The sequence below is a fragment of the Aulonocara sp. 'chitande type north' Nkhata Bay genome, linkage group LG6 (assembly GCF_057382095.1).
Source record: "Aulonocara sp. 'chitande type north' Nkhata Bay isolate Kocher_YH1m ecotype deep benthic linkage group LG6, A_spYH_male_GT1.1, whole genome shotgun sequence".
In the NCBI taxonomy this organism is placed as follows: domain Eukaryota; kingdom Metazoa; phylum Chordata; class Actinopteri; order Cichliformes; family Cichlidae; genus Aulonocara; species Aulonocara sp. 'chitande type north' Nkhata Bay.
The window spans coordinates 20,197,085-20,267,572 of NC_141349.1; the positions used below are offsets into that span (position 1 = coordinate 20,197,085).

Below are 70,488 nucleotides of genomic sequence, written 5' to 3' on the forward strand. Positions count from 1 at the left end.
CCAGACCCTGGGGCTAAACTGATGTGTGAGTTTTTATTGACAGCTCCTCTGTGTGATCCCTGCTGCCTGCCAGCTGTAGCACACAACACTGTACATGACACGCTCAGCACGGTTTGCCTACACAGAAACCAGGCGCTCTGCTTCAGGTGTGCATGTCAATGACTTTTACACACATCACATCAGCAAAATGATCTGTGTAAAATTACAAAATGTGACAGAAAACACACAAACCACACACACACACATACAAATAAAGGATCTATGCAAATACAGCGATACTCAGCAGCAGCCAAACACAAGAGTAAACAAGGGCCAAAGCATATTGTTTTGATTTGGTTGTCAAACAATAAGAAACATAATTAAAATAGTACTAAGCATAACGTAAACTTAAACTGATTTTACAGAAACCACATGTTTATTTTTATGCTCTCAAATATACTGAACTGAGCTTCATTCATATGATAACCTGGCTGCTAAAAGGTGACACTGATGGTGATGGACTCTTAAAATAAATGTGCATTATCGATATGCTTTTCTACTTTTTCTGATTAATCAAACTGTAAACTCCAGTTAGGGATGAACACACAGGGTGCTGTTGCAACCAAGAGCAGACAGATTATAAATCAGGGATGTTAAACTTATTTTGATCTTATGTGTGCTGGACCGGTTAAAAATGCAATAAAAAATTAAAATTATATAAATGTATATTAAAATTAATATAAGACAAAGAAGAGCAATTTCAACAGTACGCCTCAGTTTTCCTACATGATAAAGGAATGCTGTAGTAAGGTGTAAAACCTGTGAAACTACAGTAAAAGATAAAAATGTATGTCCTCCACATTTTCCAAAGCTGTGCAGTGGGCCGGATTAGAGTTTCCGAGGGGCCGACTCTGTTCCCCGGGCCCTATGTTTGACACCCCTGCTATAATTAAGATTTTATTTGATTTTACAGTGGGTGAATAGAGAGCAGCAGGTTAATGTAAATGGTTAATGCTTCCTCTGCTCTTGTGTGATTGATCGTGAAACTGCCATGTTGTGTGTGAATCTGTTAACATCGCTTGTTTGGCCTTCAGTCTACTCGGTGTTCATGATAATATTTATATATCTTTGCACTGATCGACCTGGATTTCCTCGCCCCTCCCAGCCTCCTCCCTCCTCTTCCTCCTCTCTCGTCGCGTCCTGTGCTCGCATCTCTCCCTGTGATCTCTCCTCATCCTCTTTTCTTTTTTTTTTTCATGGTGGCTGCAGTTTGAAGGGCAAAGAAAATGTTTTGACTGTGAGATTTTATTTATGTTATTGTTGTTGCTGTTGTCTTCTTCTTCTTTCTTTTTTTTTTTTAAATTCCGGGGGACTCTCAAGGTTGACGCGGGCGTCATGACTTTTAAGTGACCACTCTGCCACAGCAATCGGTGATGTAACACGACTGGTTCCTGCTTCCCGGCTAGTCCCCTCCACCACCAGCAAAGCCAGCACATCCAGCAGGAGCAGCTCCACCGCTCGAGCCTTCTTCCCTCGGGGGAAACACTACCACCTGCCGCCACATCTCGCCCCTTATGACCGTCTCAAAGGTGAGTTCCCTTCAGCTCCAACTTCTCGCTTTGTGTTGCTTACTTGCCATCACGCACTCGCTGCGTGTGCGGGTGGGACACTTTGGGGGGGTCTGAGCTGCAGCCGGAGTTGGAGCTGTGCCATGCGGCTCCACAGCCTGCTCCCAGGTTGGATTTCAGCGGACGACTTTGCGGCAGCCACGAGGTTTGTTTGCACGCGTTTCATCCACACACACACACCGCTCCAACGTCTTGCTTGGTATTTGACAATGTGACGCAGAAGTGTGCAGCGGTTTCTGTTACACCTGATCCCCCCCCCCGCACACACAGTATAGCACGACTGCATAGCTCTCTGCTGTTTCTCTGTTTGCATGGGTGGAAACCGAAAACCTGCACTGTCAACTTCACCATGTTTAAACGGAGTGAGTACAGTAGTTGATCTAATTGATTATACGTTAAGTGGACACTTTATTAGATACATCTTACTAGTCCTGGGTTGGATCTGCTTTTTGCCTTCTTCATGGCACAGGTGCTGGAAACATCTCTGAGAGATTTTGGTCCATACTGACAGGATGGCACATTAGATGTGCTCTGTTAGACTGAGGTTTGGACTGTGGGTGTCATTACAGTGAAGTCACCTGTGTTCAAGAAACCAGTCTGAGATGATTTGAACTTTGTGACATGGTGTGTTAACTACAGCAACCAGTGGAACATGTCATCATAAAAGGATGGACATGGTCATAATGCTTAGATAAGCCATTATCTGTGGCAAAGATGCTCAGTTGGATCTAAGGATGCCAAAGTGTGCTGAGAAAACATCCTTCACACCATTACATCACCAACATGAACCGTCAATACGAGGCAGGATGGATCCCTGCTTTCATGTTGTTTGCACCAAAACCTGACCCAGCCATTTCAGCGAGACTCGTCAGATCTGTTGTCCAATTCTGGCGAGCGTGTATGAACTGTAGCCTCAATGTGGTCTTCTGCTTCATGCTCTTCTGCGTACCTCGGCTGTAAAGCGTCACTGTTGCCTTTCTGTATGCTTGAGACAGTCTGATGATGGTGTATGAAAATCCCAGTATAGATCACCAGCTTGTCTGCCACATTCAGAGTCACTCAAATCCCCTTTCTTCCTCATTCTGATGCTCAGGTTTAACTTCAGCAGGTCGTCTTGAGCACATCTACGTGTGATTGGCTGATTAGATATGGGGGTTAATGAAAGCAGTTTAATGAATAAAATTGAAAGGAATTGAAAATAGAATTGAATCCATAATTAGGTTTGTTTTAAAAAGTATTTAGATTTTCACATCTAATGATCTCTAGTATTGGAAGTTTAGAAAATTTTAGCTGTGAAATCCACATTTGTCTTTTTTTTTTATTCCAGCTATCATTCCAGAGCACACACATGCTTAGCTGTCACGTATGACGGAGAAAAGCACACCGTCCTGAACATTCTCTCTTTTTAATCAAGATAGCTGTCAAATCAAGGCAACAGCTAAAAATGAGCACTTTCACCAAACAAGTACTGAAAAAGATTGATATTAAAATAAAATGCTTCTTCCTTTTCTTTTATATGAAACATAATCCAGTATTTAGGTTGTTGGACAAAGCAGCCTTTTTTAAAAAATCTTATTGTTTCTGGTTGTTTTAAAAATATTAGCTCAGCAGAAAACAGTTTATGCATATTTTTAAATAATTCTTTAAAATCGATAACTCAAGTTTTAGTTTACTTTTCATCTTAGCATTAAAGGAAAAAAGTAATCCCTACAGATGGCTAATTAGTTATCTGATTAATTTTCAAACAACCTTGTGAACACGTTAGCATTTTAAATAATACTTTTGTTTTGGAAAAGCACTTTAAAGTTGTTTCATTATTCAGGACCTGCGAGTCGCACGTTTGTATTTTTTCTTGGGAGCAAACACAAAATCCAAACAGTGTTACCCTGATAAAGCTGTAATCAAAATACTGCAGGTCCCATCAGCCAGTATATTGTGAATAGATTTGGTGTGCCCGTTCAGTGTAAACACCTCCCTGCTTCTAAGTGAAGCCTGTTATTTCTGCTCTGTGGGTGGCTGGACTCTTTCAGGCCACCAGTTCACCAGATTGTTTGGATCCATTGTGGGTTTTTTTTTTATTTTTATTCACTTCTGTCTGGACGGGTGTAAATAAACTTAAGACAAAGAAAAATAACAGCTTGAGAGCTGTGTTTAATGAACCGAGTCTAATGCTCACCACATGTGGAGCTGTGGGACAAATTTAGGACTTCAGTGCCAGTTGGCTCTTCAAGTGTGGCAGTGCACATCAGTTTCACTGAAGGCCGGTCCAGAGCGTGCGCCGTGATTGGACCAAACGAATATTTGTATAATTTTCAGATGTTTTTTATCAAATTCTTCCTTCTGTTTTATTTTTCCAGAAGTTGTGGTTAGTTGGTTCAGCGAAAGTCCCATTTCACTGCATTTATTGTCGCAGTTTGATATTGATATTCTCAATTTTCCTGTAGCATTAGATAAAAACAGAGGTTTGTATCCAAGGTGAATATTTGGGGGGGATGAGACTGCAGATTTTTGTAAACCTTATCCAGTCTGTTTGGGAGTCACTCCGAGTCACAGCGCAGTGTTTGGAGACAGGTTGCCTCCCACCAGGTGACCTGTTCAATTCCTGGCCCACATAATGAAGCGTTGGCTCTGTGGAACCAGTTGGTCGTCGCAGCTAATCACAAACTGTTGCTGAAAGTGGAAAAAAATCGATTTAATCAGTGGGCAGCCATTTTTTTCCCTTCCTCTCTTCCCAAGTCAAAACAAGGGATTTTTACTCTATTTTTATTCTACTGTGACAGAGCCGTACAGTGTTTTGGTTTGGTGCGCATGCAATGTTTTTAATCCTTTTCTACACTTTTATCACTAACACCTTCAAAATTAGCTCAAAGAACAGTTTACATTTATTAATGAGCCTCATCAATAATAAACCCAACTTAGGCCAGCCCAACTTACTGCTTCCAGCTATTGGTAGGAGTCTTTCCTGTGAGATTCATGCAGCTTTACAGGGTTAGCTACATGAGTATCCATTTGACAGATGAGCTGTTATAAAGTCACAACTGAATCATGCATTACACAGCAGCTTTCTTCAGGTTGAGTCACGAGTGACGCCATCAGGGTGTTTTTTTTTGGTGATCATTTCTATTAAAGCCCCTTTTGCAGCTTTTCGGGACTTGACTTTGAAATCTGCTTCTTTTTAAAAAAAAAAAAAAAAAAAAAAAAAGAAATTACAGATTAATAGGTTACAGGTATATTTGTGACTTCTCAAAGCAATAAAACAACAAACAAAATATATCAATGGGTATCCTAGCAACCTTGAAAACAGACTTTAAGGTTGCTGATATGGCTAGATAAAACATCGTCACCCATACACATACTTTCCACTTTTCAACAGGTTAGGAAATCATAAATGAACTAATAAAAAAGTTTGGTCATCAACCCCGGCGGCAACGCTGGGTTGGTGATCATTAAATTTATCAAGCTGAAACTGTCAACCCCACCTGTTAGCTTGAAAGTGGCAGCCCTGACTGTTAGGTGGAAACATTTAGCTCCCCCATGACTATGACATATTTTCACTCTGTACTGATTAAACTTAATAAGATCCAAGTTCAAGGCTCCTTTCGGGGCTGACCTCAGACACCAGTCTGGCCTTTCCGCCCATCTTAATGCTAAGCTAAGTAGCTCCTAAACACTTTCCAAGCATTTAACACTCAAAAAGAAGCTCCAAAAATGTCGAGCTGCTCTGTTTAAAGGTGTAAAATAATAGTGTTTAGTTTAAGAATTGACCTTTGGCTCCTTTTTTAAATATTTCCTAATGATATACTAACAGTTCGCTGCTCCCCCTCTTTGGGAATTTTATCAGAGCGCATGAGATAAACGGCGAGGTCAGTTACCGCTCTTCAGCTTGGCGGAGGCTTGATGCAAATTTTTCTCTGCGCCCCTGACAAAGAAAAGTCTGTAGCTAATGAACAGCGAACATGTTTTGGGGTTGCGCAGAGTTTAAGACTAATGCGTGTCAGCTTGAGGCACGACTTTTGGTGCCGTGCTGTGTGGAGAGGTGTCATACCAGCTCTTGAGTTGTCTAATTAGGCCTCATCCACCTAATGGCCAACCCGCTGCCAAAAAGAGCATTAGACTAATGAGTTTGCCACACGTCTGCACTTGTGTGAAACAAAAATCTCCCGACCACAAATGAACCCTCCCTGCTGTAGCCGGCTTTGAACTTGGTGAAAATTCTTGACAGTCTCATTTTTAACGAGGTGTTTGTGGGATTTGAAGGCACCACAGGCTCTTCTGTTTAAATCCACTGTAGAGAGAGTAAAAAATCTGCTGTGCACTTTCATGTTAGGGCCATAAAATGCTAACCTGGCATGTCATCACACAGACTGTTAAACACATACCTGAGATTCCCTTGCTTTGTCCAGCCTGTGACGTGTGCTGTTTGCTATGTAGGTCCTCGTTTCTTCAGAATCTCTGAGCAGAGCCTCTTTTGTTTTTTTGTTTTTTTTTTTTTTCCTGCTGTGGAACTACTTGGCTGTTTATCTTGTAGTATAACTTAATGTCACTCACATCCGGAGCAGTGATGAGGCGCTTGCTGCTGCTGCTGTTAGGAGTCAGTCTTTCCTTCTGTAACACCTGCAATGAACTGAAGGTGTGCTTTTGAGCAAACATGCCCTTGAATCAACCCGATGACCTGAGCGCTAGAAAATCTGTGCTGGATATATGCGGCTGTTAAGCTGCTGTTGTGCAATAAAGTGAAGACAAACCTGTTGTTGCGGGCCATTTAGTCCCCTGTATGACTGCAGCCAGAGCTTGGTTTGCATTTCCAGCAGTAACCTGTAACCTGTGGGAGGCCTCAGGGTGAGGCAAGGCATGTATCTCCCAGCTGGCTTGGAAAGACCTCAGTATCACACTGGAAAAGCTGGAAGAGGTGTAGAGGGGGGCCTGGGCGCCCTAGCAACCCAGACCCAGGCAAGCAGCAGAAGCTGGATAGATCGATAAGCAAATCTAGCAGCCAGTATGAGCTGTTTTTAAAAGAGAAAAAAAAATTATATAAAAATGTTGTGTTGTAACAGAGCTGGAAGAACAAACAGATTAATTAATCAGAAATGTGTTGCGAGAATCATGTAATTAATTTTTAGTAGTGTTAAATTCACTGATCTCTGATTTTCATCGATGACCTGTTTTAAAAAAGCTTAAAATTGTACCAATTGAGGGTAAAATGTTTTGCTTATGTAACATGTTTATTTTTGATCTAAATTTGGGCATTTGGAGTCCACCGGGACTCAGCTTTTTGGAGCCAGCCTCCAGGGGCCCGTGGAGCAGCTGCAGTTCTTCAGTGGCTGGACGTTGCTCTTTGGGGATTCAGTGATTTTAAGCATTTAAAAGTAATAAATCTGCAAAAACAACTTCAACAATGGTCACTGTAGTCATTAAATGTTCAGGATTGTAGCTGTGCATGGTTTTGTCTTTGCAGCATTGTGTGTGTGTGTGTGTGTGTGTGTGTGTGTGTGTGTGTGTGTGTGTGCCAATCATGCATTTTTACTTTCTTTGTTGAGGGTTACATCCCTGATTTATTGAGAGGAAAACCCTGAAACTGAAGCAGCTCATGTCACATGTCCTCTGTTGCCATTACAGACCCGACTTTGTGCCCTGAGGTGATGTTGGAGAACCCTGTGTCCTCAATAAATGGTGCCTCATACATGACTGTACCTCCAGAACAAAGCCCCCCGTGGCCTTAAGACTCTTACTCTCTGCCCCCGCCACACCTCCTGTGGTTCAGTTTTCACTAAAACTAATGAAGGCCTGCTTCACTGCCCGGCAGGGGCAGGGTCAGAGTGATTTCACGGTACTTGTGGCCTCTTTCAGTTAATCCTGCTGTTCTCACACTGTCAATAAAACATCTGGTATGCACTTATTCTGTCTTTGCCAGGATTTTCTAACAGGTGGAAATCTTTTGAGTGTTCTTTCTTCGGAGATTGTGTGCCCTCAAAAACTCAGAGTAACACAAATTTCTGGTGATTTATTTTTCTTAAGTGCACCTAAGCAATAGTTTTCTAAAGTTCTTCATTGGGCATTGGCTGCTTTTTCACTCATGTTCAGTTCAGTCCTTGTATCTCACCATTTTCAGAGGAAGTCTTTATTAGCTTTTTTCAGTCGCTTAATTCTGATCTGTGACTCATTCAAACATAGAAAGTACATAACTCCACAGGTGAACCAGTGTTGTGTCTACACATACCAGACAACATGGCAAAAAACAATTTAAAATTGCATCTTTATGCACTTTGTTACCAGCAGCCTGTCAGAGAATTCACTCCCATTTCTTTAGTTGAATCCATGAAAATAGATGTCACAGTCTGGCCGACCCAAAGTAGTATTTTTGCACTAAGGTGATTCCCGAAGAGGTATTAGCCAAAAACCTGTCACTCTCTGTAACAGTGTGCAGTGTGTCCTTAGAAAAAATTGAGGAAACTGGACAAATGGAAGACAAAAAAGGAAGGGGCAGGCCTAAGAATCCATCGATAGCAGATTAACAGTATCTGAAAGACATGTCTTTAAGAAATAGGGGGGAAAAAATCCAGCAACGACCGAACACAGGACCTGAGATAAGCACGTTAATCCTTATTTTAACGCTCTTCTCTCTTGGTGTCTTTTTTTTGAGAAGTGTGAGCAGAAGCCAGATTTTTGAGTTGTTATGTTGATTCATCACCGGGGAGTTGTCGTCTGGTATTCGTGGATCATCATTTGATGCTTCAGCCTGGCGGTCAAACTGAATAAAATCTGCAGAGTATTGGGCTTTAGTAAACAATCTGCTGGTGGATATTGGGGAAGATTACTGTACTTGTCCTGACAATGGTTTAAAAATCCCGAAAATGCTCTTATATAAATCGAGAGGGTGCATGTGACCACAGAAGCTCTCTGTCTTTGTCCCAAAGACTACAAACTTCCCTTAAACAAGCTGTCGTCTGCTGTTTGTCACTGCAGGGCATTTACAGTGCCAGGCATAATGACTCCTCCAACAATGGCTTCGAAAGTCTTGTTTGTCTTTCCACCCTGACCTTTTTCTTTTACTGTTACGTCACTGACACTCAGATCAGTCGTGGCAGGTTGCCGTGCACGTTTCTGACATGACAGCTGTTTGGGGATTATCCGGCACCACGTGGGTCAAACAGAGAGGGGATTATTTTAGAAAATATAGACGGAGTCAGTAAATGTGTGCACAGTACAAGTAAAATACTGCAGGCCAAGCTTCAGAGTGAACAGCTGGTTAGCACCTGAAGGGTTTATATGCGGTTTCTTTGGTAGTTGTTCTATTGAGGCGTCTGATGACATCATGCGCACATTGCTTGAGAATTGTTTGCCATGTTGGCTGTGACACAGCCACTGGTTGGCAGGAAAAAACATGAATCTCCTGACCAGTTGGCAGTGGTTCCTGAAGGTTACTGGCTCTTGCTGGATGAGGTTGCACCAAAAACTTCCTTGTGTTGCTTTGGTTGCTATCAGATTGCCACAGTTGTCTGTAGTTTTTTTTTCCCCCTCAGCCGTAAAAGGCTGATAGGGTGTCGCTGTCACCCCGCTGGACAGGTGGCCAGCTGTCCAAGTTTGTGAATGCAATAACTCAGGAATGAGGCAACATAGGATTTTCAAGATCATCCCATTGAAGCATTTACTGAAACTCTGTATAATATCAGTAAGTTTTGATTAAAGGTCACGTTTGTTTAGTTTGGTGCTTTTTTTTTTTTTTTCATTTTTAAGAATTCCCATATAAAGATCAGAAGCTTCTGGTCGGACTTATAAAAACCCCGCTGCTTCAGGCAGCGTGCGCTCCGGTTGTTTTTGAAGTTGGCAGCTCTTAGTCATGAAGCAGATGGGTCAGCAGAGTCTTATTTATTATTCATGATAACGAGTGGTTGGCCACACACACACCTGTGTGCGTGTGCGTGTGCGTGTGTGTGTGTGTGTGTGTGTGTGTGTGTGTTTGTTTCAGCCTGTTGGTTCATGAGATTTAAAGTTGCACATCATGAAAATTACTGTTAGAACAGTTGCAGACTTGGTCTCTGATGCCATGTTTGCTTATTAAACCCGACAACTGCTTTCCACAGTTAAGTTTACAGGGTGATTAGAATAAGTGGCTCTGTGTACTCAAAAATATACCGTATTTTCACGACCATAAGACGCACTGTGCTAAAAGGCGCAGTCTCAGTTATGTGTGCCATTACTGTATTTAACACACACATAAGGCGCACTGGATCATAGGGCGCATACAAGTACCGTATGCGTATTTAAAAATAAAGCAGGAGCAAAACAAAGTTTGGTACTCACATTTTTATCATCAATCAAACCCATCGAAGTCCTCATCCTCTGTGTCTGAATTGAACAGCTGCGCTAAATCTCCATCAAACATGCCAAGTTCACTTTCTTCACTGTCAGAGTCACTTTCCGTGCCGTGCGGCTCCTCGGAAATGATGCCGGCTTTCGCGAAAGCTCGAACAACAGTGCCAGCAGACATGTTAGCCCAAGCATCTACAATCCATTGGCAAATTGTGGCGTAACTCGCCCGGCGCTGGTTTCCACTCTTGGTTAAACTGTGGTCTCCATCGGTCATCCATCGCTGGATGTGTTTGTCGCCGATGTGTTTGCTGCAGTAGGAGCGGAAGATGGCCAGCTTTTCCTTATAATCCACTGGAAGTTGCTGCGCTACCGTAGTCTTGGTCCGGATGGAAAAATGGCACAGTTTCATAAAAAGTGAAAGTGAAACTGCTTTTAGCCGAATGGTGACCGTCGAAACGCTTCTCCCGCTCGTTCTTTGCTCGATGATCGCCTTATGTCCGCGGAAACTCAGCTGCGTCTTCTTGACCTGCCGGAGCTTGTTTTCCAGCTTCCTCCACTTGCGAACCATCGATTCATTAATCTTAAATTCTCTCGCCGCTGCTCGATTTCCATGTTCCTCCGCGTAGCTGATGGCCTTCAGTTTAAACTGTGCTTCGTAAGCGTGTCTCTTTGCCATTTTCAGGGTTGTTAAAACAACGATGTCCTGCATAACGCACATACCTGTTCTTTTATACAGGTATGTGCAATAAAGTCAACGCACACACTTCACCCTTTAGCGTTCTCATGGTGTTCTCTACTACGTCCTCCTTACAACACACAGGGCGCACTGCGCTATAGGGCGCGCCGCACTTTTTGAAGAAAATCTAAGACTTTTAAGTGCGCCTTATGGTCGTGAAAATACGGTATATTGTGTGTATGAATACATACTGTTATTTATACTTGCAGCGAGGCACGAGACTGACATTTTTGTGTGCAGACAAAAATATTTCAGCAACTGCTGGATGACTTTCTGTGTTAATGGATAAACAAACTGGCCGTGCATTTGTTGCCTGATTTACATGTGGTTTGGCAGTGAAAAGTCTGCTAACACATGGATTGCCATAAAACTTGGCACAGGCATTTAAATTCTGATCGCTTTTGTCTTTTCTTAAAGGTCTCATGTTACAGCCAGATCATTTATTCTACCGTGCCTGAATAAACCATGTTTTAGCCTGGTTCTGTCTGCACTGAGCCAGCACTCTTTGCCAACTGGGAGCAGTACTTTTCTCTTTATGATGTCTCAGGGCAGGGTTTGGCATCTGTTCCTATCAAAAGAGCCAAGATTGATCAGTTTTTGCCAAAGACATTTGTATTTGGGGGAAAACCATTTTTTTTTTTTTTTTTTATCCTTATGATGAAGATGACACAGCCTGTAAGGTATGAACTGGCCTCTCCAATTTGGGTAAAAATAATTGTCTTTTTACATGTGAACACGCTGCAGTGCGTTTTATTTAAGATTCGCTAGGAGACAGACTCTTCTGTCTAGAAAGAACACGGCAGCTTAGGTTTATAAAACAGCATCTGAACAAACCACAAGATTTCTGGATTAATGTACTTTGGACAGATGAGACAAAAGTGGAGATGTTGCACAGTGGCATGTTTGGGGAAAACAACCAAACCCCCCCCCCCCCCCCCCCCCCCCCCCCTCGACGTAATCATAAATGCCTCGTACCAAACATCAAGCACGGTGGTGGAGGGGTGATGATTTGGGGTTGTTTTCCAGCCACAGGACCTCAGTACCTTGCAGTCCCTGAGTGGACCATGAACCTCTCTGTATACCGAAGTGTTATAGAGTCACGTGTGAAGCCAGTTCTTGCTGTTAAAGGTTAAATCATTGGGTATACTTAATTTATCACCAAACTGCAGAGAGTCCTGTGAACATTTTTTTCCACATGACTGTATAAACTCTAAGTTAATTGTGTGAAGTGGCCTACTTTAGTTTATGGCCTGCAGAGGTATATCCGATCTGTTGCCAGTTTACTTCATTAGCGCTAGTATGACTATGTTAGCCTGCTAATATAATGACTTAGTGAGCATGTTATAGTTGAGTTAAGCATTAGCTTTTAGCTGAAGACTACTCACAAAACCATGTATAAGTGCATTTCTTTAGCTAATGTTTGGTTTGAGGCTTCACAGACAATTTGAGTCTAGCATGTCATGTTGCATGCCACAGTGCATTAATGCAGTTAGCTAATGGGCGTGATGTGATTTGCTGTGGCCTCGTTTTGCTCGACAGCAGGATGTACACTGTGGCTGTACGCTGTCTGTGTATTGTTTATACAGAGAGGGTGAGCCTATATAATAGCAAGCCAATCCCCTGGAGTCTCAGAAAGTGAAGCTCACCTTGACTACAGTTACTATGGATAAAGTGGATGGATGGCCTCTAGCTGCTGCTAAGCTCCTCAACACTGTATTAATCTACATGATGAGGATCCTTGTAACTTCCTTGGTGTGCTCTAATCAGACCAGCTCATTGCCTTTGTTGAATAATGAATCATGCTTTAGCCATCTTGTCATTTAATATTCCTTATGTGTATAAAATAAATTATTAATTCTCATAAAAAGGTCCTCTTAGACTAATTTTAGAACATCCAACCTAATTTGGTGCACATTTTTTCCCACTTTTCTCCCTTTGATGTAGAATATTTTTAACTCTGTCAGGAGTTTTCACTGCAAACATCACCAGCTGGCTGCAAAACAGCTTTACTTAGTTATAATTGATATAAGATAAAAAGACACTCCCTCAAGGATACACACACACACTTGTCTCTATTCTGTGATGTGACACGATGTGTGCTTATAACCAGCCATATAATGTGATTAATATTTTAATAGGCCTGCAGTTTCTCAATGAAACGGCTCCTCGCACAGCTGAGATCTAGGTCACTTGGCGACGTTTTATGTACTTTATTTTATTTATTGTAAACAGACGTGGAAACGCTTAATGTGTCCCATCTGAAAATAAGAGGTAAAAGGCATCGATGTATTCATATAAATATAACCATTTACAGCAAATAGTGCTGTTTCTGTCCTGAAAAAAGCCAAAAACACTTCATCCCTGCAGTTTGCTTAAGAAACGGCTACCAGACCACAAATTAAGTCAGTATGATTCTGGATTTTAAACTCTTGTGGTGATTTGTGTTCTATATTATTTTTATGTCTGTAAAAGGTTTGCAAAGACAAGTAACTTAAGTAGTAACTTAGTATCTGTGCTATTATGTAAAGCATGTGCATCATGTCTGCTGTGCAGCTAATGTGGCACACCCTTAAAGTAAAGCCACTACTCACTCCTCACTTCACTTTCATTATTAAGTAGACATGAGCAACAGGGACCATGTATATAGAAAAAATGGCTTGTTCGCCATGACGTCACCCATTGGGGTGGGACAAAGCTGCCAACTATTAGAGGGCAGAGGCTTTACTCACGAAAAGCAACCATATGTAACCAATGCCTCATTTTTCTGCACAAACTGACCAATCAGAGCAGACGGAGGAAGGGTCACAGTAAAATGTCTCAGGCACAGGACAGCTGCTTAGTGTAGGCACAGACTGGGCCAATACTAACACTCACTCTCGTTTTAGGAGAGTTATAATACCCAATAACTAAATGTGATGGAGCTAAAGCTTATTATTAGTCACTACAATACAACAGGTCGACTCTTTAGGTAACTATTGACAATGGGAGTGGTGACTGAACCAGGCTGGGGTTTGAGACACAGAGATGACTTGAACACTTAGATAGTATCAGATTACACGGATGTTTTCAGGAGCCTTCCTAAGAAATTACAGATGCCTTTCTGGGAAATCAACAGATGGAAAGAAGTTCAACTGTAACTGCTCTGACTGCCTGTCTGTGACGTGATCGTCATGCGTTGCATGCAGTATGACCATTTCCAGCTAAATCTCTTAATGAAAGTTAAGGGAAAAAAAGCGATTTTCTTTCCTGGTTGTCAAATCCAGAATCTCGCTTTATATACCGTTTCTATGATCCTCACAGTTGGCTTACATGTGCGACAACTGAGAGAGGTGCCTGTAGATGAATCGGGATGAATAACGGATTTCAACATGCTTCGTGATCTATAAAATGAGTAACAGTACATGGTTTGAATGCTTTTCCAACAACTTCGTGGTCCATTGGTTTTTACAAACCCTGCTTCGTGCCAAAGTTGATGTAAGCAGGTAGTGTAGCTGTGATATCACTGAATGGGAATTGTTTCAAACAGATGTGTTAATGGAGATTTTGGAGTGAATCAGACGTGAAAGAATGAGGCGTTCTGCACAGGCATGCAAACAAATTATTCACGTTAGATTTCGGCCAACTGGAGGTGAGATCACTATCACACAATGTTCTTAAAGCAGCCATCTGATGGTATGGGATTAAAGGTGTTACTCAAACTACAGAGAGCAAGTTTCCAGCTGGTGATTAAATACCTGAATCACTTAATATACACAAGTCTTATGCAAGGGTATATCTGTCATTTCTTTAGATTCTGCTAAGGTAACAGGAAATCAGTGCAGTGATTTATTGAAACATACAATGAAATTCTTCAACACAGCCTGAACTCTCTTTGGCAGATTTCTTGTCATTTCTTTAAATGGTCTTCAGGAATAGTTCATCAGGTTTCTTGAAGAACATTCAAAGCTCTTCTTCTTCTTCTGTTCTCTGTCAAGATGATCCTACACTGCTTCAATGATGTAGGATCCAATGACGGATCCTACATCATTCAATGATGTAGGTCCAGGCTCTGGGGAGGCCAATCCATGACTGTTAGTGCATCATTGTGTGTTTTTTCTATCTCTTCATGCTTTTACCGCACTGTTTGGGATCATTGCCGTGCTGAAAAATGAAACAGTCGCCAGTCAGCTGCTTTCTATACGATATTGCATGACAGTACTTTACAAATTTCTTCAGTAATCGTCACTCCATCAGACCTGTTGCAACTGATTTCACTGTAGTTCCTGTGTTAATTATCGTACCTCAGCCTTTTCTCCGTGTCTCCCATCCTTAAGAATGACGTCTTGACAGCCACACTTCCACTGAAACCATTTCTTTTTTTCTTTTTTGTTTTTTTTGCCTGTCCCGTTTGGATCTTTAGCCATCAGAATTGTTGTCTGAAGGCCAAAAAAGATGCCAAGCGGATTTACTTTACCAAGTGGATCATCATGGCCTTGCCATATTGGTCCATTTGATTGACCTTTTTTATAATTATGTATTTATTTTATTTTATTTCCACTTGTTACAGACGGGACTGACATGACTGGGGGATAGGACAGGGAGAAAGAAAGAAAGACAAAATATAACAAACAAACAAAAAAAAAAGAAAATCCAGAGGACCCAGAGTACGAGGACCCAAGGAGGACCACCAGGGGGGCAACCTTGCCAGAGAAGAGCTAAGCAGCCACGGAGCAGAGGCCAGAGGGGGGTTGCAGTGACGTGCCCGCGGGCTCTACCGGCAGCCAGCTGTGCCAGAGGGGACCGACCCTCAGGGCCAGAGGCCTGAGGGCGCCACACCTCCCAGAAGGGGCCCAGCCAGGCCACAGGCACCAGGCCCCGCCAAGCGGCCACCAGGAGTGAGCCGGTACATACATGAGCGCCCAGACACCAAGAACCACCAACGCACCAACGTCTGAGGGCATCAGCCACCGGCAGGGAGTGTGGTGAGGGCAGATAGGCCTCCATATCTTGGAGAGCCTGAGATGTTGAAACCATTTCTAACGAGGCTTCAGCAAACAATAAATCAGCTGATGGGCAACATGCACCTCTCAGGTCTTGTGTCAGTGTGTCAAACGTTTGCTTGATTTTTCTTACGGACATGCTTTCAGATGCTGTTCGTCTCCAGAGGCCTGGTAATGAACTAATCATTTGATTCAGGTGTGTTGACCCAGGGCGATATCTAAAACCTGCAAGACACCGGCACTCGAGGCCTGGAGTTGCCTACCCCTGCTCTAGAAAGACAGATTTGCTTCTTGATTGAGCGGCTGGAAATAGACTCAAAAATTTGGACATGTTTCCCAGGTTTAGACTCGTGCTGACAATTCATACCCCCATGATTTTCATCAGCATAGTTAGTCACACCTTAGTTTGTTGAGACAGGAACAGATTCTGATCTTAAACTTGATACTCGTGCTGCGTCTTGTGCGTTTTTAAAAACTGGATTGTTGACGACGGATTTAAAACCTGATGTCATACCTGACTATTCAGCAAACTTCAAAACTAAAAAAAACTCTTAAAATAACAACATTTTTGCTATTTCCCCCAAAAAAGGGGAATTACTGAAACTCTAAATAGTTTCTGTTGCACAAACACCTGAATGCTTGACTCGTTACATGTACTGACACTGAACCAGACAGCTAGAAAGGTATTTTCGTTATCTTCTCATCGCCTGAATCATACCAGTGTGCCCCTGATTGTTGGGAATCAGATATATTTAACTTCACTTGCTGGTCGTACGCTTGCCTCGTTATGATTTCACTCTTTCAGCGTTTTCACTGCACGGACCATGTGGCTACTTTATTCAATCAGTATTTTATTTTTATCCAGGCAGGTGTGGCTTCTCATTTGCAAAGTGAAGCAGAAAAACCAGAGCACAAGGTGACATGCAAATCTACGAGGATCAGGGGAAAATAAGGAAAGGAAGACTTTGCTTTTCTCTGATGCGGTGCTGAGTCCTCACCAATACATTGGTGACATCCAAAATGACCAGCCTCTCATTTATTTGTTTTCAGGTGGACCCGTGTAAATGAATCTGTCTGCAATGTAGGCTTCTGTGTACACTGGGCTTCAATAGCTCCAATACAATTGAATTACTGACTGCACCTGTATTTGAGCTGGAATGCAGTGTTTGCTCAGTTGGCATACAATTTCTGTATTTAAAAAAAAAAAGCAACCCCAAACATACTCTAGGAGTGAAGACACTGAGGCGAAACACAGGACTGGCACTGAAACCAGATGTTTTACAGCCAAAACACAGTCAGACAGCTAATCAGCAATGACAAAGTAAAGAAGGGAAGGTCACTGTGTGTCTGCGGTGTCAAAGGGTCTGGCCTATTTTCTCACAGCAGCTAGTTATTAACCTGCCACTGTGTGAGTTGAGATTAGAGGGAAAGCTTCTGGTTTAAGCTCTTTGGAAGGAGCCACAAGCTTTTAGGACTCTTGCCCTGTGCTTATTGATAATTGCCACACACACACACAGAGTCAAAATGACAAGCTTTAATCATAGCCAAGAGCTTAATGAAAGGAAATACAGAAGGTAACAACAAATGGATCCAGGGCTTCCAGTATGTGTTGTAAATCACAGTTGTCTGTAGTGATAAGGAGGTGACAGGGTACACGGTGATACTGGCAAATCTCTCGAGCTCTGTCTGTCTGGTTGATATCCTTGACACACCTTTTGGCAAAGTGAAACTGGCTTGAAAAGTTTTAGACATATCTTCCAGTCGCCCAGTAATTAGTAGACTTGTTATTAAATTTTTTCACTATTTGTGTAATAATTCTGTTCTTCCGCTGTAGGTTTTAGTTTTTAAGAGGTCAATGTGAGAATCACTGCTAATGTTAGGGTTAGTTTTCCCGCTTTCTCTCTGTGATCAAACAGCAGCCCCTGATGAGCCAGCAGCTTCTCATGCTTTCACCAGTTTGTGTTCTGAGTCTTATCTCAGAGACACTGTGACCGTTGGACTTTGTTGTGTATTTGGGGGACATGTGTTTGCAGCGTTTTAGAGCTTTATCAGTAGTGTCGCGGCATGTGTGTGTCCAACAAGTGCATACTTCTCTTCTCTCTTCTATGTTACAGATGAAGTTAAGTACAAGGTATCTTCTGCTATGAAGATAAATGGTTTAGGTGCAAAACGTTTGATTGGCTTGTGAAATATATTGCCATGACTTAAACTTTGTCTGAAATGGTTCAAAAATTACCTCCACCTTTAACCTACATTAATCTGATGCTTACACATGCCAGTCATTACATTAGGAACGTAATGACTCTCCAGTCAGCTCAATCTCTAGGTAATAACTTTTGATCACAAGGTGATTGCACGAGTCACCTGGTGGAAGGCAACTTCAAACAAACTCGGTCCAACTTGACTAATTCAGTCTTGCTTCAATCAGTTCACGCTTAAAGATTGTTAAAGATTTGCAAATAATAATTGACATCTAATTTATAAATGCGGACAGACTGTTGCAATCAGTGCGAGTTGGTGTGCGCTGATGGGTTACTTTGCAAAATCAAAAGGTTATTGCACATGGTCATAATAATTTTGATCATTTCAGTCTCTCACCACTGTTTTCCATGGCTTGACTGTAGCATAATGCTAGCCAAGTGTTGCACTTATGGCAGCTCATTCATTGTGTGCACTACCTTCTTAATATAGCAGGGTTTGTATGCATTTATCATTCTGTTTTCCCCCATTTCAAGGAATGGTATCTTTAAACTTGGAAACTCTAGCAAAATGTGTTTAATTGGCTAGCTAGTTGCTTACTAGCATTAGCAACATGAATCCAATGGCTAATTAGCATCATGCTAATTAGTTACAAAATTCTACTTGTTGTCCAGTCTTAGGACTACAGTGGGACCTATTGCACCTCTGGGCACATATAAGCTTAGAAGTCTTGCTGAGTCTATGTCATGCTGATCGTTACCTGAAGCATTTTTTTTTTTTTTTACCATCAGTCATGTGTAACTGTCAGCTAGCTGTGTGGAAATGGAGTTGTGCCAATGCAGATGCTTAGAATAACAAAGCTACCTTACACACCTACACTTTTCCATCTGTCAGTTACAGTAATGAGGTAATCTTGTTTCTGTTGCAATCTGTCCTGTCATGTACAATCATGCACAAGCTGCTACACAATGCTGACAACACGAGATTCTTGATTTTTCTGTTGTAGATTCAGTTTTGGTTTAAAAATCATAACACGCACAAAAAAATGCTTTTAATATTTTCACTTGTTCTTTTTTTTTGCTTGAGGCAGACTGGATTCACTTTATTCATTAAAATAATAAATATAGGAAAAAGTATTTGCCTTTAGTAACATTTAAATTGCGCTACCATATGATAGCAATCGAAACCGCACGGTATCACATTTTGTGTGGGGATATTGTATTGATAACAGAAACGCCTATATCAGTATTTTTAAATGAATTAAAATACTGTGACTGACTGCAATCACTCTGGAGAGATTGTCGAAGGTTTGCAAATAATTGTCTAATTCATAAATGCAGACTAATGGTCAACATGTTGCTGTCATGTTCCTGCTGGTTGTATTCTACTTATATTTCTTTAGAACAGGAGGGTTATGAGATGTAAGAATGTCTGTTTAAATATAAATTTCTAGAAACGTGTGATTTGCATCAAGTTATCAGAGTTGATTGCTGTACTATCAAAAACTGAATGTATGTAAATCCCTAGCTTGACCTCATTCAATAGCAGACTGATAGCAGACTACTTATAGCAACATTTGTGGCAGGATTTAGTGGCATGCTAGTATGCTTGGCACTCTAATTTTTCAGCACTGGATAGATCAGATATTCACAAAGTTTAGCTCTGAGGACCTAATTTGCATTTTGAAAAAAGGTGATAAATCGCAATATGCAGTACTCAGCATATCGCAAAATGTGTGTCGTGACGGAAGTATTGTGATGCTTGGGCTATGTGGGGATTCCCACCTCTGCTACATAATAGTATTGTTACTGTCATTCAGTCATTTATGCAGGTAGGACAGCAGTGGATGGAGAAAACTGTACATAGGACAGACATTTATGTAAACGGTTGCTGATAATAAAGAAGAGAGAAGATTAATGGAGAAGATTAAAAACCATCTGCTATCGTCAATCAGAAAGGCAAGATTGAAGCATTAAATATGTGTACACATGGCCAAATCCTACCTTACTGCAGGTAAAGTAAACAGTCGTATTCTGAACACTTCCTCCCATTACAGCTAACGTGCAGGAGCTCAGGTTTCTGTGGTAACAATGACTGACCAGCCCCTCTGTGAAGGCCAGTTGCCAGTGGACAACTCTTTTTTTTTTTTTTTTTTTTTTCGCCCCCTTTCTCTCACCCCATCCTCATATCGACCTGTTATCCTAGCGTGTGCTGCTAATGTGCCATTACATAATGGTTCACTTTGACTCGACGGTCCAGCTGAAGCCATGTGAACGGTTGAAAGGACTTTTGTAGCAGCTTGGCATTCTGCCCAAAATGCAGCCGATCTGATATCTGATGCAGGCTGAAGATCACAGAGAACAGAAGGTTTGAGAGGGGCTGTCACAGATTATTACGCTAACAGGAAATATTAGTTTGGCGCTTTTGTAGCGGAGAACATCTGGCTTAATCGGTGTGAATATATGAGTCGGCTAATGGTGAGGAGCCGAGCTGGTGCTGTGTTTGTTCCTGAAGATGGACCCACATTTTAAATCTTCACTTAAAATAGTTTACATCACTTTTTAGTATATAGTTTTACATTTTTCTCTTTGTCAGATCAGAAATCGTAGAGGAAGAGACAAAGAGACGATACGAAGCATACGTTTTATGCACTGTACCTTGCTTAAGTTTTAACCCACCCTTTATTTTTTTGTTTTGTTAGGAAAATAGGAAATGGGTGCACTGATTTGATGAAACGTGTGAAAACATACAGAGTGGGGACAAGCCTAACCAACCTGAAAGTCACTTTTATTCTTGAACACAGCTGGAACTTTTGTAGGTAAGCTTTCTCAGAAGTATTTAAATAGTCTTCAGGAATAGTTCTCTGGGCTTCTTGAAGGACACTTAAAGCTCATCTTTGGAAGCTGGCTGCCTTTTGTTCTGTTCTCTGTCAAGATGATCCCATACAGTAGATTGATGAACTGAAGGTACAGAAGCATCTCTTAGGTCCTGTGTCAGATCTTTGCCAGATTATGTCCTATTCCTTAAAAGATATGACTTCCAGATACTGTTGGTGTTTTGTTGTTTTTAAGGATGTACTGCACACCATGCCCAAATATTCCAGGCTTTCAGCTAATATGTCTTTGGGAATCACCACTAAAAATGTGACTTGGATCAATCGACCAGCTGATTAAAAGCTAATTAGTATATTATGATCAAATTCCACATATTTACTTCTTCCATCTTCTGAAATGTGAAGCTTTCCAGCTCCTGTTTGCCGTATACAGGACAATAAAATCATTTTTAAAAATATTTTTTCATGAAGATGTCAACAATATTTGGCAGTAAAATGTAACGGCAGAAACTACTCCTACCCTAAATTCGGATTTTCCAGTCGGTGCTTCAGTTTTCTCAGCAACTGTTCCACTGATCTGCTTCCAACTAACTCGGAGTAGTACTCGTGATCCGAATAGGTGGAGCATCCAGTTTGTCATAGTTTGGATTAGCGGTTCTCATATTTTGGCTAAAGGTTGTTCAGTCTAGAGCACCGACTACCTGCCTGTGAGGCTTTTAGGGAACATCTGTAAATTGCAGCAAGACTGAAAACAATCACAAGTAAACCTGAACCTGGAGAAAACATTGCAGGGAAATTTGGTCACAGTTTAAAAATAACTGCTGTCAGCAAGTATGGCTCAGTTCCTCATGCTTGAGCAAACCACTTCCTAAAAATATTATCTGTTCTTTTTAGGCTCCCTTTGCAAAGACATTTGGTGAAAGTATTCCTACATTCATGCTTATTTTAAACCCCTCAGCCGTATGGACGTTTTCACCACCTGCTTTCATTGTATTTCCTTTACGGAGTTTGAAAAACCTGCCAAGCGCGTTTTTTCTGAAGAACTTTGAATCACTTGTGTGTGAACCGAGCCTCGTCTCAGAGATACTCCGGTCAGAGTTTCTAGGAATCCACATATACGTGTTATTTCACTACCTTTACATGTAAACAAAACAAATCTGGCGAGTAGATCGTTCCTTTTTTTATTTTGAGCAACAGGGTTAAAGATGAGCGTTTGCAGTTACGAGAGTGAGAAATCCTGATTGAGCAAACGCTGCGGAGGAGTGACTGGAGGGAGTGGCACTCGAGGAAGGAGAGGGAGTGAGATTACCTGCTGTCTCTCACTCCCCCTCGCTCTCTCTCTCTGTGCAGTCACCTCCCTCTCGGGGAGTGTACACACTCCTGCGCTCGCTCCTTGCTTGTTCACACACGCTCTGGGCTTCATGGTGCACACACACATACTGTCTGTCGTCGCTGACTAGACTGCTTGTGTTGATTGTGCACATCAAAGAAGAAGAGCTTGAGTGCAGGAGGGACTGTAAGATCTTTTTGGACTGGGTTTCGTGGTGTGTTTATGTTCACACGCGTGTGGGGAAAGTAATCACAACAGCAGCAGCACTGGTCCATGAAGCTAGGATAAAGAAAAAGAAGTGATTGTAGTTTGTTTTTTTGTTTTGTTTGTTTTTGTCTTTTTCTGATTTGGCTTGTCACTGAAGACAGAGATCAACTGTTTCCCTCTTCCCTGCTGCTGGTGCTGCTTCTTCCACCAGTGACAACTTACTCGACAGGGTGAGTACTGCTGAACTCCCACCTCACCTCCTTCGCTCTCCCCCTGACTCAAGTGAGCCTTTTTCATCCGTGTTGTCCCTCCATGTGGGTGTTGCTCCCTCTGATCGGTCTCTGCAGTTTGACATTCGCTTATTGATCTCCGTTTTATTCTTTAGACCTCCATGCGTGTGTGTGTGTGTGTGTGTGTGCGTGCTCGCCATTTCCCCCCCGAAGCTTTAAACTCAGGACTGTTGAGTGCACATCAATAAGACAGACTTGAACAAGATGAAACAAAAACCGTTCTGCAGACTGACTCTGAATCTGAATTTCCACAGCAGCTCACATTTAATGTGACTGCACTTGTGCTCTTTTAGTAAATTATCCTACAGCCCCGAGATCGGACATGTAAGCTCTCATTTGCTACCGTAAGTGTGGAGATATTTTCAGTTTTTTGCTGAGGATTTAAAAAAAAAAAAACGTCGGCAGCTGTCCCAGAGTTGTTGTAAAAATGACATCATCATCAGCTAACATCCCAGTAAAGTTATTTCAGCTCACAGATTCAAAACACTCCCATTCACTGAAATATGCGTCTTCTGGTTTGGATTTCAGTCTTTTTGAGGTCTTTTCATTAAGCCGGCAGTCCTGATTTATTCACACGAGTGTCCCGAGTGGGGAAACTGTAAGACTCGGCTGGGATACGATCAAACATTTCGGGGAGTTCTTAGGAAACTTTGCTTGTTGATTTGTGGTGAAACCCTGACCGGCTGATTGTGTCATCATCTCATGTCTTGTTTCAGCTTATAGTGAGTCTTCTTAGGAAATAAGTGCGCCGTGATTTGTATCTTATTGTCTTGCAAATTACGTTACATATGGATGTCCTTCAGGAGCTAATGGATGTTCACCGCGTGAGCTGTGCACTCTCTCTCCAGCCGGGAACTAATGGAAAACTCTTAAGGGCAGACTTGTGTTAATGCAGTACCTGCTCACTATGATGTCTGGTACGTGGCTGGGTGGAGTTTGTTTTGCTTCATCTTTGCACTGTCACTTTAGAGAGTTACAGTTTTGGTCTTATTTCCTATCAGTGATAGCATCTCATATCTTCTTTCCATGTTTTAAACAAACCCTGAACTCTGAAGGTAGGATAAAAAGAAAAAAAGTCCTGAAAGTGTAAACATGGATTTCAAACTGATTACTTCGGGAGAAGTTGTATCAGGACTACGGGAGCCTGGGATCGACCCACCAACCTTCCAAAGTATCCCTGGGTGAGTTACTGACCCTAAAGACTTCCTTCATCAGTATGGATTAGTGATAGAGAAGTGCTGTGTATGCAGATTGGAGTGCAAAGTGCTTTGAGTGGTCGACAGGACTGAAAAAGCACCATTTATTTACGGAGGCTTTCTTCTTTGACACGCACACAAACACAAAATACACGCACTTGCAATTTTACCGGCAGTCCAGGATCAGTGGGAGGTGTTTGGTTGCATTTAAGCTTTTATAACCTAAAGAACAGATAACCAGATCTGTCTGATAATCAAGTTTGTCTCTTGACCTTCATTTTAGCACAGCGGCTGTTTTCTCAAAGTGCAGGGTTATCGTAACTGCAAAAAGATTACCAGAAAACTGCAGAACAACACACAAGCTCTCCATGTTCGATTAAATCTTACACCAAATCACATAAACGCTCACTTCAAGGTGCTTTTTATTGTAAGGTAAAGACACAATAAAATGGAGAAAACACCAACAATCAAATGACCCCTTATGAGCAAGCATTTGGCAACACCGGGAAGGAAGAAGTCCTTTTTAACAGGAAGAAACCTCCAGAAGAACAAGGCTGGGGGTGGGGGTAAGAGAGGGGAAGAGGGGGGATACTTTCACAAAAATGGGTGAGGTGTAAAAAAAAAAATGGGAAAAGTGGATCTCATTGCCACATCAGCTCCATTTCTGTCAATATTTTGAATTAAAATAATGGAAACCCTACAACGAAACTCCCATTAATCTGTTTTTTTGCCCTGTTTTTTGAGCTCTCAGTCGGACCATCCACGCCCTGTTCATCCGAATACCGTATACGTTAATCATTAGTTCACTCTTGTCTCTACGTGAGTTCATACACCTGTAAAACTGCTCGCCAGGAGAAAAGGACTCTGAACGTACCTGGCGTCCAAAGTATCCATAAATCGTGCTGGGAGGTCAGACACAGTTTTGATGAAAGAGAAACTGAGATGGTTTGGAGATAGTGGTGTGTGTGTGTGTGATTGTGAGGATATCTCCAGGTAAACGCAGCGAGGCAGGTGGACATATCCTGGCCCATCTTTTCATACTTGCTCACATGTGCGCTCCATTGCATTGAAGCGGCTCCAGGATTATCACTGTGGCTGTTATCCTATTACAGGAGAGAGGTTGTAAGCTGTCATCTGTGTATGATATCACCTAGTCTAAACAAAGGGAGGTGTGTGTCGCTCAGTCGTGCGCACACAGTGATTCAGTGTGTGTGCGCGCGTGTCTGTGTGTGCCATGTGCTCACACCTGTACATACCTCGTCTTGAATTTCACTCTGAGCGTTTACAAAACACGACATCTGCAGTTTGAGAAGCCAGCGCTCGTGCCCGCTTGTTTTTCTTCTTTTTCTTAAGATTCACCGTGTTTCGATGAGAATTACTGCTGACAGCAGAGGGGAGGAATTGATTTCATACTCATAGGAATTTTGGAGGCTAGAGGCTGGGCACCAATAAGTGAACTTTGAACTGTGAAACCCCTCCCTCAGTGCCAAGCTAGTCAAAGAAAGGAGTGGCTGCTAGTCTACGTGGTTATGACTTACGAGGTGCTTAAAAGGCAGTCTCTAGGAGAGGATGTATACACAACTACAGACCTACAAAGAACTCAGGCAGAACAAACCAGATGTACAATATATCTTTTTTTTTTTTTAAAAGAGTCATATCTGTGTTTTCAGTTTAGTTTCATGACTGTTTTTACAGCCCCCTTAATGCGGTTACCGCTGTGACTCCCTGCTCACAGACTAAAATAAATTTCCCTCTGACAAAAAAGACTGCATCTCCTCTTTTTTTTTAAATTAAATTTTATTTTATTTTGCCAGACATAAAGCCTGTCACAGAAGTCCTGATGAATAAAATCATTTTCCCGCTGTCAGTGAGCATGCCTGGTTGCCTTTTGATCAGTAAGAAGCCACAGTAAAAATAGCCAGAATAGTGTTTCCGTCATCAGTTCTGTGAAGAGCAAAAGACAGGCCGCCCACCACCCGGCAGCCTGCTGCGTACCTGCTCCAAGACGCAGCTGAAAGAAAGCTGCCACCGGCCTGATTACAACCCGCTTTAGACGCGACAAGATGTCCTAGCTGTCGGCCCTGGAAGCTTCTCCCTCTGGTCTTGTAAGCCTCAGCAATACATGAACGCTGATTACAGCAGTCCAGATGTGGTCCGGGTTGTAATTGCGTGTAGCTCGCTCGCCAACTGATGCATTCAGTCTTTTGCTAAAAATGTGCATCAGAAACCTCAGTTAGAAGGGCGAATGATGCCAAACCATCCACTAGAAAGAAGAAATGGTTTGATGAAAGACAGACTTCAACATTTGAAGAGGTTTGGAGACCCTTTGTGAACAATCTGGTTAATTGATTATTGCAAACCGTGCAAAAATCTTTTGCACTGGAAAAAGCAAACTCCAATATTTTTTTTGTAAAGTTTTTTTGGATACGTCTTGTTAAAATAAAGATATATATATATATATATATATATATATATATATATATATATATATATATATATATATATATATATATATATATATATATATATATATATATATATATATATATATATATATATATATTTATTTTAAACTATTTTAATAACAGTTCTATGACTGAATTCCCCTCACACCTTTATGGCTGTCTGGCATATTTACAGTTCGGTTTATTTAACTTCCAGTAAGGAAGTTAACAGGTTTTTTGTTACGGAGCAGATAGAGCAGAATAGATGTCATAAAAACCTGATAATCACCATGAATTTGTTTTCAAAACTAAGCTTCCACCTTCAGACATCAACGAATCTGTGAGATAAGCTTTAGCGGCGCCATCTGTCATGTTTTCAGTGTTTCAACTTAATTTAATATTTAAACTACTTTAAGCAGTCCATACTTTAACATGGAACTATAACTATACAAACGTTGTTTTTTAAAGTTATTACAGTGTGTGGGGAACAACTTTCAACTAGCAGTTTTAGAAGTTGCGTAACTCGCACTGTAGCACAGTGTGCACGACCTACAGCAAAAATAACTTGGAAAATATGTATTTTTTAAGTGATTTGATTACAGTATCTGATATTAATACACTAAATCTCTGTCTGTGAACCTACTACGTGATCAGGAGTTAACACACATCTTACAACAGTCACCTCTAATTTATATCCACAAAATTTGAATAATATGATTATATTTAATGTATTATGACACCATGATTTTCTTGGCACCCACCTAACAATGGGCTAGAATGACATTTGTATAGTAGAGCAGGACCTGAGCATTAGCCCCCAAACATGGGCTAATTTTTAAACCGTCAGTCCACCAGCCCTGTTTTGTTTTTTTTTTCCTTCTCTTTTCTCAGTCTCATGATGTGTCATTTTACCAACAACACAAATGGATCAAACAATACTGTAGCACAGCCATAAACGAATACACGTGATCTGAAATTATAGCTCCACCAAAAATTATGTTTCGGAGTTCTTTTAATATAGTCACTGCTCGAAATGAAAAATGTGGGTTTTATCAGAGGGGCTAGTTGAGCATCATGCGTTGGTATGGTGGGGCTGAGTCATTTTTCCATGATGAACTGAGCGACAATCGCACTTTTGCACACGCTTTACGAACAGGTCGAGTGTGTGGTTCAGGCTGGCTGACGGATGCATTACGCGGGCTCGTCTTCAGAGACAGCGGTCAGATTGAGTGAGGGGAGTGCACAGCAGGGAACGGTAATAGTAAAATAATCCTACTGGTTTAATTAAAGCCCTTGTAAGATGGTTTCCATTCATTTTTTTGTATTACAGTTAATTTAGACATGTACTGTATATTAACCATTATTCCAGTGAGTGGACTGGCATCAACTTTTTGTGGGTGTTCACGGCTTTTCTATCAAAACCAGGAGGTGTTTCTGGATTAAATTTGGTCCAAATGTATATCTCACATGGTCACAATTTTATGAAGAGCCTCTTGCTTTATTTTGCTTTAAATTATTTCAGCATTTTTATACTCCCTGTGTGTGTAAGCCATATAGCATCTGCTCTTGCATTTTAGCATATGAACTCCTAAAGTGAGGGCGACTGTGGCTCAGGGGATCTGTCCCTGGGCTCTCTGTCCTGGTCGTTGTGTCCTTGGGCAAGACACTTCACCTACTGCCTACTGGTGTTGGCCAGAGGGGCCGATGGCGCGATATGGCAGTCTGCCCCAGGGCAGCTGTGGCTACAACCGTAGCTTGCCTCCACCAGAGTGTGAATGTGAGAGTGAATGAATAGTGGAATTGTAAAAAGCGCTTTGGGTTCCTTGAAAAGTGCTATATAAATGCAATCCATTATTATTTTTATTATTAAAGTAACGGCTCACAGAGCTGCCCTCACAGCTGCAGACTCAGACTTCAAACTTGCTTGTTCAAGTATCTTCCAGATTTGCTGCTTTTTTTTTTTTTTTTTTTGCATCTGCTATAATAAAAAAATAAAAATTAAACTGGACTGGATAAGATTTGAAGATGCATCACGTGGCCCTGTGAAAAATCTGGATATTTTAGATGAATCAGTTTATCTGTGATCAATTTTAGGAGAAGCTTTAGCAAAAGAAAAGAGACACCATTTTTCAAGTTACTCTATTTTAAGCATTTAGGTTGAGGATGAGCGAAATGTCTTTTTGTTATTGCAGCAATTGCTGACAAGGTAACTGTGGTAATCGCAGTCATGGATGTGACTGATGAACGCCTGAGTGGCAATTAGAGTCTTAAACACCTGAGTAGTTTAAATCCTTCTCAGGTTCCCGTGTGGCAGTACGAGGCTCTCTGTGACGGCCTCGGGCTAGGAGGTGAGAGGTGGAAGGGTAAACTGAGCCATGAAGTCATGCTCCACACCTCTGTAGCATTCTTCTTTCCTTTCTTTTTGCTTTCTCTAAACCTGATTTTTTTCCTTCTGTTGGTCTAAATCCTTCCTCGGCCTCTTTCCAGCCACACCTGCATCATGCTCACCATGTATTTATTTAGCCATCATGTGAAAAACCAGAGGGCAGTCCACATAAAACAGGAGCATGATGTCACTGTTTTCAGTGACAAGATTTGCTGTAGGTGCGATTTGTAGGAAAACACAAACCTGTAATGGGTTTATACCTCCACCTCCTACTGCTGTTGTTCTTGTTCTTCGATGTTCCTGTAGCTCTCTAATCGCTCTCTCCATTTACTATACTTTGTTGGTTGAATCCATTTTTGCGTTCTTGTCCATCAGCCGCCTCCACCCCTAATTCATAAGTAATGACCATGCAGCAGGCAGGCGGAAAGCCAGCCAGAGCAGCAGAGCAGACATGCTGGCTGGCCAGACCTCGTCCCAGTGGAGCAGAGCCACTTATCTCTCACAATAATGACATATGCATCGACTGGCTTAAGGGGAAGCGGCTAAAAAGAGAGTCCGGATTGGGAAAGTATTGCAGGTTTTTCACTCCTTATACATTAAATGTAGTAGACTTTATTGAGAGCTGTAATACATTTTGATGACACTGGTTAGGAAAAAGCATGTGTATGTGATACAAATACAATTAAAATCTTTACTGCGGATATTGTCATTCACAACATATACACAGATGAGCTCATATGGAACAAAAGCGAAAGTGAAAATGTTCTCCCAACCATTTCCAGTAGGTAGATTGTTACACTTCTAGTTAGCCTTTCATAACTAGCTTTATAAGCCTAAAAATAAAACCAGATGTGCTTAAAATAGATCAAAGATGGTTGTTAAAAATGAAGCTCTGAGCTGCTCACATTTTCTACCTTGATACATTTCGTTCATGTTCAGTAGCTCAGTGGTGTCTTTATCTATTTTTAGATGTAACTCTTTCTTGGATGCTTTGAAGTACTAACATGGAGAGCAACTCACTGTCAATGCACTACATACTGTTTTTATATTGTAGTTTGGATGCTCGCTAGAAGTACGCCGACCTTAAATGGCCAAAAAACAATAAAATGATGATGTGTCTGTTTGTGGACTTGTTTCATTACATCATTATTTAATACGTTGTGCTGACTTATTACATGGAACCCAAGCACTGTAGCCTATTTCCAAATGAAGTGAGAAGTTATCTACCAGTTACTGCCGGGCGGTTTGCTCAGAAATTGTTTAACCGCAGTCTCCTTGGAAAAGAAACGCTAAATAATTGGCATATAAAAACAAGCAAAACCTACATCCATTAACACGTAATGGTAATAAAAATGGGACTAAAATACTACCCTGTGGAACGCCACGAGTTATGCACTTTTTGGCTTGAGACAGCTTGTGTCCTGAGGTTGACCTGAGTATTTTCCCTCTTTGTCCTACTTGACATTTTACGTTAATGCCTCAGTCGCACAGGCCACAAGTCCAATCAGTGATCTACCCGGTAACCACTGGTCGCTAGGGAAACATGGGTATTCCTTGAAAGTAACAATGTAATAGTAATTAATATAATTACTAAATTTAGTACAGTAACATGCTACCTCGTTGCATAGAGGGTTCTGATCCAAAACCCACCATGTGATCGTTTTAGTTGCTGGCAGGATACCACGGTCACCAATAGATACTCTCATTACTCTGCAAGCGGCAGTAAAAGTTGAAAAAATGTGATACTAACCGGAAAAAGAGATGGTTTGACCTCAGAGTAAAAGTTGTGCATTACTGCTGTAGTGGTAAAGGTGCAGCTTTTTCTTTGAAGGGAAACTGTGTCCATTTCACTACCACTCTGAGTAATTTGCAAGTTCTTTTCCATGCAAACTACTAGCAACCTGTAGTAGTTTGCATGGACCTGTAAGTCTGTAGGCTTGCGTGGGACGTGATAAAGTCAGTGCACATATTTTGGAATAGATAGAGCTGATGGTGCATACTTACATGGACTGTAGACAGCAGACTTCCCTGGTGGACTTGTCTCTTTGCTCATGTTATTGATCTTTAACCCCACTTTTCCTACCCATGTGCACCTAGTTCATATTAAATAGGGGCAAAATGGCCCACATAAGTTAGAAAAAAGTCATTAGCAGATATTTAAGGTAAAAACTTTTTGTTGTTTACAACAGAAAATAATTTTTTCTACCTTCAAAGCGGTTTTTAATTCCTTTGAATGATGTTTAGTGTACACTTTCTGTCAGTGAGTTTGAGAACTACATTTTGGTTAAAGAGCAACCCTTCATACATCCGTCTGCCATGATGCATATGGTGTCATTCCTTAATTAAGTTAACCCCCCTTTTACTGTTTGTTTGATGGTCCATAGATGCTGCAGTAGCCCTGCAGAACATGTTTTTATTTTATTGTTTATACTTTAACACGCTGGTTTCTGTGTCATGCTTTTTATCTGAGACGTGGCTGACCACCTCTGATACTGAAATAAAATCTGTGCTGCTTTTATTGTTTTATTGTTTGCCAGTGAAGCCATCGCTGCTTTGATCTGAAAGGTCTGTGTCACAAAGTATGAGATAAGGCGAACGCTCTAAGAGTTTTTTTTAATTTTGTACTTCTTATGGAGCAGCGAGTGTTAGTTTTGTTATCATTTCCCTGTCTTATTACATCTACCATTAAATAATACCCTCCTGTGCTCGTGGACCAGGAGGCTTAGTGTCTATAAAATCCTCTGTCTTCATAACTGTGCGATGGATGGCTCTCCTTGGCTGACCTCTCTTCTCCTCGCCCTTCCCTCAGATGACATGGCGTCCTCAGTACCGCAGCTCCAAGTTCCGCCACGTGTTTGGTAAGGCCGCCACCAAGGAGAACTGCTTTGATGGCGTGCCAATCACACGCAGTGTGCAGGACAACAGCTTCTGTGCGATCAACCCACGTTTCCTGGCTGTCATCACTGAGTGTGCTGGAGGAGGGGCCTTCTTGGTCCTGTCTGTCCATCATGTGAGTATCTGTACCTCGCATCAGGTTCACAGGCATGAGCCACGACATGAGCAGTATGTCAGCATTTACCTCATAATGCAGAGAAGACACAAGAATAAGGTGCCATTTTTTTCCCCACTTGTGTTGTTCCAGTCAGACAAAAGACCTAAACTGAGCACCTCTGACTCCTCAAAGTTAGGAATGACTCAAATACTGTGTGTCTGCTTTATTTCTAAGTGGCAGCTGTTGTCCCAATGAAACAACATCTCAGCAAATCTGAGGATTTTTTTTGGCTGGGTTACAGATGAAGTCCATATATTAAACAAAAAACGGTGAGCAAAAAGTTGTGACATTATGGAAGAGATTTTAGGTGTACAGGTAGTTGGTCTGCAGAAATGCTGTCTCTTAACTTGTCACATTTCTCAGAAGATAAAGTGAAAAAGTTCACTTTAATGTAGTTCTTAAAAATTGCTTCTTTTGACTAGCAATGGCATAGACAGCTTCATCTCTTACTGTTGATAAATTGAAGGCAAAAGCAAACAAACATGATCTCAGTTATTAGAATAAAGAAAACACTGGATTAACTGTATGAGCATTAGTTGTTTCCTTAGCATCATGTCACATTGCTGTTAATATCTAAGGCCTCAGACATGCAGATCTACAGACAGGTCAGGGCCCTCCTGGCAAGCAACAAATGCTAGGGAAAAATGTGTATTCCCCAACTGGTTTGCAAGTGGTTGCTGGGTGAGATCAGTCACAAAGAGGGTACTTGACATGGTCTGCATTTCCTGTTTGTGTTACATTTTCACAGTTTCACTACCGCTTGGTGAGTAGTTGAAGAGTGTTTGCAGACGAGTCTGCGTCTTCTATACAAACTACAGGCGACTGTGGGAATACGCTAGTAACTAAAGGAATTCGTGCAGCACTTTCTTTGTGACCAATGCCACCTAGCAACAGCACGTGACCTTCAGCAACCACTCAGCAGCCAGTTGAGGAAAGCGTGATTGAGGCCTTATCAAACAAATTAGGATTTCCACACAAAAAAAATCAAACAATTTTTCCATCGCTTTCTTTTTCTTCATTTTTTTAGGCTGTTTTAAAAAGGTTTCCCAGATGTCTGCATTTTTTTTTAAAAATCAATTTCTTCAAACTTTAACTTGTTTCCCAAGAGAGCACAAGGGTTACATTATCCAAATTTATTGAAAAAACTGTTCTGAGAGCACTATAGACTGTAGTGATATTCAAAATGGATTCGCGTGATTGTTCCTTTTCTGGTTTCACAGATATATTCAAAAACAAAATGGCCCTTCTGAACTTTCACCACGCTAAAGATTTCGCACATGTTTGAGCAAAGATCAGCCAAAAAGCTCTTGCTTCTCAGCATTTTTCTTCTAACCTCAGATAAAGTGAACGTTTTGGAGGGCAGAATTGTCTCTGCTAATTGTTCACCATCTCTTTCTTCTTTTTTGTTCTCCCTGCATGGATATACACACCTGGGTCTGATTATAAATAGCTCAGCATTAACACAGCCTGAAGAATCTCTAAATAAAGTACAACCCTGGCTGCTCATGTGCTACAACCTAAATATCACATCATTAGTCTGTCTCATTCCCCCTTCACTCTTTCACACATGATTTATGCGTGTTATGACATCCACTGCTGATGTCAGCCACAACAGCAGAACAAATAAAAGTCGGCCCTCACGTTCTAAACAGATCCTCTGTCTCTCTGTACATCTCCAGTCCAGAGGGATTCATCAAGCTCCACACCTCTCTTTACTTTGCCTCTCTGTTTGAGTTATCACCATCCTCCTGGCATGTGTAAGAGTTGCATAGGAGCTTAGGAATGACATAACTCACGTTCTGACCCCTCTCTTCCCCTCCGTTTCACTATTCAAAGGATGTGAAATTTCAGCACTCCCTCCCCTCAATCGCCTCCACATCCCACCTCTGCCTGTTACAGATGAGCTGTTGTTCTGTGACGAAAGTAGTTAATGCATATAAAAACAGGAGCAGATGTAATACTTTTTTGCGTGCATGCGTTGGGCTCGCTGGAAGTTTAAATAATGGTTACGTCATTTTCTTGTTTCAAACACACCTTACGCACCTACAGGCTAGATTATTGAGCAGGAATGTCAGTTTAAAGGAGCTTCGGCTTATACGAATGGAACAATTAGCCGGCTTGTTGAGGCGGAAAATCTTCCGCGTTGTACGAGTATCATTGTGTGTCTGTTAAAAACAGTTAGTGTAATTCCACCTTCAGTCTGAGTAGTTAGTTGTCATGTTGTCATGTAGAGTTGGCTTTTTTTTTCTTGAATGAAAATACCCGCCCTAACCTGCACATGTCAGCACGTCGTGTTTAGATACATGGAATTTTCACTTACCTTTGGTGGTTCCAGAGGCAGCTCTCATAAACGTCCTCAAGGGATGTCACTCGAGTGTGGTTGTAGCCACAAGGTACAAGTCTCAAAGTAAAGGGGAAAAGAAAAATCTGGTGTGGAGTTGCTACATTACAGATTACTTAGCTGCATAATGCAGCAGTATCATCTCAGACTGAAATGTTGGCTCTCCTGGTTTGATTTCTTTTTTTTTTAAATTGTCCATTATGAGTCTGTTTATGATGAGCTGTGACTAAATAGATGGAATACTTATAAGCACCAAATTCACTCAGTGCGTAAGAAGATGTTTATACAGGCAGACCTGCAGATATTAACGCCAAATCTGCAGTTTCACTCAGATTAAAGCAAAAGTCTACGTCTTTTAGTGCCTGTCTGGGCTTTTGTTGTTCGTGTTTTGTTCTCATTTCTCATCAGTTTTAGGTTTTAACATAGCTGACTGCCTATTTAGCATCACTTAGCAGCTAAATCCCGATATTTTCCCAGAGGAGTTGGTAGAGAAACCCCCCCCCCCCCCCCCCCAAACAAAAACAGTTGAATTCATTGGCTGACGACAAATGCAACTCCAGGTGAATGCTAATGTTATTCTATCATACATTCACTCAGTTTAACGTCGATAGGTTATATCGCTGCCCACAATTGGCCAAAAGAAAAAGTTCAGCTGTTAGAAGTATATAGAGGCAGCCTGAGCTCTCCAAACTCTGTAACAAGGCTGCACAGAGGTCAAGGAAACTGCTTTTTATGTGGGCAGCTCGACTTCTTGGATTGAGCTACAAAAAAACTCTGAAATTACAGACACCAGTTCTGTGATTTTTACGAACATAACCTTCAAGGGCACTTCAGGGGACTGCTGGCACAGTTTGTTTTAATGTACAGTATAGTGCAAAATTGTTATTTTGCATGTTTTTAAATAGGCTGTCTTTTTTGTTTTTCGTCTCTTTCCTTCCTCTATATGTTGGTTCTGTGCAGCTCGGGTTATGGTCACTACATGCCAGTTACTGTAGATAAAGGATAAAGCTTGATTTAGACTTCTGTGGGAAATCTGCATCCTAACTTAACCGGGAACTCCTCTTAACCCTACACTACGACTTTCCATGCCATTCAAGTCACTGTGGGCTGGGTCAGCCCGACCTATATTATTTCTCAGGGTGTGTGTGTGTGTGTGTGTGTGTGTGTGTGTGTGTGTGTGTAAGATGCTGTATATTATAAAGTAAAGAACCTACAAAAGTAGAAAGGAAACCCCAACTATCAGACATCTCCCTATGAGCAAGCAGTTGGTGACCATGGGAAAGAAAAACTCCCCTTTAACAGGAAGAAACCTCCAGCAGAACCTGGCTCAGGGAGTTGCAGCCATCTGTCATGAGCAGTTGGGGTTGTGGAGAGAAAGATGGGACAAAAGACACGCAGAGAGACGGAGATTAATGGTAACTAATGATTAAATGCAAAGTGGTGTATAAACAAATAAATGTGGAAAAAAAGGCAGCACGGTGGCACGGTGGTTAGCACTGTTGCCTCACAGCAAGAAGGTCCTGAGTTCAATTCCACCAACAGGCCAGGGTCTTTCTGTGTGGAGTTTGCATGTTCTCCCCGTGTTTGCGTGGGTTCTCTCCGGGTACTCCGGCTTCCTCCCACTGTCCAAAGACATGCAGCTTGTGGGGATAGGTTAATTGGCTAATCGAAATTGCCACTAGGTGTGAATGTGCGAGTGAATGTGAGTGTGAATGGTTGTCTGTCCCTATGTGTTAGCCCTGCGACAGACTGGCGACCTGTCCAGGGTGTACCCCGCCTTTCGCCGGGAGGGAGTAGAGAGGGCGTCCGTCCGTCTGTGAGATAAGATGGGGCCCGATTATTCATAACAGGATATGTGAGGAGAAGGATTTCTTATTCCACAGTGTAGCGAGCAGCTGATTAGTGGTTTCACTTTTGTTTCCAAGAGGAAAAATATTGTGATTTTCCCTAATGTCCATGTTTTGTGTTTTAAATTTTGCCAGACGGGTAAAGTGGACCCTCAGCAACCTCGAGTGTCGGGCCACAGGGGCAACGTGTTAGACATCAAATGGAATCCCTTCAACGAGTGCTGCATCGCCTCCTGCTCCGAGGACGCCACGGTTTGTACACCGAAACACACACAGAGTCCATTTTCAGTGAGGTTTACTGACGTGTTGTCATTTTCATGGGATTTGAGCATGTTGCAGCAGGGAGATCATTTTATAGCCTTCAGAAAGGAGCTAGAAGTCATTCCTCACATTCCTCAGCTCTGACCTGGCAGATGCTCAGAACAAATCACTGTAGAGAGAGAGGAAAAAACCTAGTTTCAGGCTATTTGTTTTAAATGTCTTTCTCTGTTGGCTGTTCTTTGTGGATTGAGAAAGAGATGGTTTGTTTCTGGCACGGATCTTCATCAATTTGGTCCTCTTTGTGTGTGTTTGTAGGTTAAAGTGTGGGAAATCCCTCCTCACGGTGTGTATAAAAATATTACAGTACCGTGGAAGGAGCTCCAGGGTCACAGTCGCAGAGTGGGCCTCATCGAGTGGCACCCAACTGCTAACAACATCCTCTTCAGTACTGCCTATGACTACCAGGTAACACACACACACACACACACACCACCTCTTACACAAGCCTGGAGTCATTTATAGACAATAAGATAACGAGGCATGAACTCCGAAAGCACTGTGACCTAAACCGAGAGCACTTATCTGTCACAGTGCAGCCCTGCAGTTCACACTGAACTGACCTGTAAAGATTTCAGATATTACATTACACAGCATCACGAGCACTTTGTTTGTTAGCCTAAGTATTCAGATCGTTTTGGGCCGTAGGTGCGATGTCTTAACTCCAGAGATACGTGCTCCAGTTACTGCCTGTATTTGCACACATGCTGGCCTCCCATGTTTAAACAATTCTGCCTCTTTTCATCCACACAGCTGAGTGCAATAGCACAAATTCCTTTGAGATAAGCAAAGTATGCACTGTTATGTCCATTCGCACAACCGTTATGTACCACTCTCTGTAATTACTCGGCCCTCTGAGCGGCTTAATCGTATGTTGGTGATGTCAGTGCATCGTTGTTTTTTGATACAAAGTGGTTTACTTGTAGCACACCACCAGTTACTTTCCACCCTTTAATGTGTCTGACTTCTTGGCCTAACCACCTGCGTTGATCTCTGTGTGATTCTCCGCCTCCAGATAATGATCTGGAACCTGGACTGTCCGGAGCCGGTGATAAAGAACCCCGTGCGGACCATCAGTCACCACCCAGATGTTGTCTTGTCCATGTCTTTCAATACAGATGGAAGTCTTCTTGCTACCGCCTGCAAGGACAGGAAAGTCCGCCTGATGGAGTCGCGCTCTGGAACGCTGCTGCGGGTACTGCTGTGTGCACGTGTGCACTTCTCTTATCTTCCCTTTTTTTGTAATGGGGGAAAAACAGCAAGTGATCTGAATTTAAACACTTTGATTTTAGGTGGAAGACTCAGACTTAAGCTTAATTACCTCAGTCAGAAGCTGCAAATGGTATCGTTTAACAGTAGGAAGTTCAGACCAGCGTAAAGTCCATGTGACAATCTGTCTAAACTGGCTCTCATTTGTAAAAGAAAATTATTGAACTGTAAGCCTGCGTTTGGTCCACAGTAGCATCACAGCAAATATTACATAAGTGGGAGTTCCCTACTTGTTACTGCCCCCTCCGCTCCCTGCGTGGGCACCCAGGCACTCATCCAGCACCACACAGCCAGAATTGATACCTCTGGCCTGGCCTGGATAACAGAGTAGCCCCACAGCCCACCGGGTCACCAGCCAGTGATTCACACACTGTTCATCAGTCTTTTCTTGCTTCCTTTGCCCAGTCAGGGAACTCCTACACATATTACATCCCAGTGGTGTAACACAAACCTCTTTATATGACTTATAAGTGGCATAAATGTTCATCGGGGTTCATTGATTAATGCTGCACGTCATGTGTACTGTGTCACGTTTGCAGGAAAGCAGCTGCAAGACGCACAGAGCCAGTAAAGTGCTGATCCTGGGAAACACCAAGATGCTTCTCACGTCGGGAACGTCGCGCTACAATGATCGGCAGATAGCACTGTGGGATCAGGTGAGAGACGTTACAGAGCAATGCAGCAAGACATTTGCAACAAAATATCACAATTTTACAAAAAGCTTTTGTGTTTTTTGTAGCAAAGCAAAAGGTTGAGAAAAAAGAGAAATGTTCATAGTAAAAATGGCATTTTTGAGATCTCACACACGTGTTTATTTACATTGAACACATGTTTACTAATAGAATATTAATTGAAATAGCTAATTGATGAAGAAAAGCATTAATGTCAGCAAATGTCTGGTGGGGGTGTTTGTTTTGTTTTTTTTGTCAGTCGACACTCCTCACATCGATTACTTGTTAAACTTGTAGATATTTCTGATCAAATTAGGATCATTCTGACGAGGATTTGCAAAGACAGGACAGACTCTGGATAATAAATATCGCAGCACAAGCATTCGTGTAAACAATTGTAATTGTGAGCTCAGCGCTTACCTGCTGGTCTGGATGCTGGAATAATGAGAGCACCCTGTTCCTTGGGGGCAGTCTTGGCTAAAAATAGTCAGGCTGGTGTGAATAATTTGTACTAAGTTTAATATATTGAACACTTATATCCAGGGAATTTAGCAGGACTGCAGGAGGAGGAGAAATCGGGAAATTGGCAACAACAGAAGGGCCACAAATAAGTGAAATCTAAGCTTACAGAGTATTAATAGTAACACGAGTGAAGTAATGGTCAGCATATTACGTCACCATTGGAGAGGTCATGACTTTTGGCAGCTTCATTTCCTGGCCTAAATCATTTAAACCCCTGAGCTTTGAGATAAAGTTTTCTTACCTGTGAAATTATCTGATGTGCAGCCAGGTTCATGTTCTGACCTTTTTTGCACAAGGAAACATTTTTTGTAGCGTTTTTCTGACAACATTTGAGGATTTCTTTTTCTTGTAAAGTCAGAAGTTGTTGTATTAATGATATCTCAGAATACTTCCTTCACTACCAAACACCTCTCGAGCCTGTCACAAGTGCAACTCTGCCACCTAGTGGATGAAATGCACCAGTTCAGCAACCCTGCACGTTTACCTGAGCAGCTCACTGATTCCCGTGTTCAAGTGGAGCCAAAGTTATTTGTCACATCGCGATTATGTCATCACCCAGTCTCATCACACATAGTAGTCTAGTAGTAGTAATAGTTGGTGTGCCAGGCCGGCGTGTTGTGATGATTTAGAGCGTATCGTGGGTGGAGGATTAAGGCAAAGCTCGGATTAGGGATTGAGCGCTCAGTGTTTTTAATTCGCCGCTGCAGAGTGCTTCTTAGGGAGCATTGGATTTCAGTCAGTGTTTTGATATTTTCTGTATGTTGTTTACATCAGCGCCGCGTAGGTCTTGTGTTTTAACACGTTTTTGATCCTCGTGTGTGTTTGTAGGATGATCTGTCCGCGCCTTTATTGGAAGACAACCTGGACGGTTCGTCGGGGGTCATTTTTCCTTTCTACGACCCCGACACACACATGCTCTACCTTGCTGGGAAGGTGGGACTCTGAAACATGTTAAAAAAAAAACCCCAAACAAATCATAACAATCATATTAAAAGCTTCATACAGAAAATATTCTTTATTACTGTTACAGAGACTTACGCTTTTTATCTTTTTAGGGTGATGGAAATATCAGGTACTATGAGATCAGCACAGAAAAACCATACATTCACTTCTTAACAGAGTACCGCTCACAACTACCTCAGAAAGGACTGGGTAAGGAACACACACACATAAACACGCGCTCAATTTTAAACTTTATTAATGTCACCGACACATTATTTCCTAAAGTGAGTGTTAATAAAAGACGTGACAGTTGAACCCTGTTTGGAAACTCCGCCTACTGTGATGACACTGTGCACCTTTAAGCAAATTTGCTGTGCAAATAAGCCTCCAATATTTGCATAGCCAAAACAGCTGATCGAAGGGGTTGTGGCTCAGGTCAGGTGTACAGGCAGCAAAAAAGTCACATGTGCACTTGATAGATTTGTTATTTCACCTGTTTGTTGTGGTTAAAATGTATATTAGAATCTCCCAAAGCGCTTAGTGAAGTGGAATTGTAGTGGCTCTGCTTTATAAAATTACTCTGATACAGGTTAACCTTTAACTGCCTGCTGCTCTGCCTGCAGGTGAATTTCCTGGTGACAGAGGAAAGTGTGTTTTTAAAAAAATAAGATTTGAGTCCCCATATAAATACAGTACGTCTTACCTTGACTAATATTGATGCTGAAAATAGAATGAATACAATCTGTGTGCGCCTGTGTGTTAACCTGCAGGTGTGATGCCGAAGCGAGGCCTCGATGTGAGCTCCTGTGAAATCTTCAGGTTCTACAAACTGGTGACAATCAAGAGTCTCATCGAGCCTCTTTCTATGATTGTACCCCGCAGGGTAAGTGTTGCACAAAAATGGCAGACACCACTGCACAAAGAAAAACAAACATCCAAATTGAACACATTTCACAGACCTAATGTTGAATATTTTTCTGAATCTGCCGTGCACGTGTCTCCAGTCGGAGTCGTACCAAGAGGACCTCTATCCAATGACGGCTGGAAACAGGCCTGCTCTGACTGCAGAGGAGTGGCTCGGTGGCATGGACAAAGGTTAGAAGTAAAGAAAGATTGTGCGTGAGATCTGTTTGTGTCCAGTAGCCTCTGAAATTGCATTTATTTGTTACCTTTGATATTCCGGTGCTTCACTTGTATGTGGGTAAATGAAATATCCTTTCAATAGTCTTTTAGCTTGTCTAATGAGTGTTTAAATGTGTGTGAATGTGTGTTTGAATGGGTGGATGACTGGATATGTAAAGCGCTTTGGGGTCCTTAGGGACTAGTAAAGCGCTATATAAATACAGGCCATTTACCATTTTTAAATCCCTGATCAGCATCCTTTGTTTCCTAGGTCCATTGCTAATGTCTTTGAAGCCAGGAAGTCAAATAGCAGAGTCCTTCTCAGACATGAAGGCAGTGGGCAACTCACTGGAAAACTCGCTAGACACTCGCAGGTCTCAGGGCAGACCGTGCATGCTACAGCTCGCTTACATTCAGGACCAACTGGAAGCCAAAGAAAGCAAAGAGGACAGCAGCCACACAGTGGATGACAGGATTCAGACACCCGTCACCAACGGAGAAGATGCCACGCTTTGCTCTCCTCCCAGAACAGAGAATGAGGTGCTGGATGGTTTTGCTTTTTCACAGACACACAAAGGCAGACGTAAAAGCAATATGAGCTATATTTAGTTGCATCCTAGTCAGTTATTCTTTGCAATGGACTTGAAATATAGAAATGCGTCCTACTTGTTACTTATCCGCTGAAAGTCGAGTACATGTCCCAGGATATTCTTCAGTTAAGGTTGTGTCATTGGAAAAAGATAAACTGTTACAAGTAAACAGATATATACACAAATGAGGAGAAATTCTGAAAGTACGCTAAAGACACTGAGCTGTTTTTAGGTCCTGTGTAGTTACTTTTAGGAAACCTGAAGAAGCCGTGGCACTCAGAAGGTTCAGACTGCTTTAACGTGAGGCCAAAGAGGCACAACAAACTAAATCCATCATGAGTAATGAGTGGTGGAAAATATTAAGTACATTTACTTATCACAAGATCACAAGAGGAGGCACAAATCCGTTTGGAGTTTGCATCAGGAAGGGCATCGGGTGTGAAATTTAAAAGAAGCTTTTACTGAAGTACCATCTTGAAATACGATGCACTGATAAAATTTAGATTCAGCAGGTTTCTGTTACATCTTTGATTATAAAGCTGGGGTAAAAACAGGTGGAAAACTGCACGCCCGCAGCGTTAAAACCCCACTTACTGTGAATGTGTCACTAGTTATTGTTTTTCTCCACTCGAGGCTTGTTTTACCTTGACGGCAGCAGTTTGTAGTAGAGACGTTTAACTGAGCCTGTAGCCTAAAAGTGAGGCAGACGTGTTCCCCGAGTCTCCAGTGGGCACAAGAGCCGTGGTTTAACTCCTTATCCCGTGCGTGTGTTTGTCCACAGCTGCGGTTGAAGTTCCACAAGCAGCAGGAGGAAATCAGGCGGCTGAGGGAGCTCCTCAACCAGAGGGACGTACGCATCAAACAGCTGGAGCTGGAGATTAAGAACATCAAGAACTCCCAGAGTCAGAGCTCACTTTAAGACTTTCTCCAATTGCTGAGTCACCCTCACCTCCTCACGAGGGTAGACGCACACAGGTGTACCAACCTACTTAACCCCGTTTTTAAAACTGCCGCAGTCTTCGTAAGGCCCCGGCTCACCGGTTTTCCTCTAATGAGCCCCACGCGCTCACTGCACAGGGGCCCGTCAAGCCTCGATTTTATGTTGTTTTCCTTTTTTTTTTGGTTGTTATCTTCAGTTTGTCGTTTTGTCGACTCTACACAGGGTGCACATCTCTTTGCTCGTGTACATACTTTTAAAACTCTCTGCACCTTTTGACCATCCCCGCCCCCTTGCCTCATTTCTTTTGTACGCTTCCCTATGCAAGCTCATTGAAATTTTTTCGCTTTTTTTTTTTTTTTTTAAGTTGACGGATAAAAGGATGTTTGTGCCGCGTCGACCGAATGACGTGGCTGTGCGTGCGTTGCTTGAAAGTTGTGGCGGACACCAGACATCCCGTGTGATTGTGAGATAACGCTGCGTTTATTTTCTATGCCTGTTGATTGTTTTTGTTTTCTTTTTCATCCAACATTCAAACTACTGTAAGTGAAATGACTGTGTTTAAGTTCAGCAGACAGATGTGATATGTGTGCATGAATGAGAGCGAAATGAATGAATGACTTTGTTTTTAATTCTTCTATCATTTCTTTTAATGACTGGAAAGTTGGTGGAAATGATCCGTTTTGCTGCGGTTAACGTGTAAGCCAATTCAGTAACTGATGCCATGTAGCAGTTTGGATCTTGACTTTTATATTTATTTTAAAATAAGGACAGAGAAAATGCCATTTAATCAAATACTTGAACTTGCTGTTGTAATTTTGGCAAATACAGCATGCAAAATGTTAAAAAAAAAAAAAAAAAGGACAAAACCCTGTTTGCTTTTTCCTACTGCTTTCTGATCATACTTCATTTACCTGATCAGTTTTAGGGCAAAATGGTATCTACTGTTGAAAAGGACACAAATGTACCTCACAGCTCTGATAAAGCTGTAATAACATTAATATGACAACAGTCAGATGTTTTAACCAGGTCATTTATCCTCTTCTTTTCTCTGGGTATATTAAATCAACAAGCAGGACTCTTTTATTGCAAAACTCAATTCTGACTCAATTGAATTTTTAAAGATGATTCGCAACAGCAGTCATCTCAAGACTTTATTTTTCTATATTTTTTAGTGTAAAGACTCTACAGAGGGAAAACCCCAGGCATGTTTCCCCTGTATGAAGTGTCTTGATTTTAGTTTAGAAACCTTATCTGCTTGAAATGTGGAGAACGCATATACACTGAAAAAAACTGAGAAGCTACAGATGTCTTTATGTGTATGTTTGTAATCTATTGATTTCAATATGAACAAACATGATTCCATCCATGGATGGATGGATGGATGGATGGATGGATGAAACCCAATTCCAGAAAAGCAGTGATGCTGTGTAAAATATAAGTAAGAACAGAATGCAATGGTTTGCAGATCTCAGACTTTGAGAAAATCAAATGGTCATTTTGAATTTGATGGCAGCAGCATGACTCATAAAGTTGGGAAATGGTCCTGTTTACTACTGTGTAGCATCCCTGATTCTTTTAACAGCAGCCTGTAAACATCTGGGAACAGACGAGACCAGCTGCTGGAGTTTTGTGCGACTGAAGGTCCGATCGAGGCTTCCAGCTGCTCAACACTCCTGGATCTGCTGTGTTGTTTTTGTTTCATGATGAGACACATACTGGTCAAAGGTCTGGACTGCAGTTCAGCCATTCCCACACTCTTCTGTTATGAAGCCATGCTTTTGTTATAAATGGAATGTGCAATTTTGCATTTTCGTGTTGAAGTGTACAAGGGATTAGCTGAAAGAAAAGCCTCATCTTGAGGAGAGCACGTGTTAATCTAGAACCTGAATATACCTTTCAACATTGGTGTTCACATTTAAATACATATAGCTTCTTTTCTGCGTGGTAGAGCTTTAACCTGCATTTATGGATGGAAATCACTGTGAAGTGTTCCTGAGCTCATCTGTTTTTAATGCAGTGCTGTCTGAATATTGATTTTTGGGCCTTGCGCACAGAGATTTCTCCAGATTCGTGCAATCGCTGTCGATGATGAGATCTTCAAAGTCTTCCTCTTTTTGCGCCCAGCCACGTCACTCACCTGTTGCCAATTAACCTGATTAGCTGCAGTCTTCCTCCAGCTGGTGCTTTTTAGCTTTCTTCCTTTTGTTGCTCTCCTTTTAAGACACATTGCTGCCATTAAATACAGAATGGCCCTAATTTTATTTTCTCCTTAAAATGGTTATTAGATTTATAAATCATTACATTCTGTCTTTACTTTACACAGCATCCCAACTTTTTTGTGTCGTTAAGCCCCACTATGTTATAAACATACAAAAAAGACGTCTGCAGATTCTTTTTTTTTTCCAGTAAATGTACATTAATGTGTCAGTATCACAGAGTTAAGTTATATGATATAAGAGGTCTGTACATTTCCAGCAGGTGAGGTTTGTAACTAAGCTGTCTAGACTGCAGTGGGCCTAAAGACAAATAGGATGACATTTACCAGTGTTGTGTCACATTCATTTTGTGCTGGGCGAATGTTCAGAGAGCGTTCACTCAGCACAAGATTTCTCTGCTATCCTGCCTCAGAAGCTGGTATAAATAAAATCCGAACAAAAAAGCAAACAAACAAACAAAGAACCCTGTCATCAGCCAAATTATTGTTCTGAGCAACAATTTCACAATCTGTGCGTCCCTAAAGTGGACCATGAGTGGGGATTGATTTGTGCGCCGCTGTTTACAAGCGTGAATTCTTGGGCTCACTTTGAATATCTACGGAGCTGTGATGACTAAGCAGCCTGCATCTGCTGCTCACGGAGGTTCTTGTTATGGTTTAAAGTCCACAGCAGTCCAAGACTGTTTATCAAAACTAACCATGTTTTAATGTTTAAAAACGTAAAATGCCTTATCGTTTTAGAATAGGTATAAAATACCAGTACACTGTTTCAGCTAAAAAACAAAACACTTCTGAAACGAAAATGAGGGGAAAAAAAGACAACCTGGTCCACATCCGATTTACGCACTCTGTAATTTATTTTCTATCTATTTTTAAAAGCTTAACCTTAAAACAGCAGGCTTGTGACTGCACAGTGTGCATATACTGTTTTAGCTGAACAGCTGATAAAAATCTAAACTGTAGAAGTGTTTCTCATGGCTTCTGCCACCACCATGGTACAGTCAGACCAGAACATTTGTTTTCAGATTTCAGGCAGCTGGTTTTAACTCGTATTTTTCCCAGCTAATTAAAGAGATACATTCCTAAATAATAATAATAAAATAAAAAAACCCTGACGGACACATAGATGTAGATGCCACTTGCAGATATTAGCACAGCAGCAAAGCATGTTAGTTTGCTTTGAGAAGCTGGTTTGAGTGGTTTGTGGGATTAGAAAAACACTATAAATGCCAGTCTAAAGGTAAATACTAAGATAAATGGTCAGATGTAGCACCAGTGATCACACATGCCTGTACTGACGCACTCACGGGCACAAGCACAACAGTGATCTTCTAGATTTGGCACATTTCAGGTGCAGCATAGAAACCACACACACACACACGTACACACATACAGATCAATGCAATTGTAATGCGTGCGCGACCCCTTTGACCTTTGGCCAGACAGTTCTAGCAAAGCTGCATCTCATGCTGACTTTTGTCCAGTAGCAGCAATGCCTGACCGATGTTTAACTTCCACTAGAGGACCAGTCTCAACACATTCCCATCGTTCAGCGGCTGAGTTGCGATGCCGTCTGAATAAATTCTCAGCCTGAAATGCTGAATATCACCAGTTAAATAGCAACAGCAGCTGGCATTTTGAGTCAGCCTGTTTCTTTAGCAGTCCTTTTATAGCTGCTGAACCTTCAACAGCAAACTGCCTGCCTACTGCTGAATCTGGTGGACCCTTTCATTAACACAACAGGCTCTTCCAGTACTTTGATACAAATACATTGCAAATTTATTCTTTTTAGGTTAATGTAATTGCAGTTGAAAATGTTTTTTCTTCCCTGATAAAATACCTCTAAAGTTGTCCATTTTCTTATTGTCTAGTCACAGCATGTTCATTTAATTTATATAGCATATTTAAAACAACTGCAACTGACCTAAAGTGCTTTCTGGGCAAATGCATTTACATTCAAGAGCTCCAAAAACCCAGTTTCAAAAACACTAAACTCACATGGCAAGACACATAACAGCAAGTGAAGAGGAGGTAGATCTTTAGAGCTAATTTAAAAGTGTCCATCGTTGGGGGGTTGCAAGCTTTTGGGAGGATGACACTGGTAGTGAGGCAAAATACAGAGTTAAAAAATCTGTAATATACTGTTGAGCTAAACAAACTAAAAAAAAAAAAAAGGTAGGTTAAAGACCCTACAATAACACAGAGGAACACCTCAACAATCAGGTGATCCCTGGATGAACAAGCACCTGGCAACAGTGTGAAGGAAAAACTCCATTTTATCAGGAAACCTCTGGCAGAACCAGGCTCAGGGAGCGAGGGGAGGAAGACAGGACAGAAGACGCTGTTGAAGAGAGCCAGAAATTAATAATAACTAATGATTAAATGCAATTGCACCAGATTTTTAAACAACTGTTTGGACATATGTGGATAAAGGACCAAGTGCCTTAGTTGGGATGTTAATAGAGCTTCGCCAGCTGTGGTATCATTTAGTCTAAGGAAATGTTTCGCCGTTCAGGATTTCAATCATCCAGACTATCAAAGAAGCTCTTTATATGTTTCATCCACATAAGAGCGGTAGTGAATATATTAAGATGTATAATAAAAGCAGAAGAGGACCTAAAATGTAATGTTGCATTTACTGGAACCTGGTAATCCATCATATATATATACACACTGTGGTGGATACTCCTAATAAACAACCAAAGGATCCAATATTGAGATCAGTGTGTGTCCATGTGATCCCTGCGAGCCAAAAGATCTGTAAATGCTAAGTTTGAATTTATTTCTACTCTTTGATCTGCAAGATGTCCTTAACATGGTGATCTCAGGGACACAGCAACTCCACCCGTCTGCTGTTCAAAGCCTTTTGGTTTTGAGGGGCAGCCAGAAGAAAGTTGGCTTGAGGGGAGCGAAGGAACTGCACCAAAGCTGAGTATAACAATTATTTAGAACTGTGAATCATGCAAAGCTACTGTAGTAAAGTCCAAAACTGAAAATAGGGAGGTAGAAAAGAACATAATAGGCCTCATTCAAGGCAAACTCAAGTGGTTATATTGTTATGGTTGTTTAATTACCAATTAGATATTGGATTAGATACTTACCAGGACTTTAATTACATCCTTCTAACTGTATATTAACACCAATATCTAATTGGTTAATCACATAGACAAGTTCAAACAGAATCAGAATGAGGTCATTTAAGTAATGCTGAACATGTCGTTGTTGTTGGTGCCAGACGTGCTGGGCTGAGTATTTCAGAAACTGGCAATCTGCTGGGATTTTCCCCAAAAACCATCTCTAAGTTTTACAGAGATTGGTCTGAAAAGGAGAAAATACCCAGTGAGCAGTAGTCCTCTGGGAGAAAATGCCTTGTTAATGGCAGAGGTCAGAAGAGAACTCAAACTCAAATAATCACTTTATGTTACGTTATAACCAAAATCTGCAGAAGAGCACCTATCTGGTCTACAGCAGCAGAAGACCACACCAGGTGCCATCAGAGAATGGGAAAACTTAGGCTACAGTTCACACAGGCTCATCTAAATTTGACCACAGAAATTTGGAAAATGTTGCCCGGTTTGATGAGCCTCAATTTCTGCTGCAACATTTGGATGGTAGGGTCAGAATTTGGCATAAACAGAATATAAACAAAGCACAGTTCTATCTTACCTTTGTAGCCTATCGGCAGTACGTGCTGCTGGTAGTGTGCAGTGGTGTGCGGGATATCTTCTTGCCAAACTTGGCTCCCTCTTGTGCCAACTGAGCACTAGTTAAAACACCAAGTATTGCTACTGACCATATCATCCTCATTTATAACTACATAGTAGCTGTCATCTGATGGCTCTTCCAGCTCTGAGGGATAACAAGCCTCCAACTATGTAAGGCTGTCATGTAGAAATGAACCAAAATCTGTGAGGAATGTTTCCAGGCTCTTGCTGAGTCTATGCCACAAAGAATTAATGTTTTACATAAGTACTACTTGGTACTAGCAAGGTGTACCCAATAAAGTATCTGACAAGTGTACAAATAACTTTTCACACAGGGCTGTGTTTATCTTAATCTGTAGAGGTTTACCAAAAAGACAGTAGTGTAGTAGTAGTAGAACAAAAGTCCCACTCCTTACATTTAAAATTTCTCTCCAGCTTCTAATTACAAAACTAACAATCCAATGCTTTAATTGGTGGAGAAATGGCATCTAGTTTAATCTGATTTCATACCGTGTGAAGTCACTGGGCCATCAAAATCGGAAACTCGCTGCCAGCTCTGATACCCTTTGCCTTTGTCTTACCCTCAATGGCTCACTCGCGTAGAATATAATTTCAATATACGCACATCATACATTAGTATGAATAATTAACAATAAGGAGGGAGGGGAAAGGGACTGTTGTTTCTCCATAAGTGTTTTTTCTTGCCATTTCCTCCAAGTTATCATCACATTGTTGTGGTACCGTGATGACTATTATTGCTCTTGCTGAAAATTGTGATAGTAAAACTCTGCAGATGATGATCGTTCTGTTGCTCTGTTATGAATGTGGCGTACACTGAGTCCTCAGAGGGGAGAGAAACAACTCGACAAGCTGAAATGAAGCAATATCAATCCCTGCCCGAGACCTCTCGGCATTAAAGCATGCACACTGACAGTCTCTTACATTACGCCGGAGCAATAATGTAGCTCACTTGTAGCATTTGCTGTCTGATTTAATAAACTATGTCATTTATTGGTTGTTGCCGACTTTGTACGAGCCTCACTGCGTCAGACTTCCACAGATTTTAATGCAGTTATTTTGTGTCTTTAAAATGTATTTAGTAAAAATTTTATGTATTTTTTAAAATTCTTAAATTTTCCAGGGTAATCAAATTATCTCTGACTGTTGACATTCTCTAGTAGAGCAGAAAATAAGTGAAATATAAAACATGTCAATCAAACATGAACAAAAATGTGAATATTTCTTCTTTTTTTGTACAAAAACAGCACCGCTTCCTCGGTTGACTACAAATTACTTGAGAGTCTGAGAGTGCAGCACATGGAAACAAACATTTTCCATCTGTACACGATTGTCTGGGTAGTGTTTTTTTTTTTTTATAAGGGCAGCCTGGAGTAGATCAGCAGCCATAAACTCTTTAAAAGAGATTATCGTCTCTCCACAATTCAGTAATGCAGTTTTGTTGTCATTTCTGGTCTTATTATTAAGAATAAAGGTGTTACAGAGCAGTGGGCTCTGTCCTGAGGTTGCTTTGCTGTTTCTGTAAAGTGAAAAATGACTGCACTTAGTTACAGAACGAACTATAAACTACAAGCTTGTGAGGGGCAGGAACCTTTTTTTCTTATCTATATTAATACAATACTTAAGCACCCATGTGTGCATTTAAAGGCGCTGCTAAATGCCCCCTCTCAACATGATTCCAGTGTGAATGATCGGAGACAAAATTCACAGACCTCATCTGGCAAAGTGCAGTTGAACCAAATATGATGCTGAATAAGTCAAAATGGGTATTTTCTAAAGTCAGTGTTTTAGAACTGAATTTTCTCTGTTTCATTTCCCAGTGAGCTGCAGTGCACAGACAGATACACCAAGAGTCAATTTTATGCTGGAAAAGACAAAAAACACAAACCAACTTTGGTCCCCATTTCAATAGTCGAACTCAGATTTCTGAGCCCCCAAAATTAACTTTGGCTGAAAGGCTTTTTTCTGTCCTTATTTTACAGACACCAAATTGTATATATGCATTGTTATACAGTAAGTGTTTCTCCTGTTCGTATCGGCTGTGAAACAGTGCCTTTGTCCTGTGACAAAAAGAAGCAATTGTTCTGTGTAGGAATGTATTCTTAAGTTCAGCCAAAGCCAAAGTGAGGCTTCAGCATTCTGAATTTGCCAGTTGATTTTTTTCCCCATGATATTGCTGCATAGCAGATTACATAAAGAAAAGAAAGGAAAAACAAAATTAACAGGTGGCAAAAATTTTTTTTAGATTTGGCTTTTAAATCTGCTGCATTTGGTATTTCCTGTTGTGTCTGGGCAAAAGGAATTTTATGTGAAAGACTTTGGGTGCATTTTGTCCACTTACGTCACTACTGGTCATTATAATGTTTTAAACTCACTGGCCACATTGTTAGGTACAACTGTTCAGCTGCTCAGCAACATAAATATCTAATGAACCAATTACATGGCAGCAACCCAGCGCATTTAGATGTGATCAAGATGATCTGCTGAAAATCAAATGGAGGATCAGAACAACGAAGAGAGGTGATTTAAGTGACACTGAATGCATCAAGGTTGTTGGTGTCAGACAGGCTAGGCTGAGTATTTCAGATAATGTTGATCTACTGGGTTTTCCCCACACAACCATCTCTAGGAATTACACAGCGGTCAGGAAATGTTATGAGCTGAAAGGAAGGCAAATACAAACTCGTTACAATCAAGATATGCAGAAGAACGTCTCTTGAACCTTAAAGCAGATGGGCTATATCTGCAGAAGACCACATTCTGCCCCACTCCTGTCAGCTAACAGGAAACTGAGGTCTCTGGGTAACAAAGGCAACCATAACTTTATTGGCCACTTGTTATAACTAAGGTATGCAGAAGAGCATCTCTTTGGGCTTCAACAGCAGAAGACCATTCCTGTCAGCTAAAAACAGGAAACAGAGGCTGCAGTTCCCACAGCCTCACCAAAATTGGATAAAAGAAGTAGGGTCAGGATTTGTCATAAACAACGATGAAAGCATAAATTTATCCTGTATTGTTTCAGTGATTCAGTGAAACAATAGTGCCAGAGTTATTTTGGTACAGCAACTGTATGCCATCATGTCAATATTGACCAAAATCTTTGAGGAATGTTTCTAGCATCTTGTTGAATCTGTGTTGCAAAAAATTAATGCAGTTCTGATGGCAAAATGGGGTCAAACCCAGTACTACCCAGTGCTGAGAAGAGTTATCCTTCCATCCTCTTGAAATAATTTGGGGACAGAGGAGCATGAAGAAAGAAAAGCACAAAATGTTAACATTTTATTTACAAAGTTGTTTTTTTGTCATACAGAAAGTAAAAATGTAGCTACAACCTTGATTTGTGCAACAGGCAGCCACACTAAAAATCATGGCTCGCTGGTTGCACAGCTGCTATAGCAATAATTTTATTGGGAAAAATAAGGAACGGAGAAAAAAAAAATTAAAAGACAAAAGAGAAATAATAAACCCAACAACAAAAATTATTCATCCAACAAAATATTAAAAGCACAGACCCAAAACTAGATACCAGTCCCAAAGTCCTCACACGGGAATACATAAAGAGGGATCGACAGTGAAATTGTGGAATGCTGAGTGGTGGGCTGCCTGAGAACCTCGGGGGCCGTGAGTGGGGTGAGGTGGAGGGTGTTGGGTGGCTCTCAGTTCCATGGGGGGCAGGGGGAGAAAAAAAAAAAAAAAAAGAGGGGGTGGGGGGCAGCTCCACTCGGCCCACCCATTCGGTACAGTCTAGCCCCATAAAAAGAGCTCAGCGCTGGGGAGGGGGGTTGACGTGGATTACAAAGGCGGTGTGAGTTGTAGGAGGGTGGACGTTCGGGTTTGTGGGGGAGAGGAGGGGTAACTCGGTAGGCTCTCGTTTTCAACTTTAGCTCTTAGTCGTCGTCCTCGTCATCGTCCTCGTCGTCCTCATCCTCTGGGTCTCGCTTTCTCTTCTCGCCTTTGCCGGTTTCTGCTTCTGAAGGTAAAGAAGAAAACTGTTGTGACAAGGAGCCAAAACTACACAAATTCTTGCATCTGCAAGCATGAATACAGTAATCCTCCACCCATTTTAAACAGATTCAATCTCTGCATTTATCACACTCTGTGGGAGTCGCTTAATAATGGTCGCTATCACATTGCTGTCCCTACATGTTATAACGATGCGTGATTACGAGCACAAAATAAAGCGGAAGAAATGCATCTTCAGTCACGCCCTCGTGCAAGATTTTGTTCTTAGTTAAGTGACTAACATTCTCACATCACATGTTATTTGGGATTGACTGAGCACTACTGTTATTTTAGTTATAAAGATAAATGTCAGTAACAGGTGATCACTAAAGCAGTAATCTCTAAACAGATGCAACATCAAGAAGACAAGATAGATCTATTTTCTGTGTACCAGGTGAAGGGTTCCCACATTGCTGACGGAGTCGTGAAGAACTTTGGGGACTGCCCTACATGGTGTAACAGCTGGTGTTGTATCACTTGACAACTCAAGTCAAGTCATGCATGTAAATATGTTTCAAGTGTTTTTCAATTCTTTGTTTCAAAATTGATTGACATTTTTGGAACATTTCTGATGTTTTTAATGCTTTCTAACAGTTGGGTATGATCTATAAGTTAATAATTTTCCATTGTTTTATGCACTTTTCCAAGACATAAGTCTATTTTATTTCCATCTTACAGAACAAAGAAAAACAACAAGTTGTCTCACCCCTGAATTAAGTCTCAGTCTTGAGTTGTGCAGACATATCGAGAGACTTCGACTGACTCTTGTAGTGATGTTTGAGCCAAAATTGTGAGTAAATTTACTTTAAGAAGTTACATACCATCTTCATCTTCATCCTCGTCTTCATCCTCTTCATCTACTTCTCCATCCTGACCAAAGTCTTCCTCCTATGTGAACAACATTTTACACGTTAAAAAAAATGAGACCGTGCATCAACCCGCTTTAACGACAGCTCCACCAAGCTCGTTTCACTTTTCACCTCATCTTCACCACTGCCTTCCTCGTCATCCTCCTCTCCTTCTACCTCCTCTTCGTCCTCCTCATCGTCCTCTTCCTCATCGAAGTCCTCCTCCTCTCCGTCCTCGTCTTCTTCCTCCTCTCCTTCTGCGACACAAAAGTGAAAAGGAACAATCAGTCGACCGCAAAGTGAGAGCGTGCGGAGGCTAATCGCGACGATCGCTTTCACATTTTCACTTTACAGAAATGAGAGAGCGATTGCCGTTACTCAGCCGTGGAGCCGTTTCTAAATAAGCTACTGCGGTGCACGCATTTTTCATAATGAGCGAACATGTCACCAGAGCAATGGCATGAATGATCGAGGAGTCTTTAATTGTTCTTGAACAACAATGGGACGTTCCAACACAGAGGTAAAACCTCATTTACGGTCTGTTCGTTGGATTTGACAACCAAAAAAAATACCTGCTCTTATTTTTACTACAGCAAAGCACAACTTCATACCTTCATCTTCATCATCGTCTACACCGTCTCCGTCCACCTCTCCATCAGAGTCTGAGGCTTCCCTGTCCTCCATGTCATAACCATCCAGGTAGGTGAGCTGGGGCAGCAGCTTGAACACGCTCTCTCTGTAGTCGTTCAGGTTTGTCACTTCACAGTTGAACAGGTCCAAACTCTTCAGGTTGTCCAGCTTTTTCTGTTGGCAAGAAGAGAAGAGAAATGCTGTGATGAGACTGTCGCTGAAATGTGGTAGTAATGGTACTAGGCTCCAGTTTACATGTGACAATGAGATAATGTGAGACGACAGAGATCCGTCTGTCTGAAGTTTGCGAGACCATTAATTACTGAATGGGTTATCCCTTAAAATACCTTTGGCTATGAGTGGAGTAATCAAAACAAAGCTGCTGAAACCTCACTTCCCAAAATGATTATGATGAACACTGCATTAGCTGGTTTACTATTTGTGAAGTGTGTAGCATGTAAATGACCCCCAAAACACATGTGAACACATACCAATGGTTCCAATGTGCTGATGTCTTTCAATTTGTTGCCACTCAGGTTTAGATGTGTGAGGTTGGGTAGTTTTTCTGCTAAAACATCAAGCCCGCCGCTGATCCTGTTGTCGCTGAACTCCAGCTGAATGAATGACAGTAAAAAGAGAGATTAGTCCAGATGGTTCTTTGCACATTTTATTTCCCCCCCTCCTTTCTTTTTTGTCATGAATATATGAGAATGAATAATCACTCCCGCTTACCTTTTTCAGTTTTCCTAGTTTGGGCAGATTAGAGACTGAGATTAAGCCGACGTTTATCAAACTGAGGAACTCCAGGTTGACAAATTCAGCTGTGAGACCTTCGATTTTTCCTTCAACTGATCGACAATTGTCCAGGACAAGTTCTCGTACCTGAGATTGAAAAAACAAACAAATAGTATTCTTTTAAAATTACCTGTACTTTTTAATGCATTTGCAAGTACTACAACTACTTGCAAAACTTTTAGAACTTAAGTGTATTTTAAAACAGACCAAATGTTAAATATTCCAAAATACATTTTGCTAATATTATTAATTTTTTCCAAACAAAATCATTAAGAAAGGCGTTCGGGGAACAGAGCAACCCTAACGTATTAATAATCAGTGGGTGGTGGTGTTTGTAAAATGGCCCTTCACTTTGTGTAAAATGATTACAGGCGTTTTATAGTTGCTTAAAATATTAGAAAAAACAACTCTGAAGGCGGAGTTACTTTGACTCTGTTAAAGCTCACACTGGTTGCGCAAGTCATTGTTAAACGTTACCAAAAAAGTTCTTGTCAAGCGTCAAAGACAGACGTTTCTCAATTAAAAACACCAAAATGGATACTCAGTCTCTATCTAAAAACACTTTGCTATCACTGTGTGCTTCGTTTAACCGACCGCTACAGGTCGTCTATTGATTTCTTTGAAACGAGGAAGAGCAAAGCAGCGGCTTCCCATGGCCTGCTGATGCAGTCACTAATGACAAATGCAATGATTTTGTGAGCTAGCTCGCTACAGGCTAGCCATTGCCCCTTTTAAACGCTGCCGTGCCGTAGAGGAGCAGCTAGAGAGGTCTGTCTGCCCGCCATTAGCCAACCCAACAGCAACGGAAAGGATTGCGAATACACCCTTAGTAAAGAGATTCTTTTTTTCTTTCGTTAAACCAGCTTTCATGGGGGAAGTGGAATATTCCTTGTCGTCGAGCAAACGACCGATATTGGCAGTTTGTTAGAGGGTACAGCATCGCTTTCAGGTCGAAGTGGCGAAGGAAATATATTGAGAACGGAAATTTAGTAAAAAACAAAGATGGAGACAGTTCCTTTCTCCCAGAGCTTCAAAGACGACAGAATGACAACATGGCGATTCCTGAGCTACAGTATGCAGTCCTCCGAACGCTTCAATGGCGGAAAGTGCTATTAAGAATGAGCAATAAGCGTTATTTACATATAACCGAAAGTGGTTTTTCGGTGTTAAATTGATTTTATTTCGTGCATGATACGAGGGGGAACGCCGAGCGGGGAGCTTTTGGCTGCCCACGCATGAAGCGCGGTGCGCCGGATCTCCGTGTCATTCGAGCAGCCTGGCTCGGTCAATGAAGCCGCTGGCCAACACATGCATCTGTGTGGTAGCAAGCGCCAAGTTTAACAATAGTAACGATTACTGGAGCACATTGTAGTCGTGTTTGGTGTTTTTACTTTACAACTGGATAGATTTTGTTGTCTTTGACCGGTAGCGAGAAGGGGGTAATATGGCGGGAACCTAATACCAAGTTAGCTGGCTGGTAGTCTGAATGGTTCTGAAACCCCGGACCATCAGGCTTCATTCAATAAGCATGCGAATCTTCATCGTCGTCGTCTTTAAGACGATGCACGGATGATAAGTGATACTATAGCTTGGTGCACAACTAGAGAAGAATTAATGAGGGAATTAATGGATGTACACTCCCTTTAAAAACTTACAGATTGCAACGTGTCTTTAAACAAATCAGCACCAACAGCAGCGGTTGGCTGTTTGTTGAGTGTCTCCCGGCTCTAAGGTTTTGGAGTTGCGGTGTATTTTCACCATTAGCGGTTTAAGGTACGGATGACTCGTGAACCAAGTGTTTTTTGTTGTCGCTGCCTGAATCTTTGTGGCCGTTTGATGTAGACGTATACTCCACAGAAATGTGAACATACGACTCGTGATCTGCGACGGCCCGTTTAACGTTTACAAAACTCGTTTGTTGTTCAGCACCAGAGTTTAAAGTAATTTTGCAATTATTACACAAAAAAGCTCCTCGTTTTTTTTTAAGCAGTTATGCTAGCAGCAAACATGGCTTCCAAGGTCTGTATAAAATATACCGCTCTGTGAATGCCGAACGCAGCACAGTAAACTGCTTTCTCCTCATATAGGCGCAAAAAGAAGTTTACTAATTGTGCTACAACGGTGGAGTGGAGCTGAATCGTGTGTGTGCACCATTGACCAGGGAGGCTGCGAAACGGTTAAAGCACTGCAATAATGCCAGCAAGCTGGGGGGAATCGCCGTTTCAAAGTAACGACTGAATATAGCTTTTCTCGTCTCGTTGCCCCTATACGCCCAATCCTAACCAGCATAAAGGCTCTGGCTTGTTATGCGACTGTTTTCCGCCCCGTTATAAATGAGAAACACAATCTAAAGCCCATGTGGTCACCATTACGTTAGCCACACAGGGTCACTCGCAAAGCAAAAAAAGTAGCAAGCTAGGCTAGCAGGGGCTAGCCTGAAAACTAAGGGTTGGTTTTAAAAAAAAGCACGACTCACATCAGACGGTGTCCTGTTTCTTAGCTCCAAGTGGATCCTCTTTTTCATGTCCATTTTGCCCTATGAAAGTTAAACTTTTCTCCTCGGGGTTTTGCTGGGATCTTCAGTCCAAAGGCAGAGATGCCCTAATGGAGGGAGAATATAGGACTGTATAATGAACTGAGCCAAACGCTAAGTTAGTCGGAGAGAGGGGAAACCATGGAGGGAAACGGGACTGAAACAAAATATATGCTCAACAGCGCCATCTGCGTCCAGAAACGCCCATCGCCTCTAAAAAAAAAAGGCATTGCAGTCACAAAACATGACGCTGCCCCGAAACGGTGCTATGGTGCAATTTATTTTGTGCAAGGAAATTACTGTACTGTGTCGTTCAGTGAAGACGGCGGGGTTTTTCTTTGAGAAGTCGGTTTTATTCAGCGAAGGATGTGCACGAACAGACGCGTGTAGCGTATGCAAAACAAATAAGCAATTAAACGGCGATAAAGTAGGTCACATGGTGAACTTTGTTATTCTTCATTTAAAAGTGTCACAGGAAATCTCGAATGCATTACTGCTTTATAGTCAACAGACAAGCAGTGTAATTATGAGGTAACTATCATAACGTATGCCTGTTTAAAAAATGTATATGTGTGTGTTGGGTCTTGTGAATGTTCGATACTTTTTTACATTGTAATAAAACAAAAAATAATTGTGTTGTTTCTTGGCTACTAAATGGCTCATTCCTACCCCCAACCGCTAAAAAGTAGGGCTATATGTGGTTTGCCTTAAAGAGAGCATTGTATATACACATATGGACGGGTAGGGTACCCCACACAACCCCTCCTCTTTACTTCCTGACACTCTCCAGCGTTGAAGTAGAAAATCTACTATGGTTGTAGTTTTTTCTGTTTTATTCTAAATTAATTAGTGAATAAGCTTTAATACTATAAATGCATATCAAATTATAGCCTGTTTTAAGTCTAGTAAATATAACAAATGTATAAATGTTAGCAAGATGTGTTTGCATAGTGTGCTGAGGGGAACCAATGCAAATACCCTAACTCTGGCCACATGCTTGTTAAAGGCACAGTGTATATATACACACAGACACTGTTTTTAAATCAGTGTTTGGTAGTTGAGAAGCAATGCCAGAAGATGGCACTGTAATATCTACACTGACATTCCTCACATTTCATTGTGCAACAGTGGGGCTGTGTGTGAATGACAGCCCTGTCTGCTTTTGGCTGTAACAGTAATGCTGGAGGGGGTTTATTAATGTGTCAGTTGGAGTTTTATTAGCTGAGGAGCTAACTATGTGCAGTTTGGGATCTTTTGAACTGCTGGAACTATGCTGGAAGGTTTGGATGATTGTGTTTTGTGATTTTAATTCGAGTGTGTGAAAACCAATACTTAAACATATATGTTTTCACTCACTTCTTAGCACTCATAGCTTCCACCAGTGCAGAATGTCTGTATAGATTCTCTTCATATGACGTTGAAAAGTGAGTGCATTACGAGCACCTTCATGCAGAAATCAGTACATTTAGAAAGAGAGCTTTCAACATTTCCCTCCACAGTGCTGGGAGCAATTGGCAGTTGAGTGTTATTTACTCTACTGGATAGCTCTTTTCTCCCTCTCTCTCTCTCTGAGTGTCTCAAACACACACACACACACACACACACACACATACATCAGGGCTCAATGTGTTGTTAGAAGATTACGAACGCAACCCAACCGAGCAACTTGCCATCTGAGCGATAAGATGGGTATATGCCCCAACTGTGGACGAAGACAGGAATTTTGTTTGGTCCGTAGTGTGGTTTACCTACCAAAAAGGCATATTTCTTATGATTTGTGGATTAATATTATGAATTTTCTACAGAAATATTTTGAGCTTTTGTGTTTTTTCTTGATATCATATTCAAAACTTAATAACTTCACATGTATTGGACCCCTAATTGAGAAACTGTCCAAAAAAGTCTTGCTCTTGTTAAGCTACAGCAGTGCCTTTAGATCAGCTGCTGAAGAGCTCTAGTACAACATATATATTTGTTACCCTCTCTCTCTCTCTCACACACACACACACACACACACACACACACACACACACACACACACACACACACACACACACACAACCTGCTGTTGTCTTCCCCGCTCTGTCTGTCAGTTTTGTGCCAACTCCTCCAGCTTTACAAATATGATAAGACCAAAGTTGCAAGAACTCTCCCTGCACTGTGGTAATGGTTAACCAGATAATTCGTCTAGGGGTGGGAATAGAAAACTGTCAGAAGTTATTCTGTCGTCTTTTTTGCGCTTGCCCGCCTTCAATGAGTTGAATTCATTCATAGCAGGACTCAGAATGGAGGACACGTCGCAACAAGAGAAACAAGAGTTGGAATATAAAAATCCAAATGAGGAGGAAGGTAGGATTTCTTTAAAGATTAATCTCTACTTTGGAAATTGGCTGCTCGAGCATTTCCACACCAAAATGCTGAAGGAGCTGGTTATGTCTTTGCATACACTGCAATCCTATTGGTTAACTCAGATACAGACCTTTGATCAACATTTAGGTAATATCACAAATCTGTCTGTTTTCAAAGTTTGCCAGTGTGTAGCTAGGAGAAGAAAGTCTACATTGTCACGAGTCAAGCACATTACCCAGTCATGCAGTTTGTCTTTGAATTTCTAATGCACCATATGAAAATGATTTCTGTGCACGGCTCTTTGTTTCAAAGGTGGGATCCGTCGCCGATTGCGAGACAGGGACCTTCTCAGGAAGAGAAAGGCCGAAGCAGAAGAGAAGGAAACTAACCAGTGGGTTTTTGGGTAAATTTGTAGTAAAAGCACAGACAGTGTTAGCGCTGCTGCCTATGTTTACCTCTATGCTCTTGGAGAAATCTACAAATTTCAGCACTTAAGTGCAGTAGAAGAAAGTGGTGGTCCTAGCCAGAAAAGTTTAGTAGCCCGCGTTGAAACACTGTACAGTACAGTACATGCTGAAAACACTATCAGCACTCTGGCTGCTTATCACTCCTCTGGTTTATATTGAATATGGAGCAAGAGGAAAGCAAAGGTTGCTCTGCTTTTTCTATTGACGCCACAGATCTGGGTCAAGGACTTTGTACTATTAGCTTTGCAAAACTGTCACAAAGACCTGTTTCAATGTCCACTGTTGTTTAAGTTAATTGCGGTGCTCTCTCAGGGTGGAGAGCCAACGGAAAAGATCAAGAGCTGAGGACAAGAGTGGTGCAAAGAAGAGAGGGAGGCCCAGGAAGACTGAACCCACACCGCAGCTGTCTGCTGTTCAGGAAGAAGTTGAAGCACTTCAGGAAACTCCTGCAGTCGTGGTGGTACCTGAACCCGCTGTGGTCATTCAGGACCAAATAACCGGCTCTCTGCCTCCGCTGTTTGGGCTGGAATCACAACCAGCTTCAATCCTTGCTGCTCCTGCTCCTGCAGCAGTGTTCGAGTTTGTGCAGAATTCTGCTCCTGCTTCGACTCTGGCTTTTGCTGCTCCAGTTCCCGTCCAAGATTCAGCTCCTGCTCCAGATGCCGTCTTAGTCCCAGCTCAGTCCCTAGACTCTGTTCCAGCTGTAACTCCTGCTCCTCCCTCAGCTCCTCCCCAAGTGGAGACCCTCTATACAGAGTCACAAGGCAAGGAGGCCCCAGGCCAGGTCCTGATTGAGGACTTAGGCCCAGATGAGGAGGAGGACGTCTCTCCATCACAAGGCAACAAACGCGCTAATGAAGGTTTGTATGTTGTAAAAATACACTAAAACAATACTTTGAAACATTGTCTGGTTCGAAAGGTTTAATAATTATTAAATTATCTGTCTTTTTTTTTTTTTTTTTTTTAGATTTGAGTGAAACACTTTCGATCAACGTGCCTGAACAAAATAACGTGTACTCAGTTCCAACTGTCTCTGCTCAGCCTATGGCTCAGGAATATTTTCCAGGAAATTAACTGCAACTTTTTTTCTGAAATGCACTGTTAAGATATTGCTTTATATATACAAAGCCTCGTCACAGTTGGTTTCTGTTTTCTTCTTTTTCTGTGTAGTGTGCACACACAGGATGAGGCAAGTCATTGCTTATTTGAAAGATGTATGAATTCAAACCAAAGCTGTATGCTTATTTATTTTGGTTGTGCTTCACTGCAAAGCTTATGATCTTTTTTTTTATATACTTTCAATTTAGTATGCAACCAGTTTCACTGGCCTTTATTTAAAAGTTAAGGGTATAAATCGCTGGTAATTATGTATTCATAATTGTGGATTTATTTTTACAGAATTTTGTAAAAGTTACTATTCATCTAATAAAAGTCATTTCTGCATCATTTAACAGTAGTCGTTATTATAGGAGTCATCGACTGAGAAAGACATCCACATGCAGTTAGAATTAACTCGATTTTCATTAAATGAAATAATTATGTACCATTTTGTTCACATATGACATCTCTCCTCTCTGGTGAGTGAAATTAAATGATGTTTGGTCTACAGTTTGAACAGCATATCTGTAGATTTAATCTGTGGCTTATCTGTTGAGACACGTGTAGTGAAACATTTAGCCCTATCTGCAAGTGGCTACTGGTAGTGCTTATAATTTACTCATTTGTACTACATAAAGAGATGGAAAAGGTACTCGTAAAAGCTGTAATAACTGATTAATTAGAAAAATGACAGAAAAGGTCGAAAGATGCGCTACTGGATTGAATGACTATGGAGGCCATTTGAGTAAATGGAACTCACTGTGTTGTTCAATAAACCAGGTTGAGATGATCTGAGCTTTGTGAGATTATGATATCCTACTGGAGGTAGCCAACAGAAGATGGGTACAGTGTAGTCATAAAGGGGTCGACATGGTCAGCAGCAGTAGTTGGGTAGGCTGTATAGATGATGCTCAGTTGACCAAATTGTATGAAAAATATCCTCCACACCATTAAACCACAAACATCCTGAATCACTGATACAAGGTAGGATGGATCCAAATTCTGGCCCTAACATCTAAATGTTGCAGAAGTCATTGAGACTCATCAGATCAGGCAACATTTTCCCCAATTTTTCATAGTGCTGAATGAGTGTATGTAGTGAAGAGTTTTAATATTCGACAACAGTGTTCAACAATCCAGGTTGAGATGATCTGAGCTTTGTGACCTGGTATGATTTACTTTTGTAAATCAGCTGATTTAAGGATGCAACAAAAAAATAAAAAAATTGACAGGTTGATTCTGTTCATCTGGATGTCGTGTTTTCAGTTGGAGAAATGTTTTGTCTCTCATCCAAGTGACTTCTTCAGTCTCTGAAAACTTCTCCCACTGAAAACACGACGTCCAGATGAACAGAATCAACTTGTTGGGATTTCTCTTCCTGGATGATTGAGCATGCATCAAGACATTTTCACTAATGATTAACTATCGCCTTATTTGTTGCAAATTGTAGCCTCAGCCATTTGTTCTTAACTTAGATGTGGTCTTCCGCTGCTGTAGCCTATAGTTCAAGGTTCAAGAAATGCTTTTCTGCATATCTTGTTTGTAACCAGTGGTTATTTGTTGCCTTGTTGACTTCCTATATGCTCCTCTGGACATTCTGCCATCAATAAGGCATATCCTACACTGGATAGTGTGGTGGTAAGACCACACATCTTTGGAGCTGAGGTCGCAAGTTTGATTCCCTCCCAGTGTCTAGTAAGGGTCCTCGCTAGGCCCCCCATGTCAAACACCAAGCCCTGGAATGGCGTGGCTATGTCTCCAGCCTGTCCACAGCTCGGACACGACACATTTCCCTGTACTCTGTATGATTGTGTATGCGACCAATAAAGCTAGTTTTGTTTAAACTACCACTCATTTGGACCATTCTCTTTAAAACACCAAATCGTCTGGCACCAAAAGTCACTCTTAGATCAACTTTCTTTCTAATTCTTATGCTTAGTTTGAACTTCAGCAGGTCATCTTATTCACATCTGCATGCCCAATGGACTGAGTTGCTGCCAAGTTGAACAAGTATATCTAAGAAAGTGATCAGTGACTGTACATATGTTAGTGTAATATTAATATACAAGCCTTTAGTTAGTGATTTCGAAAGATTCATTAGTGCTTAAGCTGCAATGATCCCCTGTAGGTGTTGAGGGGAGGTTAACTTCAAATACCTAAATTTACAATACATTATGTTGTTTTTTTTTTATTGTGTACAGCCAAACCTGTTGAACAACTAGTCCATTCAGGGCTAGACAAATGCAGGATATGCACATGTACCAATAAAGACAACACAACTGAGTATATACGACATTACATTGATTTCGTTTGTGCTATGGTTTGCCAATATTTATTTATTTAAAAAGCAGACTGTAAACGTGTCTTTGCTGCCCCCTGTTGGTAGAAAACATTCATTCATCATGGCGTGTTTTGTGCAGCACATGTAACTACACATTATTTTTAAATGATGGACGGGTAATTTAAGCGAAACGGCAGCAAAAATAATCCCAAACCAACGAACCCACAGCAATGACAGACTTACAGAGGGGATTCAGAGGAGCCGACCTGTTTCAGTTTAACGCGTGCAGCACTCTTGGTTGGCCAACAATAAAGTCTAGCATGCACTTCCGCGTTGACAAAGTCTCTCCGGTCTCAGGAGCAACAACAGCCGCTAAAAGCTCACCGTTTCAGAGCTGTCTTTTGTCTTTGTGTTAGTAAGATGAGTCCGCTGTGTGAGTGCTGCTCCGAGCACATGGATAAACTGAACCAGCAGGTTTCTGTGATGCGAAAAGAAATCAAGAACCTGAGGTATGTAGGTTTTGCACCGCCACGTGTTTTTCTCACGAGAGACTTCTTGCTATTTCAAGAACTAAACAAATTAAACGCCGTGTGCTGTTTTGCATTGGCCTTTTTTATTTTTAGTATTTTTCAGGGTTCCCATTATTATTACACGCTCATTCTCAACATCTTGTCTAACAGGCAGACGCTAGACAGTGCAATTAGAGCTCATCGCAAACAGCTGCTGGCGGTTCAGGCTGCTGTGTCGAAGATTGGACTCAGCGAAGAAGTTAAAGCTCCAGCACCTACACCACCTTCACCACCGTCGCCAGCAGGATTAGAGCGAGGTAGCTACCACCAGCGTCACAAACATTTGTAATTACAAAAACTAAGCCCTCCCTCCACCAAAAAAAAAGTAACACAGCCCGCAACTAAGGGCGCAATTTCCCTGCAATTAAATGGAATTTCAGTGTATTTTACTTGAAATTACAATCTAAATATATTTACCTACAAATACTTAAAGGTAGTACACTAGAATAAGAGACTGAGATGTTTTTACAGGAAAACAGTGATTTATATTATAAATAAATATTTAATATATATATATATATGTATGCTGTACCTTTTGTGTTGCAGGCTGTATTGTGGAGTGATTAAAACTTGCTTAACTTCCAGGTATTTTACAGGAAAGAAGATGCAAGTTATACTGTAATCAGTTATAATTATGACATAACTATTTTTAGTGTGTCATTACCTTTTAATTTTGTAGCTAGCCGATATTTTTCCACTTTACATTGTAATTTTTACATCTTTATTGTTTATGTTGTTATTTAATATTCATCATGTTGATGTGCATGATGGTTTTTCTATTATTTAATTGTCCTTTTTTACTTTGTGCTGTACAAACTTGCAATATAATATGTGTCTCCTTTGCTGTAAAATACTCTTGCTGGGTAAGGTTAAGCCACTCCATTGTACAGCCTGTACTTACGCATTTCTAACATTTACTTACATTATAAATATTTCTTTGTTTTCTATTAAACCCCCCCAAACCACTGACTTGTTACCCACTTGTTTTTGTGTGCTTACCTTTAAGTATTTGTAGGTAAATATAATTACACTGTAATGTCAAATAAAATACCTAAAAGTTTCATTTAACCACAGAAGAATTACGCCTTTAGTGATGTGCTGTGCTATAAAGTGTGACCAAAAGAGGAAGAAAAAAATAAACCCTAAAACAAAGAGCACTACTCAGGAAGGCTTTATTTTGCTTTAAATTTCTGTTTATAACAATACGTCAATTATACCTACCAAAATAACACTTTTGGCTCAGAGATGTTCAGCGTGCAGAGTCAGCTAATGAGTGAAACTCATGGCACTTTTTCTTTTTATTGGCTTATGTATTTGGGTAATCATTTCCCACACAGCAACCAATACTTGAAACTATGTGATTAAGCCTGTGCTGTAAACTTAAATTTCACTGACCCTGCATTGAATAGTGATTCTTGATCGGTTTTGCACCATTGGTTAATATTGTAATAAAGCTGAAATCGTGAACAAAGGCAGAATAATACCAGCAAGAGTGAATGGTTTGGAGACGGGGGCACTGATTTTCACTGTGACTGATTATCACCACACTGTCAGGTTTCATCAGGAATTTAAATTTGCTCCAACATTAATTTAGCCTTAAAATGTAAGTTTTAACCGTGATGATGACTCAGATGAAAAGTCAGCATTGTTTCAGTGTCGTTTTGCTAACAGGGTTGGTCATGTATCCTCTAAAATGTGACCAAAATAGAAAGAAGGAAACCATGTTGACATCTTCAGAGTATTTGTTTTGCTCTAAAGCCAAAGACTTGAATTGTCTGTCATCAAGTCCGTAACTAATTTAATCATATATATATATGTATATATATATATTTTTTAAATAAATAACAAAACACACTTGTGGAATAAAAGTGAGTGCAAAGGATAAATTGGAGGCCAAGTTAGACACAGTGTCTGTGTTACAAAACCTGACCCTAATATTCTTATCATTTGCAGGGGACATCCAAACGGTCCCAATTGGTTACATTAGTTCCTGTTTTTCTGTGAAGAACGGGACTCCCCGGCAGCCCACTATTTGTGGCCCTTCAAGGGCAGAACTTCGAATTCAGCCGAGTGTCTTCAACAACCCGGAGCACGCTCTGGTGGGCCTGGAGCAATACTCCCATGTTTGGTAGGTTTCGTGTGTGTGTTTGTGTACAACACGTTACCAAATATTGTTACCCAACTCGCAAGATATTTTTTTACTCATTTTAACTAAGCATGTACACGTAAACACTATTTCCCATCATCTGCCTTTCTTTGTCATCTGGCCTCTGCAGGATAATTTTTCTCTTCCACAAAAACGGCCACCTGAGCTACAAAGCCAAAGTGAGGCCGCCCAGGCTGAACGGGCAGAGAGTCGGTGTGTACTCGACACGCAGTCCTCATCGACCGAATGTGTTGGGCCTAACACTGGCAAAGCTCGACAAAATACACGGTCAGTGTCACTAAACACGTGTGTGTGTACTGATCTGAGCTGAGTTATTTCTCTGAGGGAGCTGCACTGATTTGTTGCTTGAACCCTGTCTGAAGCACAGGGTAATTTTCCACTTGTACTAATAGTTACACTTGTTAAATCTCACTATTTTAAGCAGACTCTGGTTAAACTCTGACATAGTTTTGTTGATGTTTTAGCTGTATATGAATATGAATGCATTTCTTTATTTTCTAGGTGATACTCTACACCTGTCAGACATTGATATGATTGCAGGCACCCCAGTCCTGGACATCAAACCCTATATCCCAGAGTATGACTCCCCCGACACCCGGAGGAGCTATGAGGAGGACTCAGAGCCCTGTAATTCAAACACTGACCAAATGAATGACGACAAGAGAAACCGCACTAACCTCCCTGAAGGATCAGACATAGATGTGCAGTTAAACACAGAAGATCGAGGAGCAGCGAGTGATTATGTGGGGAATCTCCTCCCAGAAGAAAAAACGAATACTAACGCAACAGGTTCATCTCATATCAGTGCTCAGTTTTCTCTGTCCAAAGACCTCAGTAATGTGCTGGAGGAGGTCAAGGCTTTTGTGAACCAAGACGTTTTCTTAAGTTCTGAGAGTAAGAACCGAGGTTCAGACTCTCCTAAAACTAAACCACCTTTGTTGGAAGTAGACCATCCCTGCTACGGAGAGGAAGCCTACACTACGATCGCAGGCTGGATCAGAGAGCCTCCTGTCGCAAGTCTGGATGTGCGATTCAGCCTTCACGCGGAGAGGGAGCTGGCAGAATTCATCCCTGCACACCTGTCAGGTAAGATGACTGAGATCATGGGAGATGCAGCGCACCTGGAAAGTATTCGCAGCGCTTCACTGTTTTCATATTTTGTTACAGACTTATTATAAAATTGATTCAATTCAGTTTTCACCTGAAAATTGTACACACAATACCCTGTGATGACAAAGGGATAAACGTTGGCTTGCAATTCATTAAATTAATTCAGAAATTAACTACATTTATTAAAAATAAAAAACAAAAGTGTTCATAAGTATTCATAGCCTTTACTCAATACTTTGTCGAAGCACCTTTGGCAGCTTCGGGTCTTTTTGAGTATGATGCTACATGATTGGTACAACTATTTGGGGACAGTTTCTTCCAGTTCTTCTTTGCAGTGCCTCACAAGCTCTGTCAGGTTGAATGGAGAGTGACGGTGCACAAGGTCTGAGAGTCTTTTAGGCATCTTTGGGCAACTCCATGTGGGCTGTCATCAGCCTTTGAAGACTGGCTTCCCTTTGGACACTCCACCATATAAGTCTCATGCTGCAGAAATGTCTGTCCTTTTGGAAAGTTCTCCTCTCTCCACAGAGCAACACTGGAGCTCTGTAGGAGTGACAGTCAGGTTCTTGGACACCTCCCTGACTAAGGCCCTTCTGCTCTGATTACCCAGGAAGGCCGTGCGGTCAGCTGTAGGAAGGGTGGTTCCACACTTCTTCCATTTACGCATAATGAGCTCACTGTGCTCACTGGAACCTTTTAATGCTGCAGAAATCTTTCTGTGGCTTGGTTTGTGCTCTGACATCCACCAACAACTATAGTACCTTACGGCATGTGGACAGGTGTGTGCCTTTCTAAATCATATCCAGTCAAGCTGTAGAAACATCTGACAGATGATCAGTGGAATCTGAGGTTAATTTTGAGTTTCATGGCAAAGGCTGTGATAACTTATGTACATGCTATATATTTGTTTTTTATTTTTCAAGCATTTTGTTTCACTTGGTCATCATGGTGGTTTGTGTGTAGAATTTTGAGTTGGAAATGAATTTAATCCATTTTGGAATAAGCCTGTAAGATGACACAATGTGGAACAAGTGAAGCGCTGTGAATACTTTCCAGATGCACTGTATGTTTGTCTCCATAAGGGGGCACTGTTGTATCAGTAATTAATGTGAAAGCCTTCATTCATATGTGAGCAGAGAGACTGAAAAACAAACTTGTGTAACACACAGGACTGTCTGAAAGCCACAGACCCCAGTTTAAGTTTCTGCGCAGTACAGAGGAGGCAGTCGCTGCCATCAGAGGGGTCCTGTCAGCAGACCCCCGATCCGTCTACAGGAGGACTCGCTGCAAGGACAGACTCTTTTTCTTCACCCTTGACACGGCTGACATTACCTGCTGGTTTGGACAAGGCTTTGCAGAGGTGCTGCAGGTAAAACCTGTAGAGCCGCACATTGCTTCAGTATGAGAAACTTTTTCATTGATGGATTTTGAGCTGAAGAGAGGAGCCTTTCATGTGACACAAAAACACCCTCTTGTTTGTTCCTTTCTTTTTGGTATTTCAATCTAAATTCTTTGCTGGCAAACTTTTATTTGTAAATCATATTGGCTTACTTAAAATCAGACAGAAGAATAATGAGGCATTGTATATTCAAAGTTGTATTGGATAATTAAATAAGATATTTATTTAAAAAACAAATGCCCCTTTTTTTCTGTTTGTCTTTAAAAAGTATTTACAAATTTGGAAAAAAATGTAAGTAGTTGCACAAACAGAGTTTAATTTCTTTTCTTTCTTCTTTTTGCAAACGGTTAGCCTTGGAGTGGGTTAGCTGCTAGCTCTTCTTGTTTTCTCGAGAGACAGTCCTTTAATTTATGTGTTATTAGGATACATCAGTGGAAAGGAGGCTGTGTTGTTTTATAATTGTCTTTGGGCAATGAAACGGGCCACAGAGCCTCATAAGATTCATAAACACTCTCAAGAAGGCCCTCGTGGGACAGGAAGAGTCAACAAATGATTCAACAGAAAGATTCATGACTTAATCAGTGAGCAAGGACAGTAGAAGCACAGTAGGAAAAAGGGTCCATGGCTCTTTAGATGATGTGGAGGGACCCCACTTTAGTCTGACCACTGACATCTTGTAATGTCATGATTTATTTGTTCCTCCCTTTCATCAGGCTTCTATTACCTCCCCCCTAATTGATCTGTTCCTGCTTCTCTGTACTTTATTATCCCCTTAGCTTCTTGCTAAGTATTTATAAAAGTGTGTATTTTACATTGTAGATTCACACAATAATCTCAAGACACTTCTGATCTTTCAGTGCCATTTTGACAGACTTTTCCAATATTGTATAATACAGATATAAGAGAGGAAAAAAACACACTGCATGAAAGTGATTTGTGGTGTTTTATGCAGAGCTGTGTGAGGGCACTTGAGTTCATGGTGGAATGACTTCAGCTGAAAAATGTGAAACACTGAAAATCTAGGCCATCCATCAGGCAGTTGTAGGGAGAAGATGCAAACTCCACACAGAAATGCTCAGGCCATGTGGTGCATTCAAACACTACTGGAACAATTATCATATTTATTTTCTGCAGTCACCACATCATAAAAGTTGCATGTATAACATCACCAATCAAATATGAGAAAGACACTTAAAATGTGACTTTATCCCAAAATAAGGCTTTAAAAACATTTGTCTGCTTGATGCATGTTATTAACTGTATTTAAAGCAAAAATGTTATTGTGGCAGGGTGTGGTTTGTGGCTCAGCTGCAGGGGAGGGGTGGAGAAGGGGGTTCAGGGTGCCGTGTCAGAGGAGGCTGACACACACCTGAGCTCCATCAACTGATCACGTCTCCCCTGTAAAAGATGTGCCAGGACCTGAGGTGTATGGTTGTGTGTGCTACAAGCAGGGCAGCTGGAAAGTTGCCAAGTGAAAAACCAGCGCAAATAAAAAAACCTATAAAACGCTGTTGGTGTTGGGGCCGTCATTTTCACTGCATTACAGGTGACTCCACTCATCCCTCCAATAACTTCTTCAGCTTGCTGCCATCAGGAAGGAGACTGAAGAGCCTCCGGGCTGCGACACAGCTTCGTCCATCGGGCTGTCAGGATGCTGAATTCACTCCATGCTCTCACATACACGAACTCCAGACCTGCATTCACCTCTTCCCTCTGAACCCTCCACCCCCAAACCACCACCATTGCCTTTTCACTGACTGCGCCCCCCAGCCCCCCGAAACTTACCCACAATCACTATGATTGTGTTGCACACTGTTGTTTATATAAGATTGTATTGTATTGCATTGTGTTGTACATAAGACTGCTATTTTATTTTTATCTTTATATTGTTTTAGTGTACACTGAGGGCCATGGGAACATTGCAGTTTCAGATTCCTTTGTATGACTGTACATATGGTCTTTGACAATAAAGCTTATTTTGACTCTGACTGCAGAGCGGTCATTGTTGATGACACAGAAGACGATGCTAGGCAGATGGTGGGATGCAGCTAAAAGAAGAACTGAAATATTGTTTGGGTGGATGGCTGGTTTGGTAGACACCAAAGCTAAACAAAACTGCGTCATTGTCCAGACTCATGGAGCATACGTATCACTCTCTGCTCCTACACTTGT

The 70,488-nt window shown here is 41.3% G+C and overlaps 4 protein-coding genes across 6 annotated transcripts; 3 read left to right on the plus strand and 1 right to left on the minus strand.

Annotated features, from left to right (window-relative positions):
* Positions 1–1,193: 1,193 nt before the first annotated feature.
* On the plus strand, positions 1,194–43,002 carry coro2aa (coronin 2Aa). Of its 2 annotated transcripts, none has more exons than XM_086295491.1 (12): positions 1,194–1,568; positions 31,327–31,527; positions 35,893–36,009; positions 36,334–36,483; positions 37,091–37,270; positions 37,884–38,000; positions 39,366–39,470; positions 39,593–39,689; positions 40,250–40,362; positions 40,484–40,574; positions 40,873–41,141; positions 41,973–43,002. In XM_086295491.1, the coding sequence occupies exons 1-12, from the start codon at positions 1,554–1,556 to the stop codon at positions 42,108–42,110; spliced, it is 1,593 nt and encodes a 530-aa protein (XP_086151617.1). In that variant the 5' UTR covers positions 1,194–1,553; the 3' UTR covers positions 42,111–43,002. The 2 variants fall into 2 exon arrangements, with proteins under 2 accessions (XP_086151617.1, XP_086151618.1); XM_086295492.1 differs by lacking the exon at positions 1,194–1,568 and adding an exon at positions 22,025–22,431.
* Positions 43,003–51,804: 8,802 nt separating this feature from the next.
* Positions 51,805–57,053, minus strand: anp32b (acidic (leucine-rich) nuclear phosphoprotein 32 family, member B). Its single transcript, XM_086295496.1, has 7 exons — positions 56,820–57,053; positions 54,281–54,430; positions 54,040–54,162; positions 53,530–53,722; positions 53,051–53,175; positions 52,892–52,958; positions 51,805–52,038 (listed from the first exon to the last, which is right to left on the minus strand). Exons 1-7 carry the CDS (start codon positions 56,871–56,873, stop codon positions 51,956–51,958), a joined length of 795 nt encoding a protein of 264 aa, XP_086151622.1. The 5' UTR covers positions 56,874–57,053; the 3' UTR covers positions 51,805–51,955.
* On the plus strand, positions 55,070–61,138 carry hemgn (hemogen). 2 transcript variants are annotated; one of them, XM_086295494.1, is made up of 5 exons: positions 55,070–57,407; positions 59,151–59,225; positions 59,538–59,628; positions 60,005–60,552; positions 60,660–61,138. In XM_086295494.1, exons 2-5 carry the CDS (start codon positions 59,162–59,164, stop codon positions 60,764–60,766), a joined length of 810 nt encoding a protein of 269 aa, XP_086151620.1. In that variant the 5' UTR covers positions 55,070–57,407; positions 59,151–59,161; the 3' UTR covers positions 60,767–61,138. The 2 variants fall into 2 exon arrangements, with proteins under 2 accessions (XP_086151620.1, XP_086151621.1); XM_086295495.1 differs by having other exon boundaries at positions 55,071–59,225; positions 59,538–59,616.
* A 2,094-nt stretch (positions 61,139–63,232) lies between these two features.
* On the plus strand, positions 63,233–68,553 carry trmo (tRNA methyltransferase O). The gene is made up of 6 exons (XM_086295497.1): positions 63,233–63,580; positions 63,752–63,897; positions 65,594–65,768; positions 65,917–66,074; positions 66,309–66,893; positions 68,087–68,553. Exons 1-6 carry the CDS (start codon positions 63,492–63,494, stop codon positions 68,320–68,322), a joined length of 1,389 nt encoding a protein of 462 aa, XP_086151623.1. The 5' UTR covers positions 63,233–63,491; the 3' UTR covers positions 68,323–68,553.
* Positions 68,554–70,488: the final 1,935 nt, after the last annotated feature.

What these genes read in the sequence shown, in the direction of transcription:
- trmo (XM_086295497.1), top strand. Translation starts at nt 63,492, where the DNA reads ATGAGTCCGCTGTGTGAGTGCTGCTCCGAGCACATGGATAAACTGAAC. An exon ending in AAAGAAATCAAGAACCTGAG is followed by an intron (nt 63,581 to 63,751) that starts GTATGTAGGTTT and finishes CTTGTCTAACAG; the next exon opens with GCAGACGCTAGACAGTGCAA. An exon ending in GAGCAATACTCCCATGTTTG is followed by an intron (nt 65,769 to 65,916) that starts GTAGGTTTCGTG and finishes TGGCCTCTGCAG; the next exon opens with GATAATTTTTCTCTTCCACA.
- hemgn (XM_086295494.1), top strand. Translation starts at nt 59,162, where the DNA reads ATGGAGGACACGTCGCAACAAGAGAAACAAGAGTTGGAATATAAAAAT. An exon ending in ACTAACCAGTGGGTTTTTGG is followed by an intron (nt 59,629 to 60,004) that starts GTAAATTTGTAG and finishes GTGCTCTCTCAG; the next exon opens with GGTGGAGAGCCAACGGAAAA. An exon ending in CAACAAACGCGCTAATGAAG is followed by an intron (nt 60,553 to 60,659) that starts GTTTGTATGTTG and finishes TTTTTTTTTTAG; the next exon opens with ATTTGAGTGAAACACTTTCG.
- anp32b (XM_086295496.1), bottom strand. Translation starts at nt 56,873, where the DNA reads ATGGACATGAAAAAGAGGATCCACTTGGAGCTAAGAAACAGGACACCG. An exon ending in GAAACAGGACACCGTCTGAT is followed by an intron (nt 54,431 to 56,819) that starts GTGAGTCGTGCT and finishes TTTCAATCTCAG; the next exon opens with GTACGAGAACTTGTCCTGGA. An exon ending in CGAGGATGAAGATGAAGATG is followed by an intron (nt 52,039 to 52,891) that starts GTATGTAACTTC and finishes CTTTACCTTCAG; the next exon opens with AAGCAGAAACCGGCAAAGGC.
- coro2aa (XM_086295491.1), top strand. An exon ending in AGATAGCACTGTGGGATCAG is followed by an intron (nt 38,001 to 39,365) that starts GTGAGAGACGTT and finishes GTGTGTTTGTAG; the next exon opens with GATGATCTGTCCGCGCCTTT. An exon ending in TGCTCTACCTTGCTGGGAAG is followed by an intron (nt 39,471 to 39,592) that starts GTGGGACTCTGA and finishes TTATCTTTTTAG; the next exon opens with GGTGATGGAAATATCAGGTA.